Source organism: Cornus florida, unplaced genomic scaffold (assembly GCF_030987335.1).
Source record: "Cornus florida cultivar Cherokee Brave unplaced genomic scaffold, ASM3098733v1 CherokeeBrave_3.0.0_Hap2_Chr04, whole genome shotgun sequence".
NCBI classification, from domain to species: domain Eukaryota; kingdom Viridiplantae; phylum Streptophyta; class Magnoliopsida; order Cornales; family Cornaceae; genus Cornus; species Cornus florida.
Window position 1 is genome coordinate 103,216,527 of NW_026775574.1, and position 60,948 is coordinate 103,277,474.

The 60,948-nt window shown below is 38.3% G+C and overlaps 3 protein-coding genes across 4 annotated transcripts; all 3 read left to right on the plus strand.

Annotated features, from left to right (window-relative positions):
- The first annotated feature begins 14,661 nt into the window (after window positions 1-14,661).
- Window positions 14,662-23,562, plus strand: LOC132304358 (serine/threonine-protein kinase STY13-like). 2 transcript variants are annotated; one of them, XM_059802002.1, is made up of 6 exons: window positions 14,662-15,481; window positions 16,809-16,941; window positions 17,067-17,235; window positions 20,861-20,985; window positions 21,100-21,258; window positions 21,389-23,562. In XM_059802002.1, the coding sequence occupies exons 1-6, from the start codon at window positions 15,351-15,353 to the stop codon at window positions 21,701-21,703; spliced, it is 1,032 nt and encodes a 343-aa protein (XP_059657985.1). In that variant the 5' UTR covers window positions 14,662-15,350; the 3' UTR covers window positions 21,704-23,562. The 2 variants fall into 2 exon arrangements, with proteins under 2 accessions (XP_059657985.1, XP_059657984.1); XM_059802001.1 differs by having other exon boundaries at window positions 14,663-15,481; window positions 17,067-17,262.
- A 12,593-nt stretch (window positions 23,563-36,155) lies between these two features.
- Window positions 36,156-47,081, plus strand: LOC132304360 (pachytene checkpoint protein 2 homolog). The gene is made up of 14 exons (XM_059802003.1): window positions 36,156-36,429; window positions 36,533-36,596; window positions 36,835-36,941; window positions 37,030-37,097; window positions 37,433-37,536; window positions 37,617-37,721; window positions 42,980-43,069; window positions 43,191-43,266; window positions 44,221-44,290; window positions 44,380-44,450; window positions 44,672-44,762; window positions 45,894-46,021; window positions 46,164-46,292; window positions 46,417-47,081. Exons 1-14 carry the CDS (start codon window positions 36,303-36,305, stop codon window positions 46,555-46,557), a joined length of 1,371 nt encoding a protein of 456 aa, XP_059657986.1. The 5' UTR covers window positions 36,156-36,302; the 3' UTR covers window positions 46,558-47,081.
- Window positions 47,082-47,650: 569 nt separating this feature from the next.
- LOC132304361 (exosome complex exonuclease RRP46 homolog) lies at window positions 47,651-60,269 on the plus strand. The gene is made up of 8 exons (XM_059802004.1): window positions 47,651-48,109; window positions 48,415-48,528; window positions 49,009-49,109; window positions 54,385-54,405; window positions 55,005-55,077; window positions 55,156-55,223; window positions 58,568-58,700; window positions 59,939-60,269. The coding sequence occupies exons 1-8, from the start codon at window positions 48,004-48,006 to the stop codon at window positions 60,052-60,054; spliced, it is 732 nt and encodes a 243-aa protein (XP_059657987.1). The 5' UTR covers window positions 47,651-48,003; the 3' UTR covers window positions 60,055-60,269.
- Window positions 60,270-60,948: the final 679 nt, after the last annotated feature.

The following is a 60,948-nucleotide window of genomic DNA, read 5'->3' on the forward strand; positions in this document are numbered from 1 at the left end:
AAATATGAATTACAAATCTTAGAACTTCATTATTCTCACATACCTATAATGCATAAATAAATATAGTTAGATATAAATACCTCGATCTGTGATTGCAAATATCGTAGAGATCAAGTCCAATATCGAGATCATTTCTGCCATGAACTAAATTGCAACTCTGATCAATAGGCAAAGTATGGAAACTGGTTTCTCTCTCTTGGCCTTTTGCACACATAAAGCTTTTACGTGTTGTATCATTAGCATACATAATTGATGGGATATAAGCACTTTTATAAAAGCAGAGAGAGGACCAGTTTTCCTTTTTAGTAACTTTAATTCCACTTTCCATCAAAATAAAGAATAAATAGGAAAATACTTCTCCAATAATTAATTACCATAAAGGTAATTATAAGTTGACCAAATAATATAATATTAATCTGATACCTATTTACTTAACTACTAATTAATGAAATATATCACATGTCCAAAACATGTGAGTCACACAATTAATAAATAATCTTACATAGGAACGCAGGTTTGAATTCTCTGGATGTTGTGGGAGTTCGTCTTTCATTTTTTCTGTCCTCTTCTAGAGTGTGGCAGCCTCTAGATCCAGGTATGGTTAAGTGCAATTTGGATGCGGCGTTTAAGGCAATTGATGGCAGCACTAGAGGTGGCATTGTGTTTAGAAATCATGACGGAGTTGTGTTGAATGTGGTTGTGCTCCCGATATTCCATGCCTCTTCAGCCCTCTCAGCTGAAGCATTTGTCTTGCGAGAGGTACTCATAATGGGTAATGTTTCGGTTAAAGTAAAAAGGGGATTTTCGGGAGAAAATTGTTTTGAATCGATTTTGAGAAAACCCGGTTGCCGCGGGGGTACCAAAGGGTCGGAGTGTTAATATAGCCTAGAGGGAACTAGGGAGGCGCCCTAGCGTGATTGAGCTAGCTGGGCCTATAATGACACCGCGGGGGTACCAAGGGTCAGGAACACTAGCCAATCTTTCTCTCGTGTCGCTGCGGGGTCACCAAAGGGCGGGTTATATTAACAGTTTGAAAATGATGATTTTAAATATGAAAAAATGGGGAGCGACATCGACATGCATTGCATCCCCATTGCATTATATTATTTATGTTGAGATTGGAAACTATGTTATAATTTCCTGACATTGTATGACCCCGATTTTCATGGTTCTATTCGTTGTTTTGGATTCACGGGGACTCAAGAAGTGCGTCTTAGGCGCCATTTACTGATCAAATTGCTCACGCCACTATATTTAATTTTTTTTTCAAGTCACGGCAAGGAGTTGGCGGATGATAATCCACCTCATGCTTGAGAGCACTTAGGAAGCATTTTGGATGTATTTTTTATAGCGCTTGAACTTATTTTGTAAAGATGTTGACTTAGAATGTATTACTTTTACAACATGTAAAATATTTGGATTTTAGCATGTACATGGCCAATAAGGTAACGTAATTAAGTTTTTCCATCATTTAATCCTTTAGTATATTTTAATAACGTGTGGTAAATTATGTTAACGTTGTAGTTGTTGTTATTGTGGATGTTGAAATTTTAGTGGTGTGGGTGATTGGCTTTCAAAGTTGGTGAATCTTGGTGACAGTGAGTGATGATGAACTAAACCAGTCGACGTAAAATCGCACACGTCGACCGAGTTGCGTGAACCAGTTGACGTGTCCACCAGTATCCTGACAGTATGCTTTTCACTATACTCGTTCCAAACCAGTCGACGTGTAATTTCCCATACGTCGACCGGTATCTCGGCAGTGGGTTTTTCCACTTTTCATAACCCAAACCAGCTGATGTATAATGCATATACGTTGACCGGTTCTTGTCCCATAAACATTCTTCTTTTAATTTTCCTAATTACTCTTTGGCACCCAATTAATGTGTGGGTATTTACCTTGTGGCCCAATCAAAGTATAATAAATATATTTTGACCACCGAAAAGACTATATTGTCCCGGACCTTATTTTATTTATTACGTGATGCAAGTAAATGACTTTTATGCCCTTGAGTCTCAAATTATTGGATTATAACAAATTACCATCTTGCCCCTTTTGGACCTTGATAATTGAATTTAACGTGAAAGGACCGTAGTACCCTTGGACGATTCTAGGTCGGGTAAGGACCCGTTTAATGATCCAGATACATGAGGATTTGGGTCGTAACAGAATGGTATCAGAGCCATGGTTCGAAAACCTATAGGACGACGGGTAGAGCCCTACATGGGATTGCATGGGATGTTATTTGTGTTGTTTATGTGACTATTTGTTACTTGCTTATTGCTTGAACAAGTATGTTTAACTGTCTATGTGCTTACGTGCTTAAATGCTATGTTATAGTGCTTTTTGCCTAGTTTTGCATGATAAGTGTTGGTACGATATCATTTCATGTTGAGTCATCCAAAGTGGACCTTAGTGTCATGTTTTTGAACCGTTTTCTCATTTTATAACACAATGTCACGGCGTGAGGAAACCAGGGAAGTTGGCCCTAGACCGACTAGGGGTGATGTTGGCGAGAGCTCCAGCTCCAATCCGGAGCTAAATGATGATGACACACTTCTTAGGGACTTGATTCCCCCAAGAGTTGTCCCCACAAGGAGGGAAAATGTTGAAGCACCAATAGAAGTGGGTGAAGGTTCTGTGACACTGGAGTTGAATCGTTTGTTGCAAAGTGCCGTGAGGGGAACGATTGCTGCTCAGTCGTAGTCGGTACCACAACCTATAGTTCAAGTTGAGGAAATGCCAACTCAGAAGCGTCTCAAGATCATTAGGGGTTTTCTCAGTTGATGCCGGTTATGTTTGAGGGCGATGCGGATCTAATAGTGGCAGATGACTACATGGATCAAGTTGAAACTCAGTTGACCTCAATGGATGTGACAGAGGATCACCTGAAGATCATCCTAGCAACTTACAAGTTTGCTAAGGATGCCAAACTTTGGTGGAAGACGATTACGAATCGGCATAAGGTGGAAGAGATGAGTTGGGACAAGTTCAAGGAACTATTTTAGAAGAACTATTTTTCGTTTTCTAAAAGATGGGAGTTAAAAGACCAGTTTCTTGGCTTTATTCAAGGCAATATGTCAGTGGCGGAGTATAAGAACAAGTTCACTTCACTTTCTCGTTTTGCTCCGGAAATGGTAAGAAATGAAGTTGACAAGACTCGGAAATTTGTTTTCTGGTCTTAATGATATAATTAGGCCGTTGATAACGGCACAGTTTATTAAAGTTTATTCTGAGGCAATAGAGAGGGCCTTGATGCTTGAAGCTGATATTAAAGATAAGGATGCAAGAAGGGAGCAGTGGAAGCAAAAAAGAGGTGCAGGGCCATCTTCAAAAGGATCTTCATGGAAAAGGAACAAGAGTGGATCGTCTCAATTTCAGGGGCAACAGTCTGTACGATCCGCTCCTACCACTCCTATGCCAGCGGGGTTTGACAAGAGTGGAGTCGTATGTTTCCAGTGTCAACAGCTAGGGCATTACAAGTCCAGTTGCCCTATGAGATCGTCTTCAGTTTCTTTAGCTCCAAAGGCTTGCTATGGGTGTGGCCAGCAGGGTTACTTGATTTGAGACTGTCCTAGTCAGGAAACAGGCACTAGTAGTGGCAGAGGGTCACAACAGAGGCCGTCACAATCAGTTACAGTTCAGTCAGGTTTTAGACCACAGCCACCATCACAGCCTGCTCTGTCTTCTCAAGGGTCACGATCCATTAGGAGGGATGCTCCTACTGTGCCACCGCATCAGTCCGGTATTCAAGGTGGCAGTTCTCAAGCTCAGGCACCGTAGGGACGTGTCTTTGCACTTGCACCAGCTGATACCTCTTCTGGACTGTCAGTTCTTCGAGGTATCTTTCCAGTGTTTGCTTCTTGGGCCCGTATTTTGTTTGACTCTGGTGCATCTCATTCTTTCATTTCATCATCATTTGCACTTGCATCGGTGTTAGAGGTTAGTTTCACGGATCGGGCGTTGTGTGTTGATATGCTAGTTGGGGTTTCAGTGTCTTTGAACAGAGTTGTGAGGGATTGTTCCATCGTGATAGCCGGGTGGACTTTTGTGTTTGACCTTATCCTCCTGGAAATGACTAACTTTGATGTCATTCTCGGGATGGATTGGTTAGCTTCCTTTCGTGCCACGATCGACTGTTTTCGAGGTAGAGTCACAATTTGCACTCCCGAGGGAGACTGTTTCTTTTTCATGGGAGATCGGAGTGATACGCACATTTTATCGTTTTATAGAGTTCGTGGACGTGGTCATGGTGATTACTTATTGTTTGCTACCATCAAGAACAAGTATCCCTTACCAAAAATAGATTATCTGTTTGATCAGTTGAGGGGCGCCAGTTGTTTCTCGAAGATTGACTTGAGGTCGGGCTATTATCAGTTGCGAGTTAGGGATGAGGATATCCCAAAGACAGCGTTCCGTACACGGTATGAACACTATGAGTTCCTTGTTATGCCTTTTGGCTTGACTAATGCACCAGCGGCATTCATGGACTTGATGAACTGCGTCTTTCACGATTACTTGAACCAATTTGTGGTAGTTTTCGTGGACGACATTCTTGTGTACTCACGGACTCGAGATGAGCACGAGATCCATTTGAGTACTGTTTTATAGATTTTACGAGAACACCGATTGTACGCTAAATATGAGAAATGTGAGTTTTGGCTACAAGATGTGAAGTTTTTGGGACACGTTGTTTCGGAAGGTGGAGTGTTAGTTGACTATCAAAGATTGAAGCTGTTTTGAATTGGGAACAACCAAAGAATGTTTTTGAGATCCGGAGTTTCCTTGGTCTAGTGGGTTATTATCGGAGATTTGTGAAGGATTTCTCTCGTTTGGCAGCTTATCTGACCCGTTTGACCCGAAAAGGGATCAAGTTTGTCTGGAATGAAGCTTGTGAGTCATCTTTTCAGGAGTTGAAGACGAGATTGACTGCAACTCCAGTGTTGGTGATACCTGAGCGTGGCTTAGGTTATGTGATCTATTGTGATGCTTCACGTGACGGGTTGGGATGTGTGTTGATGCAGGATAGTAGAGTAGTGGCTTATGGGTCTCGACAGTTAAAGACTCATGAGTACAACTACCTTACTCATGATCTGGAGTTAGCAGCAGTCGTGTTTGCCTTGAAGTGTTGGAGACATTACTTGTATGGCGAAAGGTTTGAAGTGTTTTCAGACCACAAGAGTCTCAAGTACCTTTTCTTCCAAAGGGACTTGAATAACAGACAGAGAAGATGGGTTGAGTTCTTGGAAGATTACAATTTTGATTTGTAGTATCATCCGGGCAAGGCAAATGTGGTAGCAGATACCTTAAGCCGAAAATCTCGTGGAACTTTGGTCGGATTAGCTATTCAAAAATGGAAGATGCTTAATAATCTGGCGGAGATGGGATTGTATTACGTTGACGACGATGGTTGCGGTGAATCAGCATTCTTGTTTAGTCTTGTGGCTCAGCCTACTCTTGTTAGACGAGTGATTGAGTCGTAAAGACAGGATCCAGATTTAGATGCCATTCACACTTTAATCTCCAGTGGTGAGACAGTGAAAGATTGGACTTTGCATGCTGATGGGGGTCTACGGTTTAGGGGTTTGTTGGTGGTTCCCACAGTTTGTCGGGAGGACGTCTTACGGGAGTTTCACACTTCCCACTTTATAATTCATCTAGGTGGTACCAAGATGTATCACAATTTGAGGCGTTAGTATTGGTGGAACGGGATGAAGAAGGATGTTGCACAGTTTGTGGCTAGATACCTTACATGTCAACAGGTGAAGGCCGAGCATCAGAAACCGGCTGGGTTGTTACAACCATTGCCTGTAGCGCAATGCAAATGGGAGCAGATTGTTATGGATTTTGTGACAGGTCTTCCAAGGTCACGGAAGTACAATGAAGCCGTATAGGTCATCATTGATAGACTGACCAAGGCGGCTCACTTTTTGCCTATTAAGGCAACAGATGATACAGAAGTACTTGGTGTTCTTTACGTGAAAGAGATTATAAGGTTACATGGAGCCCCAATAACCATTGTTTCGGATAGGGATGCCAAGTTCACTTCGAAGTTCTGGGAATGACTCCAAGCAGCGTTTGGTTCAGCATTGCATCTTAGTACGGCATTCTATCCACAGACAGACGGCTAGTCGGAGCGTACTATCCAGATCTTGGAGGATATGCTTCGGGCATGTGTGCTTGACTTGGGTGGTAGTTGGGAAGATCATCTACCGCTTATTAAGTTTGCCTACAACAACAGTTATCAGATGAGTATCTAGATAGCTCCATTTGAGGCGTTGTATGGCAGACCTTATAGATCTCCTGTTTGTTGGACCGAGGTAGGTGAGACAACTGCCTTAGGACCCGACATAGCACTCGAGACTACTGAAAAAATTAAGTTGATCAGACAGAGGTTGCTCACAGCTCAAAGTCGACAAAAGAGTTATGCGGATAGGCGGAGATGACCGCTATCTTTTGAGGTGGGGGACCATGTTTTTCTGTGGGTTTCTCCACGGAAGGGTTTAATGAGATTTGGAAAAAGTGGCAAGTTATCGCCACGGTTCATTGAACCGTTTGAGATTTTGGACCGCGTGGGAGAGGTGGCCTACAGACTTGCATTGCCACCACAGATGGACAGGGTTCACAATGTTTTTCATGTGTCAATGCTGCGGAAGTATGAACCAAATCCATCTCACATTTTGGATTGGGTTGATGTAGATGTCGATGAAGATGTCTCATATAAGGAGGGACTAGTGCAGATCTTTGACACACGGCAGAAGGTGTTAAGGGGCAAAACAATCTAGTTAGTAAAAGTTTTTTGGAGACAACACGGAGTCGAGGAGGCTACTTGGGAGCTTGAATAGCAGGTTCGCTCCAGGTACCCAGAGTTGTTTTCTTCCCCAGGTATGGCTTGATTTCGGGGACGAAATCCTTTTAAGTTGGGGAGATTGTGATGTTTCTGATTTTCTGCATTTTTCATTTTTTCGGTAATTCATTGGTGCAAGGGTATTTTCGTCTTTTCACATGCTGCGTGTGGGATTGTGCTTGGGTCCATTTGCATTTTTGTGCATTTTAATTTATGTGGATTTAGTGGTATTTGTATGTAGTGCATCTATGTTTATATGGTGTATAATGGAGGAATAAAGAAAAAGAGAAAAGAAAAGATATTGGAGGGACCCACCACTAAGCACTAAGTGATCTAGAGACCACAAGGGTCTCACTTCCTCTCTCACTCCCGCAACTATCTTTCTCACTCCCTTTCTCTTATTTTTTCTTTTTCTTTTTCAATCAAGACTTTGGAGCTTGATTACTCCTTCATTACTTGGAAATTTTAAGTGCCGTTTGAGGCAAAACAGAGAGCATGACGAGCTCTACGCGTGAGTACCAACAATTTCAGCTTTGGGCCTCCATAGGGTTTTCGAAATTTAGAAACCATTTTGAGAGTTTTGCACAAACTTGAGGTAGGGGCTTCCTAATCTGTATACTCTTGCACTTTTGTGAGTCAAATTACTTGAATTATGACTTAACATGCTTATTTGTGCTAATTGTAGTTTAAAATGATTTAATTATGTATATGTGGTTATGTGAGGACATGTATTAAATGTATTATGTGGAAAACATGCTTATATGATTAATTTCTATGCTTATTATGTTGTTTATATGCTATGAATGATGGATGAATGCATGCTTCGTTGTGTTATGTGAAAATCCCTTATTGTTAAAGCATTAAAAGTATGAGACATACATGTAAGTCATTGGGTTTCATGATGGGTAATGTTTTGGTTAAAGTAAAAAGGGAATTTTCGAGAGAAAATTGTTTTGAATCGGTTTTTAGAAAACTCGGTCGCCGCGTGAATACCAAAGGGCCGGAGTGTTAATATAGCCTAGAGGGAACTAGGGAGTCACCCTAGCGTGATTGAGCTAGCTGTGCCTATAATGACGCCGTGGGGGTACCAAGGGTCAGGGACACTAGCCAATCCTTCTCTCATGTCGCTGCGGGGCCACCAAAGGGCGAGTTATATTAACAGTTTGAAAGTGATGATTTTAAATGTGAAAAAATGGGGAGTGACATCGGCATGCATTGCATCCCCATTGCATCATATTATTTATGTTGAGATTGGAAACCATGTTGTAATTTTCTGACATTGTATGACCCCGATTTTCATGGTTCTATTCGTTGTTTTGGATTCACGGGGACTCAAAAAATGCGTCTTAAACGCCACTTACTGAGCAAATTGCTCACCCCACCATATTTAAAAAATTTTTAAGGTCACGGCAAGGAGTTGGCGGATAATAATCCACCTCATGCTTGAGAGCATTTAGGAAGCATTTTGGATGTATTTTTTGTAGAGCTTGAACTTATTTTGTAAAGATGTTGACTTAGAATGTATCACTTTTGCAACATGTAAAATATTTGGATTTTAGCATGTACATAGCTAGTGGGGTAACATAATTAAGTTTTTCCATCATTTAATCCTTTAGTATATTTTGGTAACGTGTGGTAAATTATGTTAACGTTGTAATTGTTGTTATTGTGGATGTTGAAATGTATTTACGTATGTACGTGAGTGTAGTGGTGTGGGTGATTGGCTTTCAAAGTTGGTATATCTCGGACAACGAGTGATGATGACCTAAACCAGTCAACGTAAAATGGTACACGTCGACCGAGTTGCGTGAACCAGTCGACATGTAGCTTCCCACACGTCGACTGATATCTCGGCAGTGGTTTTTCCACTGTTCATAACCCAAACCAGTTGACGTATAATGCATATACGTCGACCGGTTCTTGTCCCATAAACATTCTTCTTTTAATTTTTCTAATTACACTTTGGCACCCAATTGATGTGTGGGTATTACCTTGTGGCCCAATCAAAGTACAATAAATATATTTTGACCACCGAAAAGACTATATTGTCCCGGACCTTATTTTATTTATTGTGTGATGCAAGTAAATGACTATTATGCCCTTGAGTCTTGTAATACCCCTAGTTTTCAAAAGGATAAAAAAGAGAATTTAAATTTAATTATGTGACTTATGTGGTTTATTTGCTTAGTTGATTTAGTGTGAATTTATTTTAAATTAATTGGTTATTTGTTATTATGTATTTAAGTGATTATTTGTGTTTGTTTAATTGATTTAGTTAATATTTGTGTAATTGATTCTATTTGCATTCATGGTTTAAGTTAATTATTTAATTGGTCTATTTTAATTAGTTGTCTTAATTGTTTTAATTTAATGATTTTAATTGAATTAATTTTGTGGGATTTAATACTTTAATTGTTTAAATGACTGGCTTTAGTTACATGGATTTGGTTTTCAACGTGACTGTTATATATATAGCTTTTCATAGGTAGCCGTCATTAATTATCACTTAGGTTTACCTATGGGCCGAGTTATATATGGATTAGGGTTTAATATCTAAACCTATATATATATATATATATATTACGATGGACTAGGGTTTAAGTCATCACAAAACAAAACGTAGGTTTTCTGTAGAACAGAGATACAGTGAGGTATTGAGAGACACAGAGGAAAAAAAAAAAAAAACCAAAGAGTGGTCTGGAGAGGAAAACACAGAAGGAGAATCACAGAGTGTCTTGAGAGATTAATTAAGGGGTTGTTTCGGGATGGAATTAAGAAGCAGCAGTGGAATGAAACAGTGATCAGAGGAGAAACGGTCTTGATGAATTCTGGAATTTAGCAACGGCGTTAAAAGATTTCAAACCGGAATCTTAAAGCAAGTTTCAGTCTATCTCTTTCCTGTAAACTTGTGTTCTGTGCATTCTAAATAGACTCCAGGACGTTAATTAAACATTAAAAATGGATGTGTTATGCATAATTAAATCAAACTGTAATCCGTTGTTTGTTTTCGTTTAAAGTGTAACTGGTTTGGTCTTAAAACTGTTCCGAGTGTGTTAAGTTTTTGATAATCAATTCATAAGGGTTTTAAAGAGTTTCTAAGACTGATTGGATTTAAAGTAGATCCTAAGAAGTTTTAAAACAATTCGGACAGAGACTTGGAATTTTGCCGGTTTTAAATAACTGAAATCGGTTCACGCATAAACTATTTTGGTTATGTATTGAACTTCTGTAATTTAATTCCTAATGGAATGTGAGGAGTTTCTAGGACTGTTTAGATTTAAATTAGACCCTAAGGATGTTAAAAGTGTTGGGACAGGGACTGGAAGTTTCGCCGGAAGCGCAGAAGGCAACCGGACGAAGCAGAGAAAACGCATGGAGTAGAGACGGCTCTCAGGGGGGGAGAGCCGGCTCCCTAAGTGAGGGAGCCGGCTCCCATTAAAGTAGAGCCGGCTCTCCATGAGGTAGAGCCGGCTCTGGAAGATAAAGAGCCGGCTCCCATGGTGGGGAGCCGGCTCCCTTGAACAAATACCCCTTCGGGGGTATTTTTGGTATTTATTTTGACCTTGGGGCCTTAAACAGAGTTTCTGAAAAATAAAGGGGGTTCTAAATACTTAAAAATTTACCTATTGGAACCTTTAAACAGTTGGTTTATGCTAGGGTTTAATTCTAAGGGGCATCATGAACATAAACATTAGTAATGTGTATGCTGTCCGGAAGAAAGGAAGGGAGACGGAAAGGCTAGTTGTTTCCGCAAATTAAATGAACTAATATAACAGATATGGTTGGGATTTTATAGCAATGATGTCTAGGATATATATAAGTCTTAAGAGGGTTGGTTGGGTTGTGGTTGTGGTTGACATATAATTTTAAATATATATAGTTGCATGATGTAAGGAGTGGAGGAAGTTCTAACTACTGGGTTGTTTTCACCAGTAAAATGGGCTAGTATATTGTACCATTGGGGACTTATATGAGGTACAGTTTGACTTCTCTGTGTTATACTGTATCAAGCACAGGTTTTAAGTTGGAGGATTAAAAGACGTCATATAATGCAAACATAAATTTTTATGCCGTCAGGGGGTTAAGGAGGTTTGCATTACTAGTCTTTGTTTTAATGATTTAAATGAACTAGTATGAGGGTAGGGTTTGGGTTGAATGGTATATTGTGCTCAGTTCATAAGTCTGATAATCATTATACTCTGCTATGGTTGTTAATTGATGAACTGATTTAGTTTCTGTTTTGTCAATTGGATGGATGTGGATAATTTAAATTGTTTAACAGTAATATAACAATTTAATAAGAGTTTTATGATTATAATCATATACTGGATGCATAATAGGATCTTAATAATACCTGTTTTCTATTATGCTGGTTCATGGATATACTTGATGTTCTAATGAATGTGCATCACTGGTGGATCATTTGCATTATATGTACCGGTATGGAACGGTGACATATCAGGGATGGATTAGATCAAAAAGCTAAGTCCTACCCTTTCATACATACGGAATGGATTAACTAAAATAGTTAAATCCTACATGGATACATGTCCTGTCAACTAAAACAGTTGAACGACATAACGGATGTTTGTTTTATCTTTCTGCACTAGGAAGGAATTTATATATATATTTATGGTACCGTGATACGAGCTTGAGTCTCCTGATCATGGTTAGGGTGCGTATATTGCAAAGGTTGAGTAGCTGGATATAACTAATGTTCCCTGGTAGGTCTTGGTACTTGGCCGCTGAAAAGCGTGTTTTATATGTCACCTTCCACCCAGGCTGAACTATGTTATAGGCTAGTGAGCATCCTATAGTGTGTATTTATATATATATGGACTATTGTAGATATTGCCGAGCTATCTAGGATGTATCTGCGTATCGGGTTTATGTACGGATTGTAGTAGATTGGAACTTGCATGTGGGCCTGACCCACTCCTATTTTTTCAGGTTTTTGCCAGTTCCAGCTTAGAGTTTGATCGTGTTGATGCAGATACAGACACTCACTCTACCGGTTACATAGGATTTCCTTTCTATTATGGTTTTGGATTTTAATTCTGTAAATTTATCTAAAGATTTGTATTTAGGGGTCCACCAGGTGGATTCCCGAGTTGTACGGATTTAAATTATATTAATTTATTATTTTAAGTTGAGGATTTTTATTTTAGAATTCTTTCAGCGTTTTGTTATTTTCAAATTTTATTCCTGCTTGTTTACATATTGATTGTTTGGTATCTCTCGGATCTGTGCTCGGACTTGATCACCCGTGGCTCTAGAAACGAGGGGTATCACAAGTCTCAAATTATTGGATTGTAGCAAATTACCATCTTGCCCTTTTTGGACCTTGATAGTTGAATTTAATGTGAAAAGACCGTATTACCTTTGGACGATTCTGGGTCGGGTAATGACCCGTTTAATGATCCGGATCCATGAGGATTTGGGTCGTTACAAAATATGTTTGGTGCGGCCTTGTTTTATTTTAAATAGTGCTAAAACACTTTGTGAATAGTGACCCAAAACCAAAACACCAAAAAGATATTTTTTCTTATTTTGACAACTGTTCATGACTCAAAACCATAACTGTGCATGTTTTTGTTTCTGATATTTTCACAGCAAACTGCTTCTGATTTTTTTCCAAAACACTCTTGTAGCAAAAACACTGTTTCTGTTTTAGTCAAAAATAAAACGCCCAAAATAAAGCGTATGCCAAATGGGCCCTAAGGTGTTGTTTGATTACATAATTCATGTAAGTAACACTTAAAATAATATAAAATTTTAAATGACAGGACATCACTTATCACAAAATGCTGAATATTAAAAATTCAAAAAAAATATCAATTTTTTTTTTAAAAATTTTTAATTACCACTTAAAAATTTCAAGGGATAATTTCAGTGACACCCCCACTAATTTGGCCAAATATCAGTTTAAAATATCTTTCGAAAATAACTATCACTTAGATCCATTTTCACTTTTCCGTCACAGTCTCCGTTAAAAACATGTAAAAAGACAACTTTGCCCCTATTATTTTAATAACATATATTTCAAAATATCAGATTAGTTAAAAGACAATTACACCCCTGACAATGAATGAGCATTGGGCAGATGGTGCTGTTGGCCGTCGTGGTGGTGGTGGGTGGTGGTTCCAAAAGTTGAGTGTTGTAGAAGAGAAAGAGAAAGTGTAAAGAAAGATTGGTGGTTGGTGGTCGGCGATGATGGGGGGTGGTGGTGGTGGTGCCGCCGGCGACTGTGGTTGCATAACCCAAACCCATTTTTGTTGCGTTAGAGAAAATGATATATTTTCCAAATTTCGAATAACCAAAACAAAATTTTGATTAGAAGTGCCTCCAATCCAGTCCCCAAACACTGTTTGATTATTCTGTTTTCATATTGGTGTGTGTGATCGAGAGAGAAAGAGATGAAGATGAATTAGAGGTTTTGCACCAAACACGCAGATCCACTAATAAAACCACAAAATTGATCACAAATCAACCAAGCCACAGAAAACCACGGCGGCGATCTGTGTCATTCCACTTCCAATTCCAGCGACGGCGAAGAGAAGCGGACCGGACAACGGAGACGATGAGTAAACTATTCGGTGAGGACCAGCCGATCCACAGCCATCCTCTCTATCGTCGGCCACCATTATCCAAAGCTAAGCTCGCAGCCATTAAATCCCGCTGGTCGCCATCAAACCCAATCACGGCTCATCACTGGAATCGCAACTTCTTTAGTCGCTGATTCAATGTCGTCCCGAACCAGCCATCTCCACCGCCCGAGCACACTGTCGTCAATGTTCCGAGCACCGCTGCAAGCTCACCGCCGCCTTCTTCACAGCCGACACCATCAAACGATGGCAAATACAAGCTCAGCACCCCGTCACTGGAATTGCGCCACACGCGTCGATCGACATCTTCTTGAGGAGAGCAGTCGAGGCGTGTTGGAGGTCCTCTTTACGGCGATCGACGGCGATTGGTGGTGGTGTTGTGCTTGTGTGTGTGTGTGTGTGTGTATATATATATGTCTCTGTGTGTATATATAGGAGTATATATATATATATATATATATGTGTGTGTGTGTGTGTATGTGTGTCTGTGTGTGTATATAAGAGTATGTATATATATATATATATATATATATATATATATATATATATATGTCTCTGTATGTACCGATCAGCAGGAGGAAACAAAATTAAGTTTTCTGCCTTCTTGTTACCATCCTCTAACTACATGACACAAAGCAATAAATTAAGATATACCCAAATTGGGGAGTCAGTGTATTCATTCAACTAAGTGATTATCTTTCCAATGAATCAAACCTGAGAATCACCAGGAGAAAACGCGAAGCAACGCTGAACAAGAGAGGAAACGTAACCTATACACGTAGTGGAGAATTGCTCGACGAAGGAATCGAGATTGGGCGAAGCCGGACAATGGCATTTTCGATAACAGCGTATATAACGTAATTTGTAAATTTACAAATTTTTAAGGGGCCATGTTGTCTTTTAATACTGATATTTTGTAAAAAAATAAATTAAAAAAATGAGGGTAGACCAAAGTCAAGGGTCAAACTAAAGTCAAAGAGTAAAAATGTCTTTTTATATGTAAAAGTATTTTGACATACCTGCAAACTAACTTTTGGGGAGTGAGTGAAAAATAGAGTAAACATTTATAATGTGAGTGATAATTATTTTCGAAAAATATTTTAAACTGATATTTGACCAAATTAGTGAGGGTGTTACTGAAATTATTCCAAATTTCAATACCAGTTCTTAGATATGATAAAGTGAAATTCAATGATGGAAGTTGTCTAGTCGTTTCTTCATCAGTAGTTTGTCCCCAATGCCCCCATGTTGACGATATCCGTTGCCATGTGCAAATTATTAGTTTTTTTGGCTCCCACAACCACCATTACAATAAGAGGAAATATCTCCTTTGTTCTATCCCCTCTCTCTCTCTTCAATATAAATGAAGCAGAGATTCAATCCCTCCAATAATTCTGTCTGCAGATCAAGGGTGGGGTTTGGTACTAGAAAGATTAAATAATACTCAAAGCTCATCATCAATTCAGTAGAAAGTTTTGATTTTTGGTTTGGTTAAGATTTTGCTAATTGGTTCTCTTCCCTTGTTCCCCCTTTTGGGACTTTTTCAATAACCCTCGTTGGGCTTTGAACTTCTCTTGGGGCTCTCTCTCTCTCTCTCTCTCCAAAATGTGGGGTTCTACACTCTTGCCTCCTCTACAGTTGGTTTTGATCTCTGGGTCGTGATTTTTGAGTTGTGGGTTTTGTTGGGAGGCTTGTCATTATCATCAGTACACGGACTACAAAGCATGTCCTTTCATAGGGTTGTTTTCACTTCAGCTTGTATGTACTACTATGTAAATGGAAGAACTTGTCAATGCCTCAGTTCATGAATTTTGATGCGAGTTCTCTGTAAATTTGTTGATGGGTACTGGGTTTTGTTGCTGGATTTGGTTTTAAATCCATTTTTTGTTTTAGAAAGATGGAATCTGGGAGTGAGTTTTACTCAGTTGATGAGTTTAGGTTGGATGCAAAATGGATGGTTGATCCCAAGCATCTTTTTGTTGGGCCAAGGATCGGAGAGGGGGCTCATGCCAAAGTGTACGAGGGAAAGTAAGTCATACAACCTTTTTCTTTTTTTTTTTTTTCTTTTTTTTTTTAACTTCTTAGGTTACATTTTTATTTATTTTGCAAATTCAGAAGCCTCAGATAAGACTTGATAACCTGCAGGTGTTCTGCATTTATTTTTGTGATTTTTCAGAATATTGTAATTCAGTTTCTAAAACTTCTCAAGTTCTGTTTCATAGAGGATTATTTGACAATTTGACCCTTTTTTTAAAAAAAAATTTAGAATCCAGCTCATTATAGACAATTTTTTTTTTTTTTTTGGGGTATGATTTTCTTGAATTGCATATTGGTAGTTACTGTTTAGACTGGAAATGGACCTCAGACCTTCACATGGAGTTGTATTTCTTGAGTGATTTAGATGTCAATTTTCAACTAGTTGGTTGAGGTCATGCTGCTACTTAGTTGACCTTCACTTGGAGTAGTATTTCTTGAGGGATTTAGATGTCAATTTGTAACTAGTTTGTTGAGGTCATGCTACTATTTAGTTTATTGGTTTCCTTCAGATACAAGAATCATGATGTTGTTACTTAAAAAGTTCATAAACACCCCAGAAGAAATTTCGAAGAGAGAAGCCTCGGTTTGCATGAGAGGTTGTTATCTTGTCTAGAGTTCAACATAAAAACTTCAGCAACGGTCGGATATGATTCCATGGTTCTTGGGGTTGTTGCCAGTTGCATCTGTGGTACATTTGGACTATATCGCCAAAGCATTTAGATTTGTTTTGGTGATTTAGTCCGAAGAAGTGAAATCCTTTCATGTTGTCTTCGTAATAATACCACTACTGCGTCTTCTTGGTTGAGAAAAACAGTATTTAGACTTGGAAATTCTCAACTCATGTTTTGTTTATTAAGGAATTCAGAAGCGCAATCTTTTCTTTTTTTGCATGTTTGTAGAAAATATATGACTTTATAATGTGCAATCCTTCTGCATTTATTTTCTTGAATTGTTCAGAAAATTGAGATGCAGTTTTTACAATTTCTTGAGTCTCTATGTATTTGAAAATTTGACCTGCCTTTTGATTTAGAAACGCAGCTCTTAATGGGCACTCGTGCAATTTTTTTTTCCTTGACAAGGAACTCACACGCCCATTTGCCCTTTTGGAGGACTTGAACGTTCACCTCTCACTTTGGGAGGGCACTTGTGCAATTAGATATTTATGATTTTCTTAAATAGCCGAGTCATAGTGAGTGGTAAAATGGGGACTGGACCTCAGACCTTCACTTGGAGTTGTGGTTGTTAAAAATTTTAAATGTCAATTTGTGTCTAGTTTGTTGAGTCCATCTCTCTATTTAACTCATTGGGTTTCCTTCAGATATAGGAATCAGACTGTTGCAATTAAAATTGTTCATAGAGGAGAAACCCCAGAGGAAATTCCCAAGAGAGAAGCCCAGTTTGCACGAGAGGTTGCTATGTTGTCTAGAGTTCAACATAAAAACTTAGCAAAGGTTGGATTTGATTCCAAGGTTCATAGGATTCTTGGCAGTTGCTTACTTGCTTCTGTGGTACGCTTGGAATATAGAATACGGATACAACATCTGACAATTGTTATTGAAATGTTGTGTGTCAACAGTTTATTGGCGCTTGCAAGGAGCCTGTAATGGTGATAGTTAGTGAGCTTTTATTAGGAGGGACACTGCGTAAATATCTGCTTAACATGCGGCCCGGATGCTTGGACGCACATGTTGCGATTGGTTATGCACTTGATGTTGCTCGTGCGGTGGAGTGTTTACATTCTCATGGTATCATACATCGTGATCTGAAACCTGGTAATTCTATTATTTCCTGTTACACCATCGAATTCGAATGGTAAAAAAAAATTATGTTCAAGAGTTTAGCTGTGGGGACTTCTACCTGTTAGTTATAATCTACACAGTTTCAGTATCATAATTTTTCTTTCAGGATTCAAATACAAAGAATTTTATAAACTGATTTTGTTTGTTACACTTTTGGTTGCATGCTATTTCCGACGCAATAGATGTAACTTGGATGGTTTTGAATATTTTAGAATACCATCACAAGTTTAAAACTACCTCTTTGTAACAGAAATTATAATGTTACTTCTTTCTTCTTCTTCTTCTTCTTTTTTGGGTCATTGAGTTCATTCATAAATATCAAAGAGGATATTGGAGTAAATCCATTTTTCTTGACTAGGCATACATAGTGGAATGTGTTTCCATTCAGCAAGAAGCATAAAATAATTACACGAGGTAGTTTCCCCCCTCCTTCCTCCCCAAAACACACACTCACAAACTGGAGGAACCAAAAAAAAAAAAAAATGTTAATAATAAAAGCATTTCGGAAATCACAAAGACATGCTGCAAAGATGTAGGATTTAGACCAAGAAAAAAACATAATTCTCCTTTATATTTCTTTTTACTTTATGTATGTTATTTTCTCTTGTTTTTATTTATGTGGGCTAGTTCTTGTGCCATACCATTTTAAAAGATTGACTAGCTTGACCTCATGTTATATTATCCTCTTAAATCAAATAAAGCTGTGTTCTCTTTGTGAGATATAACTGCTAGGATTTCATAGCTCCTGGGATTTGGAGATCATAGTTCAAATCACTGGATTTTGAAATTCTTGCACTTCCATATCACGTTTGTTGTGGCATTCTAAATCACCGTGTAAAAGCAACTGATTCTACAAATCCCGCATTAATTCAGTTATGGATTAGAAAGTCCTTCCAAGATGCCAGCACAACCTTTTTCTACACGGCCAAAGACGGTGGAAAATGATATTTTATGCTCTCAGGCTCATTCTTCTTCTTCTTCTCAGTTGTTGAAGGCTGGGGGCTGGTACAATAGTTTGAGTTCTTTCTCGTACTCCCTTCAATTCTAGTCTAAAGCACTTTAGATACTTGTAAGATTTGGGTCTGATCCACCTTTGCATCAGATGCTTATTGCACTAAATTAACACAGATTGGCGGTTAACTCCAATTCAAAGCCTTAATTCAAGACCTTCAAGGCTAACCCTATTCTAAAGCTCTCTCTTCTCTACCTTTTTCACTTGCAGAGATCTCCTTTTGGATATTTCTCTGGTTCCATTTTTCATTTTCCTTTTAACTTTTCTTTTGGGGTAAGTTGTTTGAAACATCAATTATTTCTTCTTTTTCTTTATGTTGCAAACCCATGATCAGATTAGAAATGCATCATAAGTTAAAATTGTTTATTGTTTTGCTTTTATACAGTGAATATTAGAAGTTGATAATATATTCCTAAACAATGTTGGTACTGAAAAAATATATATATACATATATATAGTTTTCGATGTTTAGATCACACATTTTTTAATCTATAAATAGATTTTGCAACTTAGGTGCAGATTTGGGAGCAAATGTTCTCATCTTGGAGTTACAAGCAAAAGGTCTTGACTCATGCTTTTGAAATCTAAAGCTTAATAGAACAAAAGAGTTACAAATTACAGGATTTTAAATTCGCAAAATTTCAGATAGTGAAAATTGTAAATTCCCATGGACTTCAAATTATGTTAAAAGATGCAACCTAAAGGATTCCAAGCGACTTGTTTACTATAATAAAACTAGATTCATTGAAGAATTTATTCCCAAGAAAATAAATTTTCTTTAGATCATTGCATTTACATCGTCATGATCCTTGCCTTAATCCCATATGAATGGGGTGTGGCTCTATTTTTCCACTCTCTCCTATTACAAGTCATAACTCCTACAATATTTAACATTTTAAAATCATTTCTAATAATTTCATCCCATGTTAATTTTGGTTTTCCTCTCTATCTCCTACTTTCATTACATTTTATGATGGTTAAAAAAGAACATGTATGTAACTGTCGACGCAGAACTTGTTGCATAGAAGGCTAGGTATGGTTTATGTATACTTTATTTGATATTGGAAAGATCAATTTATCTCGTACTTTTAATGTTCGTTCAACTGAATAAAAAAAAATTATGGGGGTTCGGATTTCCCATGCAGAATGGTTTCTTTAGCAAAGAAATTGAATACTAATTGGTATCGCTGAATTGTGAGAGCTTTTATTGCTGAAGAATAGTAGAAATAGGTCATTACTTGAATTCATTGAAATGCTAAACCAAGTCCTCCTGGAATTATCTTCCATGTGTTGCAACCAAAATGTTCCACATTTTCTATGCCTCTGGATCATTGAACTGAGTTTCTGAAAATTGTAGCTGAAAAATCACTTACATGTCACCCACTCACCTGAGCTTGTCTCTAAAACATTGTATGTGCATTTTTGTAGGTTGTTTGAGGTGCCACTTTAAAAACATGTGAAAAGTGTTTATAAACCGTTCTTAGGAAGGCTTATTAGAGTGTAGAGTAAGAAATACATTTTAGTAGTAGAAAATGCATTTCAACAAGTTTCAGATGATCCCTGTTCCAAATATTTTAAGTTTCCCAGGGTTCCGAGAACACTTCCTAATAAGAATAGGCATTCCCATGTGTTCCTTGTGCACTTTACCCAAAACTTCCAAGAAGTTGTATTCCCTTTTAAAAAATATGTTTCCGAGGAATGTAGATATATTCCCTTTGGAGAGGTGGAGGACATACCATTCAAGCCAAGTTACAAGAAGAAATCACTTTCAGAGTGCATCAGGGTGTATAAAAACTAGTTGTCTTGATCTTTTTTCTGTATTGAATTTGCAAAAAAATTGTCTGTTTTCAGTGCCATGACACCAAAAGAACTCAATGCCTGTGATGCCTCTACATCTCCCAGTTTCGCGGTAAGGAGGGCATTCAAAAGCATGGTTCAGGAGTATGGAAAAAGTATGGAAGTTTATACCGAAGAAAATGTAATTTTCTCAGATATACAAAATAGTAGACTTCAAATTTTATGTAGCTGATGGATTTGGGATCACATATTGGTGAATTGTGTTTATTGATACTGCTTTGTTTTTCCTGTGCTTAATAAATCCAGTACCTAGATTCATCTATTCTGGACATGCTTAATGTGAAGGTTTTGCAGAACTACATCTGCTTATCTGGTAATTTCATTCCAGAATTTTGGATACTACTGGAAATTTTGCCTTATTTTGGAGGCAACACGTAAATCCATTTCATGGCTCTGGCAAACTGAGCACGCTCACATGTACTTGGGAGCATCCTAATGAAATGGACATAATAGGAACAGTAAACATAGTATTGTCATATATATCTGGTTGAAACTTGATTTTGAGCAAATCATTGATGGTGTTACGAAGAAGAAAGTGCCACTTACTAAAAAGAACTATGGGAGGTGCCAAATGTTGGGAACTGTCCTGGGAAGATTTAGAAACCCTTTCTTTAAAAAACTTTAATTGTAGATATGTACGTTTAGCAATTGATTGGACTCTAACACCTCCTGCTGATGATGGGTTTTCAAATTTTTTTGCAGAAAACTTAATCTTGACCGGAGACCAGAGAACAGTTAAACTTGTGGATTTTGGTTTAGCAAGAGAAGAGTCTGTAACAGAGATGATGACTGCTGAAACAGGGACATACCGTTGGATGGCTCCAGAGGTACATTAAATTCAGCATAATTTTTTTTTTTTTTTCCTTTCAATTTTACTTTTTATTTCCTTGCATATGATCACTTTTTAGGTTGCAATTGATTGGTTTGTTCAATGGTGGCAGTTGTACAGTACGGTTACATTGAGGCACGGAGAGAAAAAGCATTACAACCACAAAGTAGATACTTATAGCTTTGCTATTGTGTTATGGGAGCTGTTACACAATAAGTTGCCATTTGAAGGCATGTCAAACCTACAGGCAGCTTATGCAGCTGCCTTTAAAGTAATATATCTTTCTCGTCCATCTTAAATTTTATCTTCTTCGATTATTTTGATTATAGAAAAGTTGTCCCCACTAGTGTTCCTGCGAGTTAGTGTGGCTGATTGTTCGGGTTTCATGTTTGATGATTCAGAATGTGAGACCTAGCTTGGAAGATCTCCCAGAAGAATTAGCCATGATTTTGAGCTCGTGTTGGGAGGAGGATCCCAATGCACGGCCCAATTTCAGCCAAGTAATACAGATGCTCCTTCGTTATCTTTCCACCATCTCACCTCCCGAACAGATGATCCCTTCTCGGGTTTTCACCTCTGAGAACACGGTCTTGCCACCGGAATCTCCTGGTACAAGCTCTTTGATGGCGTTACGTAATGACTCGGGGGAAAGCCCTACCGGAGAGATGGAAATCAGACAAAAGGGTTTCTTCTTCTGCTTCAACCAGTGTTACTAACCTTAAAGCCTTCTGAGGGTTCAAAAAATGCTGCAAGGGAAGTAGCTGTAATGTAATACTTGTATCTTGTTGTGAAGAACCAGCTTGTAGGATGAAGAGGCTGCCTTAGGCTGCTGTTACTCAATTTACCCCAGCTGTATGGTCTTAGTTCTGATAACTTAGTTGATCATTAGCTAATGTAACAATAAATAAATAAGCCAACAATCTTGGTCTATCATGAAAAGACTTGCACTGAATAGTTGGGTTTGTTGTGGTTGTTGGTTGGTTCTTGCTGGGTAAAAAAATAACCATTGTTGCACGGGTCTTCTGGCCGTTGAATGTGGTAGTAGGGCTCATATGATGGATGATCCAACCCTGGGGGTAGGGTACCGTATTCTCAGGTATGATAGAAACTTATCGGCAAGTAGGAGGTTTTTATTTATTTAATATTTTTATTTATTTAATTTTTATTTATTATTATTTTTTTTTGGGAGCTAAATTCATATCAATGGGAAGTCTTTGAATTGAGAAAGCAATTCTCCACCACAAGAATATGATATGTTTCAGGATTCCTCATAACAAAACCTCCTCCGCAGGAGTAATCCAACCCATTCTAGGAGCAGCAGAAGGAATCTGATTTCAACTTTCTACTTGGAAGGTTCCATAACCACTTTCCAAAATTCCTGAAAATAATGAACAGCTTGTTCCATGATTAAAACAGGATTCCATGTAGCTCCATTGAACCTTGTGGTTTAGTCCGTCCAAATTTGTCCAACTAAAAATAAATAAAAATAAAAATAAAAATAGACTCAGTAGAGCCTAATCAGATATTATAAAAACATTCTGAACATGGGTTTTTGATTAAAAAAAAAAAAAAAAAAAACCTAAAACATTATCATGGGTTTTGATTGAATTGGACTATCAAGTGGCTTATGGTCATGGACTACTTAATAATTTATCCGGCATGAAAAGTTTTTCAATTTAACTTCAGCACTCTTTGAAACAGTCATTTTATTATGCAGATGACAAACCATGGTTTAACATAAAGTAAAAATAAAAATAAAAATTGGAGGTACACAATAATTCAAACTATTTCAATGCATTTTCACAAAGTATGGCTTAAAAATCAGAATTAAATCTGTAATTTGCACTTTATAAGGCTTAAATTACACACACAGAGAGTTAATGCCCTCCACATTTTAAGGCATTTATGCCTTCCCCCAAAAAAAGGCTGAATCTACAGTTTGACAATGACAAAAGAAATGGAATCATATGCTAACATTATCATTTAGAGAATATATGAAAAAAGGCATTGTTTGCCTATAAATTTGCAGTTCCTGTGTTGATAGTGTTAGTGAACAGAGCAAATAGAGCAGAGCAAGCAAAACACAATGTTGAGAAGCTCTGATGATGATTACATTGCCAGGCACCACCAAGGTTGGAGCACAACTTCCAACGACTACTACGCTCATGTTTCCCGGATAGAGAAGTCGCCGAGCATCCTCCATGACGCCCCCCAGTACCCGAATGTTCACCTGATCTTCAAGAACAAGGCCGTCCACGAGGAAGAACAAGTCGTCCCCCCCAAAAAACATGCTCCAGAGGCTAGCAAGAAAGTCCACTTTGTTGAGGCTGAGAAAACCACGGAATGTGACAGGAATGGAGGCAGAGGCGGCAATGCTCAGGAAGACAGCTTCGACGAGGATGCTAATGGCTTCATCACACAGAAGCACAAGAACTTTGAGCTGTGCAAGTGGAGGAGCTTCAAAACGTAGTGATAGCACACACATATTAGCAGCAGGCAAAGTACCACATATATGATGTTACTAATTGTGTGGTTAATTAGTTGGTTAAATAAAAATGCCTGTTTTTAGTTTGTACTAGTTCTAGTTAAAACTACTTCACATGGTGTTTGGATGATACATTTAAATGCCTATATATATATATATTGTGTAATGAAAAGCTTGGTATAGTACTTGACTTGTGGCTGTCTGGTGCCCATTTTGGTTTACATCTTTATGAAAAATCCCATATATATTTTTTAAGAGGAACAAGCTTATCTATATGAATCAGTTAATAGTTTTTGCATCAAATCTGGTTCTCTTGTAAAAATAACTTGTACTATTAATGGAATAGCATTTGATGGAGAAAAGTAGAGAATCCCTCTCATGTGCAAATTGTTTTGATTGGAGCAGCTCAAACAGCTCGAATTCGATTTGCAAATTCTGTTCTGCTATCCACGTTGAGGATAATATTAGGGGAGGAGGAATACCGAACTTAACGTGGGCATAGTTAGTAAGGAATGCTCCGATAGCATGTGAATTGATTAAGATTATTGCCTTAAATAGAACGGAATGGAAATACAGGATTCATGTAACCGGTCCCAAGTAGTTAAAAAGAAGAAGAAAAGAGTATTAATTATTGTTGTAAACGAATAGTGTAATATCATTGAGTTTTTTATCCTTAAAAAAATTGTTAAAGAAAAAGGCTACTATGCCTGTTTTTTTAATTAGTTTATTTTTTAAAAAATTTATTATTATTATTAATTTTTTTTTGAAAAGTTGGGTGTTATATTTACTTAACCATTAACCTGCATATATATAGTTGAATGAAACTAAACTTTGATGCTACGTAATGGGATTTTTGTCAATAATAACTTAACGACGAGAAACGTAACGTGTTCATATAATTAAGAAAAGATTATGTTGAGTTGAGTTGAACTGTGAATTAAAAATGTGTGTACTGAATCTGCGATGCAAAAACTAGAGAGGTGTGCTTGTGTTTCATTTGCATTCTTGCTTATTTCCTTGGCTTCTCAAAAGTTTGTTATGACATTCCTGCAACAATTTTCTGTAGTAAGCGCATTAAAATCATTCTCTGGAATCTCCCAAAACACTGTACAATAATCGATTTGGGAATAAAAGATCCTACCAGGACTCAATAATGATCAAACTTTTAGGATTCCCACATATATGTGTGTGACCGTGTGAGTAGGAGGATTCCTACTCTACTTTGGGTGTAGCTTGTCTCAGGTCACATTCCACCTCAAAAATGTTTCTTCTTCTTCATTTTTTTTTTTTTTTTTTTTTTTTTTGGTGAGTGATTTAAAGATAATTCCATGGAATTTCCCAAACCACCGTACAATAGCAGAATTGGGAATAAAAGATTGGTTTTCAGGACTCAACATGACTGAATTATCAGCTTTTAGGATTCCCAAAATTGTGGGTGTATTACTAGTCTAGCAGGATTCCCATAATATAGTCCACTCAGGTGAACTAATGTCTGCCGTAGGAAGTAGAGACATTTCTCTTATGAGTGTCGTTGACATGCGAGGATATAATCCAAACATAAGTTGAACATGACTGTTTTTTTGACGTATCATGATTATGTCTTTTTTAAATAAATATAAAAAAAAAATGTATCACCATCTCTATATTTGAAGATACAAGAAATCCCTCCTCCCTTTCTCTCTCTAGAATTCTTGTATTTCAAACCAAAAAATATCTCCCTTGTTCTTTTCATTACTTCTCCTATTTATAGATATTTACAAATGTTGATGGACTGCTGGATCTAGGCCCGTTCCTCCATGAGTTCTGCTCATCTTTGATGGGCTTATTCGCGTTCGGCCCATATGGCAGTGTCTCTCTATGGGCCTGACCCATCTGTACGGACCGGATGTCGCGTTTGCAAATCATATCTGGCCCATGTCATCTCGGGCCTCCTCAACTGCCCCCATAATTACCCCTTGTTTAATAAGGGGGTAATTATTGAAGGCGTCTCATCATGACGTTGACGGCTCGAGAAACCCACATGGGGGAACGGACAGTCAGATCCAGATCAATGTTCCGGGGCTCGATGAATTTCTCGCCTTCCTGACGCTTCGGCCCTCGGGTCCCCCTCGCCTTTATAAGGCTCTAGAATACCACTTCATGCCTTTTTACCGTCTCCATTATCAGTCAAATCTCTCTCTCTTTAGAACAGTGCTAAGCTTCTTCCGGTGAAATCCTTCAAGAGTCATTCTTCCAGCGGTCTCGCAGTGCTCTTTGTTGCTTTCTACCTCAGAGGTTAGTTTTGTTCCTTTTTACTTTCGGCAGGCTTCTTTTTACCCTTTTAGATCCTTCAATCACTTCCACCATAGTTGTAGATCTAGATGTTCTTCGTATGAGACTTAGACTTCCTGACAACATCCAAGTTAGGGTTTGCCCTAAGGATGTTAATATTATGACCGGTGCCGGCCTCCTTCCCGGCGAAGTTTTATTTTCAAACCTTCAACTGAATGTCGTTAGGTTCCCTCTGCATCCCTTCTTTAATTATGTCTTCAATAGACTGGGGATATCCCCCCTGCAGGTAAACCCCAATTTCTTTAGAATCATATCCGTTATGCTACTGTTGATTCGTGACAGAAGCCTGGACCTTGACCTCATAGATCTTATTCTGTGTTATAAGGTCAGTAAGATCCGAACTAACGAGCCCTTCTACCACCTCTACCCGATCGACAAGATGTCCATATATACGGACACAATCAAATCTGAAAAGGGTTGGAGGGATAACATTGTGGGCATTAGTGGGGCCTGGTCTTCGCTGGCTGCAGAGGATTACCCAATTCCGAGCGCCTTTGGCGTCTGTTCTGTTTCCTCATATAAGAAATTCAAATCTCATAAAAACGATTGTCCCTGCGAAACATGCGTTCCTCGCTTTTGTACTTTCTTATGTCGCTCCTTATGCATACCTTGTGATGACTTGAGCTACAGTGTTTGCAGGGATAAGAGTAATTACTTGAAGAAATACGTTCTGAACGATATTCCTTCTTGCTCAGACCTCCTCACTTCAGACAACCTTCTAGCGCTCTCATCCCTCGGCTATACCATGAGCAAGCTTCAGATTCCATCATTTGGTAGGAGGAAAAATACTCCCCCACCCACTTCTGCTGCTGGAGCAACCTCCTCTCCTGCATCAGCCTTTTCCTCAGCCACCATCTCTGACACCATCCCGAGCACGGTGGCTATTGATTCTGTTGTCAGTACCCCTGCTACCAACCCAAGCGCATCTCCACAAATCACTACTGCCCATGTTGCCGCTGGGGGCGCTCGGGACAAAGAACGAGACAAAAGGCCTCATCTTGACGGCGGAGTCGACCCCGAGGAGGAACCTCTTATAAGAAGGACCCGGGTCTCTGGGCCGAGTGCTCTCTTGCATCGCCCAGTCAGAACTCCTGCCCCCTCTGGGCCTGTCGCAGCTGGTGCCTCTGCTTCTGCTTCAGCTTCTCCTTCTCTTCCCACTTTACCACCGTGGGCTCCTCGGTACACCCGAACGGATGGAACGTTCGTGAAGCCGAACGAGACCATGCTAAAGGATGGCCAGACTGCCATGGCGTATTACAGGAGCATGTGGACTCCGAAAGACCTTGAGGCGGCGAAAGGTCTATCCCAAAAGGATGTGTTCAGCCGCTTCCCCCAATCTGCCATGGAGGTGACTTTTATTTCCCAACTCATGAATCCTCTCATACTATTTGGTCTTACCTTCGTCCGACCAGACTATCAGTTTAACCATTATTAATGTATATCTATGCAGACTTTGTTCGGTATGATGGCTATGCAGAAGCAGGTCGAAATAGGGAACGCCAGGGCCCGTAAGTTCTCTGATAGCCTGGAGGTGGCCAATAAGGAAAACGACCTTCTCGCCAGCAAGAATACCGAGGTATTGGCTCGGCTTGAAAAAACCGAACAAGAAAGAGATGTCTTGAAGAAAGAAAACGACTCTCTTCAGGATGAGAAGGATGCCCTCCAGCTTGAAAAGAGTGTCTGGCAGACTGAGCGTGATTCAATCAGAGACGAAAAAGGAAGAGCTCCAGCTCCTTCTGGCTGATGAACAGTCTGCTCGGATGGCTTTTGAGAAGAGAGTTCTGGACGAGCGTACTGCTCTGATTGATACCATCAGCAGAGTGAACGGTGGGATGCTGGCTCTTCATGCTCGGTTCTCAAGGGTCGGCGCTCTTAGATATGCTCAAGGATTCTGAGAAGGTTTCTCCGACCGAGTTCCGGATGAGGGACAGACCAGCTCAACTCCAGATGAGGTCGATAAGGATTTAGGGATTGACCCTCTAGGGGTCTATGTTGACCCAGAACCCACCGAAGCGGAGCACATATTTGATGAGTTCCAGGACATTGCTTCCTCTAGGATCACTACAGCTCCTCCTACCGCTCTGCCTCTAACCGTTCCTCAATCGTGAACTGTGGTTCCTCCCATAGCCACTGCTGACGTTGGCCCCCAGCAGAATGACTCTGTTATTCATCTTGATTCCCCACCTCGCGAGGGTGAGATGGCTGATGGGACCGAGGAGGCGGGTCGGCACAACCAGGAGGCTGTCGGTACTGAGGCAGCTAGCTAGGACTCCTCCGGACTCTTCGATTCCATACTTTTTTGTAACAATGTGACTTGAATATTTCATTTTTTGTAAATCCAATGCTTATTATGAATGAGATGACAGAACTCTTTTTCTCTTTCTCCTTTGTGTTGCGCTCTGTTCAAACCCATTTTCAATATATATATACCTTTTCTCTCTTTTTTTTTTTTTTATATTCACTTTGTCGTGTGCTTGTTTATGGCAAGTGCTTGGCGTTCGGCTTGCGGTGCCAGCTGCCATTTATCTTACTCAAGTGCCTGGCGCTCGGCTAGAATTCCACTTGCCACTTGGCTTTTCATTTTTCAGCAAGTGTCTGGCGTTCGGCTTATGGTGCCAGCTGCCACTTATCTTGCTTAAGTGCCTGGCGCTCGGCTAAAATGCCACTTGCCACTTGGCTTTTCATGTTTTAGCAAGTGTCTGGCGTTTGACTTATGGTGCCAGCTGCCACTTATCTTGCTTAAGTGTCTGGCGCTCGGCTAGAATGCCATTTGCCACTTGGCTTTTCATTTTTTAGCAAGTGTCTGGCGTTCGGCTTATGGTGCCAGCTGCCACTTATCTTGCTTAAGTGCCTGGCGCTCGGCTAGAATGCCACTTGCCATTTGGCTTTTCATTTTTTTTTATTTTTAGCAACCCATTGAAGAGGAAAGTTATTTTTATAAATTTCAGGAATTTGCACATTCATACGTACTTGATTGACAACAAACAACACCCAATAAAACCGAAACTTAGCTTTTATTGGTAGTACCTCTTCAGAGACGTGGCATTCCAGGGCTTGCTGACCAACCTTCCCGCCATGGTTTCTAACGTATATGCTCCCTTGCCTATGACTTCTGCAATTCTGTATGGGCCTTCCCAGGGTGGCATCATTTTTTTGACTATCCCCACCTTTCTTTTCAGAACTAGATCGCCAGGGGCAAAATCTCTGTGTTTCACTCTTTTGTTGTGACTATTCGCCAATACTTGCTGGTATGATGCTAACCTTATTGCTGCAGCGTCCCTCCTTTCGTCTATCATATCGAGGTTCAATCTTAACATCTTGTCGTTCTGATCTCGACTCCATGCTAAGCTTCTGATAGTTGGGACCAAGTGTTCAACCGGTATAACCGCCTCGGTACCATATGCCATTGCAAACGGGCTCTCCCCAGTCGGCCGCCTTGGGGTGGTTCTGTAAGCCCATAGGACGTTCGGGAGCTCATCCAACCACTTCCCTTTATGGTCCTCCAGCTTCTTCTTAATGCATACGAAAATTATTCTGTTTGTAATTTCTGCTTGTCCATTGGCCTGAGGATGACTTACTGCAGCCAACTTCTGATTAATTCCATACTCCTCCAGCAGCTCTCTTACTTGCTTGCTGTCGAGGTTCGTGCCATTATCCATGACTATTGACCTTGGAACGCCGAAACGGCAGATAATATTGTTCCAAATAAATCGTCTCACATGAATCTGAGTCACGCTAGGATATGGTTCTGCTTCCACCCACTTAGTGAAGTAATCCGTGGCCAGTAACACATACTTGTTCTGAGCTCTTGCCGTTGGCAGAGGACCGACCACATCCATCCCCCATTGCGCGAAAGGCCACGGCGAGGCCATTACGTGCAATTCCTCAGGTGGTTGGTGGATCAATGGTCCATATCGTTGGCATTTATCGCACCTTCGAGAGAACTCCTCCGCATCTCTTGACATGTTCGGCCAGAAATACCCTTGTGTCATTGCTTTATGCGCTAACGACCTTCCCCTAGAATGATTGCCGCACACACCTTCATGAATAGCTCGCAATACCTGCTGCGACTCTGCGAGGGTGACACACTTCAAGTATGGGCCAGAATAGGATCTTCTGTACAGCTGGTTATGCACGATAGCGTATTTTGCAGCATTCCTTTTGAGTTTCCTAGCTTCATCCCTTTGCATAGGCAAAACGCGATCTCGAATATAAGTAATGATGGGGTCAATCCAACTCGGTTCATACGGTATGACGTTGACTTACCAAGGGTCAGAATCCAAAGGTTCTTCGGAAATAGATGGCTGGGTCAATATTCCTATTGGAATCACCCTCGCCAATGTTTCACCAGAACTCGAAGCATTACATGTTAACCGGTCCGCATCTGCGTTCTGTTCCCTCGGTAACTGTATGAATTCAATCTTTGCAAAGTCCTTGGCTTTATGCAGAACGGCAGAACGATATGCCTCCATCGTGTCATCCTTGGTCGCGTACTCACCATTTACCTGCCGAACAATCAACTGTGAGTCACTTTAAACAGTCAGACTTCTGACCTGTAGCTCTCTGGCCAACTTTAACCCATTTAGCAACGCCTCGTATTCCGCTTCGTTATTGGTGGCTCGGAACTCAAGTCTGAGTGCTTGACTCAAAGAAGTACCCTTTGGGGTTTGCAGTTTAACCCCAATTCCAGCCCCCATCTGGTTAGAGGAGCCATTCACATAAAGTTTCCAAGAGCCGCACCTAAGGTCTTCTTCCGTATCTTCAGAGTCACACTCTAGCAGGAAATCGGCTACCGCTTGTCCTTTGACAGCTGTTCTCGGCTCATATGTTATGTCAAATGAACTTAACTCTATGGCCCACTTTATCATTCTGCCCGAGAGTTCTGGCTTGTGCATAAGCACTCTGATTGGAAAAGTTGTTAGAACAACTATAGGGTGGGATTCGAAATAATGCCTCAACTTTCTTTTTGCGTTTACAAGTGCAAGTATCACCCGTTCGGCCTTCGAGTATTTTCGTTCTGCCTCGGTCATTGTTTTACTGACATAAAATACCGGGTGTTGCACGTCTTCCTTGCAACGAATCAGAACGGCACTTGTCGCAACACTAGATACCAAGATATAAAAATAACTTTTCTTCTAGATCCAGGGCTGACAGGACTGGTGGATTCTGCATATATTCCTTCAAATGGGTCAATGCTTGTCGTTGCTCATCTCCCCAGACCTGTCTTCCATGACTCCGAATCATGTCAAAGAATGGCTTGCAGCGGTCTGACAGTTTTGAAATGAATCGACTTAATGCAGCTATTCGTCCTGTGAGGGCTTACACCTCTCTGACCGTCTTTGGCTCGGCATTCTTAATCAAAGCCTCTGCTTGAGCGGGGCTAACTTCGATGCCTCTGCGGTTGACCACGTGTCCCAAAAACTGACCGGAACTCACACCGAACGAGCATTTGGTTGGATTGAGCCTCATCCCATATCGCCTCAGCACATCAAATATATCTTGCAAATGTTTCAGATGATCATTCTTCTTCCTACTCTTTACCACCATATCATCAATATAGGCTTCCACAATCTTTCCTATTTGATCCTTGAAAATTTTGCTAACAAGTCTTTGATAAGTTGCTCCCGCGTTCTTTAGTCCGAAAGGCATAACTTTGTAGCAGTATGTCCCTCTCTCGGTTACAAAAGAAGTTTTTTCTTCATCTGCCGGGTCCATAGGGATCTGATTATAACCTGAATAAGCATCCAGAAAGGTTAAACGTTCATACCCGGTGGTAGCGTCCACTATTTGATCAATCTTTGGCAGCTGGAAGCTATCATTCGGGACAGGCTTTGTTCAAATTGGTGAAATCAATGCATACTCGCCATTTCCCATTCTTCTTCTGTACGACAATGACGTTGGACAACCAATCAGGGTAGTGTACTTCTTTGATAAATCCCGCATCAAGCAGCCTATCAACTTCCTCGGCTATGATTTGGTTGCGTTCTGGAGCAAATCTTCATTGCTTCTGTTTTACTGGTTTGAAATTGGGATTGACATTCAAGGAATGACAGGATACGGAGGGATTAATTCCAGGCATGTCTAGGTGACTCCATGCAAATACATCGGCATTATAAGACAAGAAGTCAGCTAGCTCTTGCCGCTCTTCCCTGGTCAGTCTTATTCCTACTCTGGTAGTTCGTTCTGGCCTGGACTGATCGATCTGCACATCCAGGAGGGGCTCTTCGATCAAGTCAACTGACTCCTCCACCCTGTTCTACTTGGGCGGAGGTTCCTGTAATTGCTATCTGGGGCTTGCCGATCGGACGGGCGCCTTCCCTTTCCCAGCATACTTTAGTGTGACGGAATAACACTCTTTGGCTGCAACCTGATCCCCACGAATGTCTATCACCTTATTTCCATCGGGTCCGAGGCACCTCATGACTTGATGCAAAGTTGAGGGTACTCCTTGGACTCTGTGAATCCATCCTCTTCCCATTAGGAGATTGTACGAGGGGTGAATCTCTACAACCACGAAAGTTTCCATAAGAACTCGTTCTGCAGCTTGAACTTCTACTTCCACCATTCCGACGGGCTCCACCCTCTTGCCATCGAATCCTAACAGGGGATTTCTAGTGGGCTTGAGCCTCTCTGGTTTAATCTCGAGCCGATCAAATGTGTCCCTCGGCATGACATTCGCACTGCTCCCGGGATCGATCAGAGCTCTGCGCACCAGGCAGTCCGCCACTGTCAAACTGACTACCAACGGGTCTTCATGGGGGATTTGAACACGCTGCAGGTCTGTCCTGTCGAACTTTATCTGTGTCGATGTGATCTGCTGGTGTAGAGTATTCACACTGCTGACCCTTTTCTTCATCTGCGCCTGCCGTAGGCGCGCTCGGAGCAGCTCATCTGAATCTTCGTTGGGTTCGGGTCGACCGTGGATAGCATTGATTATACGAACTGGTTGTGAATTGTGGGAGCTTTGTTTATGGCTCCTTTTTACTTGTTCCATCGGTCGATTCTGCTCTGTCGCCGAGCCTTGAACATAACTCGCGAACTCCCCTCTAGCTATCAACATCTCCACTTGCCTTCTCAAATTCCTGCATTCATTAGTCTGATGACCGAAATCAGAATGGAAAGCACAATGTTTAGTCTGATCCCTCTGTTTGAGGGGTTGCTTAATTGGCAGTGGTGGATGAAACTTATCTTTGTTCTCCTGATATAGCCTCGCCAGAGTGACTTTCAGCGGAGTGATCAGCTCTTCCTCCCTGGACCTCTTTTCTGCCTTCCAGGAGGTCTGACGCTGCGGCTGAGCCTGCTTCTGCCTAATCTTTGCCTTGGACTTTTCCTCGGTCGACACAAGCGACGCTGTCCGAGCATTGGCTGCCTCCTCTTCTTCTAGGCGCACAAAGCCGTCGGCTCTTTCATTGAGTTAATCCATAGTCGTCGGCGTGTTCACTACCAGACTGGTATGGAACGGAGTGCCACGTGTCATGGCTAACTTGAAGGCTTGAACCGCTGTAGAAGGGTGGCATTCGATCACCATACTCTTAGTGAGATTAAACCTGGTGAGAAAAGTCTGGAGACGTTCATCTTTGTGCTGTCTCATTGTGAATAGGCTTGAGATGTCCTTTAGCGGACGCTTGTTCCCATAGTACTGGCTTATGAACCGATCGCACAGGTCTCGGAAGCTACCAATGGAACTCCTAGGCAAGTTCTTGAACCAGCTGAGCGCCGGTCCAGCTAGGCTTGTAGGGAAACATTTGCACATTAAAGCGTCGTTTTCCGTATTCAGGGCCATCTTCAACTAGATATGGTACACATGATCGATCGGATCGGTTGTTCCGTCAAACAGAATAAATACTGGCATAGCAAACTTCCTTGGATGCGGGGCATTCAGGATCTCGTCAGTGAATGGTGAATCAACCGTTCGAGCCGCGGATCGGAGTGCTTCATTCTCTCTTTGGCCCCCAGTGGTAGCTCTGTGAGCTACGGTTCTGCTCTCCGAACCTCGATGAGTGATTGTAGCCATGGAGGGCCGGTAGGACGGATCGAACGACCGTTCCTCTATGAGCTCTCTTTGCCAAGGCGACGCAACTTGGCAGCGATCAACCTCTATCACCTCCTCTCAGTTGAACCTTTCCCGATGCGGATCGAAGGTCATGGCTTCGTTCTGTCTGATCTGCTCACGTCGCGGATCAACGTGAGTCGATCCTTAGTGATCCTCAACTCGACGAGCATTTGGCGGCAAATCATCCATCCTCCTTTCATCACGGTGGAGAGCTGACTGACTGTTCTCATCCTGCTCGCCTTGATGCGCGATATTAGATTGAACACCTCCTTCACCGGCCGGAGGTGGACGCGAAACCGCGGGCATTTGCTGATGTTACATTCTGGCTTTCAATTCTGCATTCTCTTTTTTGAGAGCCTCGATCAAGTTCATCAACTCCTCAAGCTTCGTTTGTTGGACAACCTCCATCGGATTGGAGCTTTCACCTATCATTATTCCTGAACGGAGTAAAGGCATTAATCTCAAGTTCGTGAGTAGATCCGAGCTTCGTGAGTGGGAATTTTTCAGATCTGGTTTCGAATTCTCCGAATTATGCTCACGGTTGACGAGATCTAAATTGTCCGAATTCTAAATCTGTCAAGTCCTGCCACAATCGAACAACTCGTTGTTGCGTAGATCTGAAGCCACTTCTGCCAAAGCAACAGGAACTAAAATTCCTCCAGAGTAGGTCACAATCGCTCAGATCTGGATCCAACTCCCAAAGATCGAGTCTCGATCCCCCAGATTGGTCTGAATCCACGCGATATTAATCATTGATCAACCAATCTTTCACGATTTCCCACAGACGGCGCCAATTGAAGATACAAGAAATCCCTCCTCCCTTTCTCTCTCTAGAATTCTTGTATTTCAACCCAAAAAATATCTCCCCTATTCTTTTCATTACTTCTCCTATTTATAGATATTTACAAATGTTGATGGACTGCTGGATCTAGGCCCGTTCCTCCATGAGTTCTGGTCATCTTTGATGGGCTTATTCGCGTTCGGCCCATATAGCAGTGTCTCTCTATGGGCCTGACCCATTTGTACGGACCGGATGTCGCGTTTGCAAATCATATCTGGCCCATGTCATCTCGGGCCTCCTCAATATTATATCGTTGTTGCTTCCTAAGTATCAGGCTATACATAAACAAATTTGATACAATTAAGCTTTTTATTAAACTAAGTTTGACTTTATCAGTGACTTTAAAATTAACCAACTTGCTCAATACAATCATTTCAGTGTGTATAATATGATTATAATGGCCTCAAATGATTTTTGAGCTACATATGTTTTGTAAAATGACTACCCTTAAATATGTCCACAAGTTAGGTGAGATTTGGAATTTGGATAACGTAATGTAATATATTTAGAGTGTGTTTGGTTGCATGAAATTAGAGCTTTGAAATTAAAATTTGTAGAATTTGAAAAAATAACTAAAAAAATTGAACCAATTTAATTAATTAATTTATTTTTTTTATCAATTCCAAGGCTCCAATTCCATGTAGGCAAACACACCCTTGATGTAACAACAAAATAGAATATGATACTTCCTTAATTACCAAAACAGAAGGTCGAGAGTTTAAATTTCCACGGAATATGTAGATGGATGAGTTAGTGAATGTGTTTTTTACCAATAAAAATAAAAATAATGCTAAATTTCACATTTTTTATTTTTTATTTATTTATTAATTTTTTTTTTCAGAGGCATACAAATGCACATTTAGGAAAAGGGGTTGGCATACAAATTATCTTGTCATCAGCAATATTTTACTCTCAAATCAATAGACACATTAGGAGTCCAGGACCATCCTATCCAGACTTCTAAAATTTTTTACATAACATCTTCTTACAAATCATTTTTGTTATATCAAATCAACATTTCAATTAGTATTATTGAGACATTATTAAGTGAATTAGTTAGTAGAATGTCCAATTTTTTATTGTACCTGAATTATGGTTCGCAATATCAATTACGGTTGTAGTATCGATTGCAGTCGTGATGTAACGGATTCAGACAAAATCAGTATAAATTGACCGAAACAGGTCGCGTATTGAACTTGAAAAAAGGTGGCGTATTAACCGATACGTTAAACATTCGACTATACAACAAACCATAGTCTGAATTCGAATCCCCAAAATAAAAAAAAAAAACAAAAGAAATTTGCATTATTCTATTTCAAACTCTTATTTACAAAATCACCCATCCAGACAAATGTACTTCTATGATTGGTGTGGTTTTTATAGGAGGACAACACTCTTACAGTAAGTAGATGATTATTTGGACGGTCCAGATCATATCACATAGTCCTTCTTCTGGGTGGTCTACACAAAACCCAATTTATTCTTCCCGCTCATTTCAAAGGAAAACCCCTTTGTCTAGGGTTTGGCATTTCTTCTCCATTCCGTCTGATCCTCAGTGATGCGTTCCATATTAGTGTAATCCGAAACTCTCACAGAATCAAGAAAATGAGTGTTCCCATGGAGATCTCTCTGCAAAATCCCAACGACGCCGACACCTCCGACCAAAACGGCGGCGTTCCTGAACCGGCAGTTCCTTCTCCTACACTGTCTGAAGACAAAGTTCTCGTTTCAGGTGACCTTCCACCTCAATTCTGACCGTTAATTCAAACAATTTCATGATGGTTTTGAAATATGAAGCTTGAATGGTTTTAATTTATTTTTAACTGTTGTTGCAGTTGAAGTTTGCTTAAAACCCTCCAGCACAGCTCGGTTAGAAGATGTTCGATTGGCGGTCGAGAGGTAAGGATGAAAACACACATATATACACACGGATATATGTAATGTGGATTAGAGAGTTTTTTCCGTTTTCATGTTTATTTGTGATGGTCATTTTGAGATTGCCTTAGCTAAATGTTTACAGTTATTTGATTATCTAATCACTGGTGAATTTTGGGGTCTATTTGTTGCAACATTTTCACTTTTTTATGAAATTCTTAAGTTTAATGTTTTCTTACTGTGTAGAATTTTTTGGTTTCAGGATGCTTGAAAAAAGGAGTTTAAGCTACATTGATGGTCCCATTCTGGTGCCTATAGATGATATATTTCTTGTAGAAAATGTGCAAAGAATCCACATTTGTGATTCGGGTGTGTTTTTATTATCTTCAAATTCAGTGATCTTTTTTCTTCAGTTTTTTCTGTTTTAGTTTTGTCACTAAATTGTTGGTTTTTGTAGATATATGGGTGGAGAACCATGATATCCTTCTGTTCTGGCAAGTCAAACCTATTGTGCATGTATTTCAGGTGATTAGCATTGCTTACTTTGTGTCTGGTGCTTAATTGGGTTATGTGTGTTCGTATAATGTCACTCATTTACGAATCCTCATCAAAGTAGATGTATATTCACACTATAACATTAACACTGCATACTGCACATTCTTGTCGTCTAAGATGTTGTCTGAATATTTTTTACAATCATTAAAAGACTTTCTATCAGTGGGTAGATCTTGTCAGTTGATAATTGTAATCTTCTGTTAATACAATAATTGAAACTCCTGACTTATATCAGTCATGTGTGGAGTTAAGTTGATTTTATACCCATATCTTCTTCAATTTGAATTTGATTGTTGCTTTTGCAGCTCAGTGAGGAAGGACCATGTGAGGACTTAAGCGGGGAAGCCCAACTTTCTAGCTTCAACGAATGGATTCTTCCAGCAAAAGAATTTGATGGCATGTGGGAAAGGTTTATTCTGCAATTTTACTTTCATCTCTGCCATCTTGGAAATGATCCAGAAACTAGAAACATGACATTTGCTTCTGCAGCTTAATTTATGAATCTGGCCTCAAACAAAGGTTGTTGCGGTATGCGGCAAGTGCTTTGCTCTTTACTGAAAAGGGCGTTGATCCTTTCCTTGTATCATGGAACCGGTGAGCAACTTTTTGCTAATCTTAAGAATCAGCTATCCAGATATGCTAAAGCTGTTTGTATTATGTACCACGTGGAAGTGGCAATTTAAAAAGGTCTAACTGGACTAATAGTGCTATATTTTTTCTTCGATGTATTCTGATTTTGGCTTTTATGATTTATCTATTTATTTACTGTGGGTACTCTTGAAAGTTCATATTATGAATTTCAGTTTCTGAAGGTTTGGACTTAAATAAGTATTTCTTTGATGCACAAAACACCAAACATGTACTCCCTTATGGTCAGCAAGCCTAATTAATTACAAACCTGTAGAGCAGGATCATGCTTATAAATTGCAAATTGAAAAACATATGATGAATGGAGATTCCCTTCTTGAGTCTTTAATGTTTCAAGGCTGACCTTGAACAGTGATAATTAATAACTTCTCATTAGTGCAACTTTTAACTTTTAACATTTATGTAAACAATACCAGCGTGACAGTGCCAGCTTCATTCCCAGAGACATGGAATATTGAGTTCAAATGCTCAATGTGCTTTTGAGCACATTCAATATTTGATTTCAGGTTTGATGGATGGGCTTTGTCTTGTTGACTTATAGTGTGCTGAATTGTGCTATATGGACTCTCCTATTCCCTCCAAGGTACCTTTGTTGACACATCATGGCATGGATCAGGGTAGAGGATACGAGTTTGACACACGAATTAAAATCTAGAACCCTGGTCATCCATGTATGATAAGAAGGAAAAAACATCAAATTTGATAGTAAAATAGAATTTCCTACTTTTTGAGATGGATGGAATTATATTTTCACTATAGTCTTTATTTTAATTGAGCATTTACTTAAAGAATAAGTAAGTCATACATTATACTCTAAGAAATACAAATATGGATGCGTGACATGGGGACACGACAAATACTAAAAATTAAGACATGGCCATGGAGGGGACAGGACAGGACATGACTAAAAATGTATTTATTTTTATATATGTGATAAGTATATTATAAGGCTAATATTACTTTTCATCAAATTAAAAATCTCAAATCACAATAACTAATGTTCACAACAACAATTCTCTCATTTAAGACGAGAAAAGGAAAGAGAGAATGAGTTGAATATAGTTGAACAAAGAATGAAAGAAAAAAATAATAAGAGAGAAAATAGACTGAAGTTGAATATCTAACAGTTTCTAAAATTCAGGCTTTGTTGAAGAAAAGGAAAGTGGGTTCTATTAGGAAAGAGAGAATCAGTTGAAGAAGGAAAAATACTATAAAAAATAAGGAGAATTAAGTTTTTGTTGAAACTAGGAAAAAAAAATAATATTAAGGTTTTGTTGAGAGAAAAATAAAATGACTTGATAAATTTCTCATAAAAACATTTTGTTTTTATGTTTTCACCCCCCATATTGTTGAAAATTTTCAAAGAATTCCACATACTTTATATTTTTCACATTTTTATTTTTTATTTTTTAAAAAAATTCTAATCAGATACATGTATCTGCAGCGTGTCCATAGTGTGTCCATGGTGTATCGGTATTCCACGTTGTATTGGCGTGTCTGTTGCATGTACACAACATGTTGGTTGCGTGTCCACAGCATGTCCTAGATGTGTCTAAAAAGGAAAAATATTCAGACATTTTTTTGGCATGTCCAACGCATTTTCAAGTTTGATGTGTCCCACACGGACACTTAGACCTTTTAAGCGTGTTCGAGCTTCCTAGATTATGCAATTATATAACATAGGGTAAAGTGCATTAAACCCCCTTGAACTATTGGTCATTTGCAAGAAACCCCCATGAATTACAAAAAACCCCTCTGAACTATGATTTTGTTGCAATTTACCCCCTTGAACTATTGGTCATTCGCAATAAACCCCCCTAAACTACAAAAAACCTCCCCGAACTATGATTTTGTTGCAATTTACCCTCCTGACATCAGCTTCCGGCACTAAAAATTTTGAAAGACCAATTTACCCTTATAAAACACTGCGTCGTTTTAACTTATACACTTCTTACATTTTTTTTCTGCCAAAAGATGTTTTTCACCCAACACAACCCAAAACAGAGTGCTAGAGAGAGAGAGAAAAAAGACCAAAGAAATCCGAGGTCGGCGGAATGGCTCGGTCTCGGATGATGGCGGCTTGTGCGCGGAGGACTCGACTGTGATGAGAGCTCGGTTGACTCGGCCGTGAACTGTGGAGGCGGCGGCGAGCTCAAGGGGGCTCGGCGGTGAACTGTGGACGGCTGTGTGCTCAAAACACGGACGGCGGTGTGCTCGGTTATGGAGATGGCGGAATGGGCCAGCAAGCTTGGAATGGACGATGGAATGGACCGGCGAGCAAGGTGAGCTGAACGGCGGGCAAGGCGGTGACGGCGATGGGCTGACGCAACGGTGCAGAAAAGTGCGATATATATGGTCGACGGATCTGGCGGGTGGTGCAACGACTATGATGGAGCTATGACAGGAGACCCACCGATCCCAGCAACAAATTCCTCGGCTTCATCGTCCCTTTCAGTCAATCAATTTGTGCGGATGGGATAAACTGCAAAAAAATATATAGTTCAGGAGGGTTTCTTGCACATACCCAATAGTCCAGGGGGTTTTTTTGCAACTTTTATAGTTCAGGGGAGTTTCTTGCACATACCCCAATAGTTCAGGGGGGTTTAATGCACTTTACCCTATAACATATAATGTATTTAAATGTGTAGGACATGCCTACATAACCATTCCTCAATTTTTGGCAAATTTCAAGTTAGGTACCATTACCCAAGACTCGATATTCATAGAGGTTTGACATTTAGACACACTTGCACCCGATGCACTCTCCTGAGTCGATGACTGTAGATGTAGATTGTAGACCAAGTTAGAAGTTAGAACTCATGAATTCAAGAACAGGTGTGAGGGAAGGGGTTCCATGGTTCGTTCCTGCCTTGAATAATTTCTTCAGCAATAGCTCCATTAAGGCTTTCATATTACTTGTCCAATGTGATGGGTGGGATTAATTTACAAGGGGCTTTTCGATACAGTATATTGTTGGACTTTAAAATTTCTACTTCTGTTCAAGTCCATTAGGTCCTATGCATTCATAATTGATGTTTCATGGCTCTCGTGATAATTTCTTCAAACAAATGGTGGCGTATAAACTAAGCTGTTTTATTATTTTATTATATATGAAGAGAAGGAGGAGACCGGAAGAAAATGAATAGTGAGGAGAGAAGCTACGAGTGGAAGATGTGTCCTACATCTCTTGTTCACAAGAGGAAAGGGATAGAAAGAGAGGAGAAGAGAAGGGATAAGTAGAGAGAGCGAGAGAGTGTTCAAAGCTCTTCCAACTATTTATCGAACATTTTATCATCTCACCTTAAGAGGCCAATGTATAGGCCCTACAGTTTCCTCGTAACACAAATTACCTTTTGAAATTAACCTTCATCAACATGATCATAATTTAAGACCTAAATCTTACCCCCTTTTTTTTTTTTTTTTTTTTTTTTGATAAGTAAAAAGTATATTAGAAAAGCGTTCAAAAGGGGAACACGTTCCTAATACAAGAACGAAAAAAAGACCTAAGGACCAGTAGCATCTAAAAGATCAAAAAAGTCGTCAATAAGACCTAAATCTTACTCTTAAAACCCTAAAACAATGAACATCAACAATGTGTTTAGAAGACTTCCTACTTTAACAGCTATTCCTCTTCAGCTCAGGAGTGGAGGGATATTGAAGAGTGTGGGTAGAAGTTGTATTGGTTTAAGAAGCCTAAACAATTGTGTTTCCTTTTTAAATTTGAAATCTGACACCGACCGATTGACGTACAGCCAGTTACTCTATCAACGACCTTTGGGGAGCTATATTTTTTAAGAATTTTGTCAAACTGATTTCTAAAAGGATTCTACTTCGCATTTTACGTGGGACTCCTATATTGGTTATAAATATGGGGTTATGGTCAATGTAGGTTGATCAATTGAGTCTCTTTACAATCTAGTAAGATAATTTATATTTTTAAAGAGAGAAAGTTTTGATGATAAATCTAGATTTACCATTGATCAGTCAATATATGTGATTGGGAGATTCAAAGTAAGGAACACATCAAATATAATCATACAAGAGCAATTTAATCGAGAAAGTTGAAGATCAAGGATTGAAAAAACTATGGAGAAGCAAATCATGTGAGGAATGTATGCCATATAGTTGTTTGTCTGTCGGAGCCTTGGGTAATGATCTTGTATTTCATATAGTTGTTTAAGGCTAAAGTTTTTACATGCCATCTTAAATCTTCAGTCCCTTTTTTTTTTTGGTGGTGTTTCTTTCTTTCTTTTTTTTTTTTTAGTGGCAAATGACACACTTTCCCACTTTTGCCCCTCCAGGGATTTGATCCTCCACCTTCCTCTTTGAGAGGTAGAGAAGAGGTCACTGGGTTACAACCTTTGGTTTCACTTCGATTTGAAAATGGTGATTAGCAATAAAATGCCATCCTGTCAACGAATAGAGCAACCATCACACATTTTTTTTCTTGAGCCCACGACCTCCCTTTGGGAAGTAGGGGTCTGAAACTGCTATGCCACTGGCCTATTGGCCAACCATCACACTTTTATCCTTAATGCACTTTAGAAGTTTTGCACCCTATTTTTTCAGTCTAGCACACTAAACTCTTAGAATAGGTAATCTGCTCCTCCATGCATCTGCTGTTGACCTACTAATTATTTACTATCTTTGTTTGTCAATTATTCATAATGTTGGCAACGTGGCTTTGAAAGCCTGTGTAGAATGACTCATTAAACAACATATCTGCAGTCAATCTCAACATAATTTGGTTCCAATGGGTTGATGATGGTGCTCTTACTATATAATGCCACAGCAACCAAAACTAGTTTCTGGTATATAGATGTTCTTGAGTCATAGACTTAATATTGTGATAATGGTTTTATTTCTCATACCCACCTACATGCAAGATTTAATTTGCATTCACATTTGATGTAATTGGACCATTCAGCAGAAGGATGGACGTAAATGCTTAAATGGTGCCACTTTTTAAGATGGTGCAACTGCGCACAACACGTCAGATCTGCATTTATGATTTCTTCTTTTGTTTAATTTATATTTTTTTCCCTTTAATTTTTGTGCATATGTGTGTGAGAAGTAAAATCTGTTGATAATAGTTCATCTTGCTAGTTACTTCTTGATAAGCACTATTCGACCACCGGTAAAGCTTATATTCTTTTCCGTTCCTTGTACATATATATTTATGTGTGTGTGTATATGGTTTGCAGCATTATTCTTCTGCATGGACCTCCAGGGACAGGCAAGACATCTTTATGCAAAGCATTGGCTCAAAAACTGTCAATACATTTTAACCACAGGTTTTTTTAACTATATTTTTGACAAATTTTACTTTTCTGAATCACTATGTGATCTTCAATTCTTCATGACATTTATCCTAGACCAATCTAAACCTTTGCTTTACATTTGGTGCAAAATCAGATACCCACAGTGCCAATTGATTGAAGTTAATGCGCATTCTTTGTTCAGTAAATGGTTTTCTGAAAGTGGCAAGTTGGTATGTACAAAGTCCTGCTCTTTTTTTTATTAAGTTGTCTTCGTCAGATAGTTGACCGATATGCATAAGTATATTACTAATTCCACTTCTAGAAGTGACCAAGTTTAGCCTTAGATAAAAATCATAAAAGGTTGAACATTGAATACCTGTTCTTACTATATCAACTTTTAAACTACCAGAAAGTGTTGGTAGCAGAAATCTTCTCCATATGATTACTGCAAGTTTATAAAACACAAAGTTGATTATGAATTAAAAAACGATGGTTGGGCAAAACTTTGGCACAATAGTTTCCCCTTTTCAGGATCTATTATATGTAAACACAGTTAAAGTGAAGCTGTAGTGCCTATTCTGGAAATACTTGCTCCATGTCATTTGAGATGATTCCTTTAAATGCTACTGGAAAAGGATTATTTGGACAGTGTGTCTGTATGTTTTTTTTTTTTTTTTTCCCTAGTTGGTACTCACACACACTTGTCTCTTCTAAGACTTGAACCCCTGACCTCCCTTTGGGAAGTAAGAGGCTGATACCGCTAGGCCACTGGCCCGTTGGTGTGTCTGTATGTTTTAGTTACTAATTCAGTGATTGCCAAGCAATTTCTTACTCACTCCTAGTTGCAATTAGACGCCATTCATACTTCCCAACAAACAGCTTGGTGATTACAAATTTTCAGGCAAACTACTGAAAACATTACAAATCGTGTTTCACAATTAATTTACTTATCAAAAAGAAAAAAAAGTTTACAAGGTTGTATAAAAACTTATGCCTAGCATTAAACTTTTGGATTCTATTTGTGTATCTACAACATCAACATGCATCCTTTCATTATTGGTTGACATTTGTACGTTTCATTGTAACTTACATAACAGATCTGTACAATTTTAGCATGATCACCTGAACTAATGGAGTTGAGATGCATGTGGTTTATTACTTAACGTTTCACTTGTATTCTTTAGGTTGCAAAACTTTTTCAAAAAATTCAAGAAATGGTGGAGGAAGAAAACAATCTGGTATTTGTTTTGATTGGTGAGAAATATCATTACAAATTGTCAATTTGATGTTCATCTTTCTTTATTTTGGCTTATTATACTCATTTATTTACGACGGTTCTGCAGATGAAGTTGAAAGCCTTGCTGCTGCAAGAAAAGCTGCTTTGTCTGGTTCTGAACCATCAGATTCTATAAGGGTATCTTCTGTTTGTACCTCCAAACTAGGCCTAAACAATAGTGTAGAATGTCTTGCCTAAATGGATCAAAAGTAGCTATTTATAACTAACATGGTACAATGATTTCGTAACCCCCTCCCCCCTCCAATTATTAGAAAAAAACACACACACAATTATTTCATAATGATTCAAGGGGGGAAAAAACTCTAAATGCGTGTTAAAATTTGAATGTGGTTTCTCAGGTTGTGAATGCACTATTGACTCATATGGACAAATTGAAATCCTCACCAAATGTGATAATTCTTACCACTTCCAATATAACTGCTGCTATTGGTAGGTTCATGACTATTTTAAATTTTGTATTTAATTATTTTCTTTCGTTTCATTGAATACTAACTTGAATTCCTCAATCTCCCTCTGTTCCTTTGCATTTTGGACAAATATCCTTATTGTGGTTATATGATTTAGGACGCAAATTTTTATCATCTCATTTTATCCTTATCGTCCAGATTTCTTCTCTGCATGCTTCTCCCAATCCGTAGGCCAGTAACTACAGTTTTTGTGTTCTATCCCAAATTAACCATAATGGCTCTAAGAACGTCACTCTCAAGATTCTCATTTCATTGTGGCAAACAATTGCAGCATATACTTGAGTAATCTATTAGATTGCATAAAAAGGTAGTCAGTGATGTTCAAATGGATCTACACAATTCTTTATATGGAGATGATTCAACAATAATGCCTGTCCACTCATCCTAGCAGCCATATTCCAACAGTGAGCGAACACTTTTAAGATTGGTAATGGGGCATCATGAGAGAGAATGAAGCAAGAAATGTGTGTGGTTAACTCAATCAATAATAGTTGGATTATTTGGAGAAGAGAAGATAACTAGGTGACTGATGATCTGCAATTATAAGGGGAACTTGTCCTTGCATGGCAAAAATCTAATTAACAAGACATAAAATATCTTTCATTCTTTTCTAAATTGGGCCACTTCACTGCAACGAATTAGTCAAATGCTCTGCTTTTCCTTTTCTTATAGAAATTAACCATATTTGATGCTAAGTTGGGCTCTAAAATAAAATTTTGGACAATCTCTAGTGGGGAGAGACCTTCCAGAAATCTTGTAATCCTGTCCCTTCACATCTATTTATTTATACCAGTTCATTTTGTTTATGCACCTTGGTTCCCTTTGTAATTTCAATTCTTTAAACCATTATAATTATCCCAATTTAAAGAACTTATTTTAAAGCTTTCTAAGATTTTCATCTTTTCCTAATAATTTCTGATCCTAGAATATGGATAACATGTTCTCTTGAAAGATCCCAAGCTCTTGTCATTTTTAAACCTCTTTCAGTTTTTAAGTAGGATCCTTATCCTCTGTTCCGTTATTTTTAACTTTTCCTACGAGGGATACAAAATAAATTCACATATTTAGAACTTCACCATTTGTTGGATTGCAGATGTAGCTTTTGTCGATCGAGCAGACATCAAAGCATATGTTGGTCCACCAACTCTTCACGCACGTTATGAAATACTAAGGTCCTGCTTGCAGGAGCTTTTACGTACTGGAATCTTGTCAAAACCCCAGGTCCAGATACTTCTCATTCTAGTTGTTGTGCAGAAATTGGGATTGATCCTTTATTCATCCATGTCTTTTTTTTGTCCAAGTGAATGTTGGTGTGACATGGATTGTAAAGTTGATTATTACTAACAAATCTGGAATATTGTAGGATGGTGATCACCTCGAACTTCCAAATTATGGTAGTTTGAAAGAGAAGTTGAAAATGCAAGGAGTAGAAGGTTCTCAAACTCCACTACATCTGCCTAAACAATTACTTAAAGCTGCAGAGGCATGTGAGGTGAGGAACTAAGATCCTTATCTGCCTATTAAAATCCACTATTTCTAGTGAGCACGGAGATTGTTGAATTGAAATGATCTTAAATATGTGATCATGATTGTGTTCGTTTTGTTTTCCTCTCCAGGGTTTGAGTGGAAGATCATTGAGAAAGCTTCCGTTCTTGACTCACGCAGCTCTTGCCAACCCAAACAGTTGTGACCCAAACAAGTTTTTGAGCACAATGGCAGATATAGCTAGAAGAGAACGTTCTGAACTACCAGACTAACGAAAAACGACCAATTTCTTCAATCAGAAGATGCTTTTTCTGATTTTAGGTGTTAAAAACTTTCAAATCCAGCGGTTATGATCCAGAAATTGAGTGAATGGTCTTTAAGAAAGTATCCACTCAGTGCCTGTAGCTCTTGATAGTTTGTCACCATACCAAGGTTTTGTGTACAGTGACCAATACAGCTAAGAAGGGTGTTGTGGACTACATTTGTAATGTTTGATTCTGTAATGTTGAAGTTGGTGTTATATGATATGATCTTTTAGATTCACTGCAACTATGATGGTCCATTTTATTGCCTTTGTAGTTTGGGAATGTGAAGTTGATTCTCATAGTATTATTCATTGAAAGACCAATTGCATTACTAGGCTTTGTTTGAAGTTTTTTTTTTTTTTTTGTTTTTTTAACCTTTATATGAGTGGTGCTGCGATAACAATATTTATTTATAGAAATTTTCATTTGAGTAATGCTACCAAAACTCGGTATTAAATAATATTTTATTACAAATATGAAGTTTCTCAATTATTTTATAGCATTAATGAGGGAGCTTGCTCAAAACTAAATAAATTTATTGACAAGGATACTTTCACACATTTTTTTTGTCCACGCCTGAATTAGAACCTCTCTTCCGCTCCGAAGATGAAGTGGTTGTTTGTTTAAAAAATGATAAGATAATTTTAAAAGAGAAAATTTACTTCACTTGATCTCGTATGTTTAAACAAAATTAATTCACGTGATCTTGTATGTTAAAACACTGTGTAACATTTTTGTGATAATTTTTTTCATATTTTGAAAGTTTTAATAGTTGTAAATATAAAGTCTGAAATGTTATAGCATGTTCATATGCACCAAATGTATAGGGTTTAATTTAGTTTTTTTTTTTATTTTTTATTTTTTATTTATTTATAAATAATAATAATCAAATCATTATGCAGTTTGAAAATGTTTAATTCTTATTGGTTTATTTAATTTCTATTGATAAAACCCAAAAACAAAAGCTCGCGTCATTCTTATTGGTTAATTTAATTTAATTTAATTTAATTTTACCATGGACGTGATCACACAAGAACATAAGTATATAATGACATGATGATTCTAAACCCTCCACAAGCTTCACTTGCTCCTCAACCCTACCGGCAACGTGACGTCACTCCGGCGCGCTCCTTCTTTTGCTCTCATCTAAACCCTATTTCAAACTTCAAGTCCGTCCCTGAACTCTCTCTCTCTCCCTCCTCGGCTTCTGAAGAAGATTTTTTTGTGAACAACTCACAAAATAAAGGAAGACATTTTAAAGCTCTCTCTGCACCAAACCATCAAACAATTGGAGCAATGAAATTCTGAAAATTTTCCCAACTCTATTAATCTTCTCACACTGATAGTTCATCTGTCTCTCTTGATTTTCAACCCAAACTTGAAGATAGGTGTGGTCGGTAGAGTCCAAAGAATATGGAAATCGATAGAGTGGATGGACGCAAACCCAACCAGTTGAGACCACTTGCTTGTTCACGCAGCATTCTCAACCGTGCCCATGGCTCCGCCAGTTGGTGTCAAGGTATCTCCCTTCTCTATCTCTCTCTCTCTCTATATATTCCGTATATACATACGCACGCACCACTCTTAGATGTTCAAAATACTATATTTATCTCAGATCTCATTTGGGTTTTGATTATTGTGTTGTTATGCTCTGTTTTTTTCCTTTTACTTTTGAAATTTTAATCATTCTTTGTATGGGTTTTAAGTAAAATTATGTTTGTGTATGTAAATTTGGTTAGTTGTGTAACTTGTTTCTCGAAAATGATTTTCTTTTGACGAAATAATCTAATTTTGTGCGGGTGTTGTTCGACTGGGTGGTTGTAGGAGAAACAAAAGTTCTTGTTGCAGTTTATGGACCGAAAGCTGGAACCAGGAAGAATGAAAACCCCGAAAAGGCTTGCATTGAAGTCTTTTGGAAGCCCAAGACGGGGCAGATTGGTAAAATATTCCTTAAAAGTTGCTATATGATCATTTTATTCAAAAGTTGCTCCCTACGTAATCATTTTACTTGAAAGTTTCATACATAGAAATAGATAGATGCATTACCACTTTATAGTTTACATTCATTTTATGTGAAGATTGCATATTGATTGTCCGTGTCCGTGGATTATTTGAAACACTGATATTGTTTTATTTCAAATTTAGAGAATTTTTTTTTATTAGAAGTACATAGAGCCTGAGTATTCTATTGGTGGTAAATGCATTGCTCTGTGAAGCTGCATAAATTTTTAAAAACCGTCCTATTTGAGTCCAATTTGACCTTTGTAGGCTTTGTTAGATTGTTAAGTTGATTGTCTCAGTGACCCTTAGGATGCCAAATGCATGAAATTCACCCATTTGCTTGAATGCTTTTTAATTAAAAATGTAGCTTATTTGACTCTCATCCTCTAATTTTGCTCAAAATTCTTCTGCTGTTAGGGAAACCGGAAAAGGAATATGAGATGATACTGAAGAGAACTCTGCAAAGCATCTGCCTTTTGTCTGTTAATCCAAATACCACAACCACAGTTATAGTTCAGGTGTGGTGATCTGATTCATATAGAAAATATAATTCCATTAAGCAGCTTGGACATGTGATGTCAATTTCAATTTGTTTTCTATTTGTTTAGGATTTGAATCGAAATTATAGTGAAACAATCATATTTGCCTCTCTTCAAATTTCAATTATAGTTCATGTTATGTGCATCTCCTAATTTAAAGTATGTATCCCCTTGATAAGAATTTGAACACAATTAAAACCTTCAAGTTATGTGTAAACTCTAAAATAACAAATTTCACTAAAAATTAATCACAATAATAAAGTCAAATGGAAATAAAATCTTAATTTCTATCAAAAAGAATCATAATCTAGGAATACTAGTAAAGCAATGAAGAACCAACCCAGACTCTTAAAGGAGAAGTGCTAAAGTGCAAGAGTAACCAATTTAGATTTCCGTGATGAAACATAAATAATCTACAGGTTTTAAAGAGTGAGAACCAAAATATTACCTCTGTACAATTGAAATCTCTGTTTTTGCAAACACTTTTATGATTTTGGTGGAATGGTTTTCTAATGGGCTATTTTGCTTACCTCTCTCTATTTGTCACATTCTCAAAATAGAGTTAAGTTGAGCAAGGTGGTGAAATGAGCTTTACCTTACCTAGTAAAGGAAAATTTGGAACCTTGTTAAATGACCACCAAAATTAATGAAATTTTGACAGATAATCTTTTGACATAATATAGGTATGTGAAAATATTCTTGGTTGAAAAAAGAGTATTGAAACTAATTAGTCTTAGATTTTGGATTAAACCTAACTTTGTTCAGAAATTCTAGCAGGAATGGTCAAACGATGTTGAAATTATCAGTAATATATTGTCATAAAGCTCTGGAAGTATAGTTTCTAAATTGTAAGCCTTATCATACAATAATAAGTAATTTCTAGAAATTGAAAGAATGTCAGTAGATTAGCCTTTTAACCAACTGGGCAGGCAATTAATTGCACTTAAAAGTTCCAAATTCAACAGAAAATGAATATTTGACCTAGCTAATTATTGTAATTTTTATTATAGATGCGTCTTGAGTCTATGTATTCATTTTTATGAATTTTGGATGTATGCTTTGTGAGATAAATTCCTAGACTTTGGAATGGTGAGTATTCTGATATTTGGGAATGTGACAAACAGCTTTGCTAGAAAAGGCATAGAATGTTTCATTGTTTTAATCATATGTACCTGATCATACTGTATGAAATTGCTTCACGATTAATTTCTTGAACAACTCAATGGTAGTGCATTTTAGGTTAACTTTCAATGTTGACCCTTGAAAAAAAAAAAAAAAAAAAGAAAAGAAAAGAAAACTTTCAATGTTGAGGTTTTAACCTTGGAGGAGGAGCTTTACTACCCAGCTTAGGTTGTCGCTTGTCAGTGTAAGTGTGTTACTAGACAGTGAATATACTGAAAAATTGTGCTATGCTTTACAAAGTTTGGATCCATATATAATCCCGGATATGAATGAAAGGATTGTATTTCTTTTATTAGATCCAATGCTGCAGATATATAATTTAAATTATGAGGTTTGTATTAACAACTGGTTAAAATTTCAAAAGGCAACCTTAAGTAAATAAAAAGGGAACTATGGACATGATGATGGATAGCTTAACTAAGGAAGCAAGTATAGAAAGAAGCTCACCGTATTAGCACAGAATCGCGGTACGATTGACCAACTCGGTGGACCAAAATGACTTGGTCGAAATGTTTCAGATTGGTATCGGGTTTGCACAATGGCATGAATCGTGATACATTTAAGGCTCAAAAAGTAAAAAGGATCATGAAAAAAATAAAAATAACAAGAGCAACAATATAGATCCATAACTGCTACAATAGTTATATGACAAGTAGGTGTTTTTATTGGATAACTACGTCCTCGAGCTCTAGTTTTTAATTTCTTAATGGTAGTACCCTCGTTGAATATAGCTTTACCAATGACTAAATTTATTTCATTGAAATCCAGATTGTAACTGTCATTTGCTGCTCGAGAATAAACCAATTTAAAAATGGTATAACATACTCAATAAGGCATGAGTTCTAGTATCACAAGTGTTTCTTTATATGAACGTCCACGAATTTTATCAATTACTCTTTGCGCTTTGTGAGCAGACATAGATATATGTTGATCTAAAGCTGTTTTTTTTTTTTTTTTTGTTGATAAGTAAGTCAAATATATAAAAACCGCTCAAAAGGGGAGCGGATCCCAAATTTACAAAAGGCCAAACAAAAAACAACTCAAGCCTTCAAAGAGGCTATAAAGAGAACAATTTCCTCAATAGATCTATAATCTCTCCCCGAAACCCAACAAAAAAGAGTGAAAATAATGGAGAACTTAAGCATAGCAATAGGCTTCTCCTTTCCGTCAAAATATCTTCTATTCCTCTCGAGCCAAATGCACCACCGAATACAAAGAGGCGTAGCCCTCCAAGCATCCCGAATGAGAGCCCCAGCTGAGAAACCTCTCCAAGCCTCAATCAATCCTCTAGAAGAACAAGGCATAACCCAAGGAACCCCAAACAAACGAAGCATCAAATCCCAACAAGCTCTAGCCATGTTGCAATGTAACAAAAGGTGATCAACTGTCTCCTCATAGCAAAGGCATAAGTAACAACAATTGACCACCACTTAATTCCTCCTCCTCAAATTATTCTGGGTTAAAATTCTACCCAAGACAGAAGTCCAAGCAAAGAAGGTCACCTTAAAGGGAGCCTTAGAGCGCCAAATAGATCTCCAAGGGAAAGGACCACCATCACCAATCGTAAGCCACCTAAAAAAGGACCTCACCTCAAACCGACCCTGAGAATTAGGATTCCAAAGCCAACAATCAGACTCCCGATGAGATATCACCTGACGATACTGTAACTCCAAAAAACGAGTGACTTCTTCAATCTCCCAATCCTGAAAGTGCCTCCTAAACTGAACATCCCAAGACAGTCTTCCGTTATCAAGATGATAACAGTCAACCACCAAGGCCTACCTAATGTTAAGCAATTCTGAATAGTCGTGGGAAAGACAGAGCCAAGGGAATCTCCCCACACCAAGTATCCTCCCAAAATCTGATCCTCCTACCATCCCTAATCCGAAAACGAATATGTTTGCAAAAATCATCCCACCCCTTCCGAATGACTGTCCAGACTCCCACTCCCTTAGGAACACGCACCTCAACAGAGCTCCACCCACCACTACTTTCCCCAAATTTGCTCGCAATAACTCTCCTCCGGAGCCACTGCTTGTCAACCCCAAACCTCCAAAGCCATTTCCCAAGGAGAGCCTTGTTGAAGGGCAACAACCTTCTAATACTTCTGTTTTTCTCTTCTTTAGCATAAGGTTCCCTCCTCCTAATGAACGACAAGCATCTATATATATTTTATTAATGATGGGATCTATTATCGCTTTTTGCATGTCCTCGGAAATTTAATGTAGGTGCAAATTATCCTAATTTGTGTTCAACGGGTCCAACCATATGATTTATTATATAAATGGGCAAATGTTCCTTTCATTATGTATAGCAATAGTATGTCTAATTATAGTAGGTATAATGGTACATGCCCGGGACCAATTTACTATTATTTCTTTTTCCGCTTTTGTGTTAAGATTATCAATTTTTTTTTTAATAAACGATTTGCTACAAAAGGATTCTTGTTTTAGTGAACGTGTCTAAAAATAAAAATAAAGGACATGAAATAACACATATAGTATAGTTAAAACCATCAATTGGTATAGATTATTTCCCTTGGTTCCAACATTTACTATAGATGCGTCAATAGACTAGCATATTTTTATTGGTTGAAGGAACCCAACCTAAAACTAGGCTTACTCAAACATGATTTCCTCAAAGCCCAATAAGATCTTTGATGAATTGTTACTTTTTTTTTGATAAGTAATATTGTATTAGAAAGTGTTCAAATGGGGAATGCATCCCAAGAAAAGCTGCACAACGACCAAAAGGGTTTGATGAATTGTTACTTTGATGTTGGAGTGTAAAAGAGTAAACTTTAAAGCCTCGTGTGTGTTGGGAATCAATGTGCAAGTCTAAGATGTATCAGATAGCTAAATGTGGTCATCTAATGATATGTGACTGATTTTGCCATCTCCCTAATCAACCAATATTTTGACTGCCTTGTCTTGCATAACGATATTATCTTGGTGGCCTGTTAGACAAATACGAACTTGACTTTGAATCCTAATTGATATAATATATTGGTATGAGGTTTTTTATTTTTATTTTTTATTTTTTAAAGTACGTCTTCTCAAGATGATAGCTCTACAAGAGAAGGACATGGAGCAGCTTTGTTGTGTTAAGTGTAACAGTTTTACAGAATTGTGCATAGGGCTTTGGCCCTCTAGAACATATTCTCAAACTCATGTCTTGGTGTGTCTGATATAAAAATAAATGCCATCATTTGGAGCATTTTTTTTTTTTTTTTTTTGCGCAATATATAATGTTAGTAGTTGGCTGAAACCTAAACTTAAGGATGAGTGGAAAAAAGAAATTTGACTTTCAGGAATAGTACATCTTAATGTATTTACAAGTTCCAGTTTTGTTTGTTTTCCAGTCATGCAAACAAAGGTTTAATGGCTGTTGAAAGTCAAGATGATAGGCATTACAATAATATGCTATTGGATTTATAGTTCATGCAGGTATGAATGATGGGAAAGTTCAGTGTCAGAACGTAACAAATTTCAGAAGATATTTGATACTCCCTCCATCCCAAAATTCTTGTCCACCTTTCTATTTTGGGATGTCCCAAAATACATGTCCTATTCCAAAAACGGATTTACTATTTTTTATAACATTCCCAAACTATCCTTTTGACATTGACTTGATTAAACAAGTGCACTAATTAATTACGAAGTTGGAAGTACTCCTTTGTCTTTTAACAAGGATAAATTTGGAAATTCACTCTTATCAATACAATAAAAAGGTATTAAAAACCCACTACCATAAAAAGTTGGATTCCCCAAATAGCCCAAAATTTTTGGGACAAAGGGAGTATATGATATTAAGTTTTCAATAGCTGTAGGCATGATTAATTTTTATAGAAATGGTGCTTTTATTTGCATGTGAAATGTAAGAGGGTATTTTGTCACAGCTATTCTTGGGCACCATGTTATTTTTATGTCTATTTTTCAGATATTTTACATTGTACACCGAGTCAGAGGGCACTTTGCTGTTCACTTCTTTGGTTTTCAAGCGCATCATATTTCTTTGATTTTATTACTAGCATCTTCTTTTACAATCATTGGGTTCTATGTTTTCCTTGCAGGTTGTTAATGATGATGGTGCTGTATCCTTAATGGTTAAGCTGTGTTCCCTTCTAGTACAGTAATGGTTGTTTTGGCAGAGTTGTTAGGGCTTTCACTTCAACATGTAATTGTAATATTTGTGTTCTTGGTATGTTCTTCAACGTACTGATAAGACCTATGTAAAAGGTCATTTAGGTGTCTCAAGTTTCTAAGTAGTGTCAAGGTCAGTAGACTTTAGTTTTAACATTCACTGAACTTCTGATGTCTTGTTGTTTTGTTTCATGTCTTATACTTGGGGTCCATTTGACACACACTGCATGTTTGGATGTCCATTCGGAGATAAAATTATTTTATTGTCTTTTGGAAAATTTAACATTTCTCACAAAGTGTTAGATCTTTTGGTGAACTTTCCAAAGTTTGTGCAGTGGTTTTTTTAATTTTTTAATTTTTATACTTTTATATTATGCACCTGTACTAATGGATTTATGCATTTATATCTTATGGGGACAAAATGGTCTGATTTTATTATCACGAGATGTTTAAAAATCCCCTATTTACATGTGAAAATATTGGATGTAGGATATGCCAATTCTTATTTTTATTTTATTTATTTGAAATTCCTTCACTGAACCTTGTCTAGCTTCTCCCATGTGCCATAAATGCAGCCTGTGCTGCTCTTGTGGATGCTAGTATTCCTTTGAAGCATCTAGCTGGTAAGCAAGACTTATGGCTGTACTTCCATATTATCATTATATGAATGTTAACTGATTGTTTTTTGCTGTTTTGTGTAGTTGCAATATGTTGCTGTCTGGCAGAAAATGGATTTGTTATACTGGACCCCGACAAGCAAGAAGAACAGGTTAGTCTAATTTTCCTGTTTAAATATGTAATTTCCATCTGATTGTGAACAATTTTATGCGACTCCCAGCTAATACCCAATAAATGTGCAATCGTTATTTAAATTTGTGTTATTGGTTTTTCTTTTGTATAAAATTTAGACTTTATAAAGGATTGTGGGAAGCATTTAGAAATCTGAAACTGAAAGTTGGCTTATTTTTTTAAATACTGTGCTTTTAGAGGACATGCAAACGGAAATAGCAGAAAACAGATTAAAAGTGGCTTATTTTGTTCTAGTGGTTTCCCTTTCTTTTCTTTTCTTACATTTTTTTTTTTTTTTTTTTTTTTTACAGTTACATGTGTGCATGTGTTTACATACACTTGTTTTCTGGTTTCATGCATGATTATTTCCAGATCTACACTTGTATATCTTCTGTTATGAGGTTTTAAAAGCATGATTATTTTCAGGTTATTGGTCATGGATTGCTATACACGTATTCAACATGTTTATACTATTATTCTCTTGTTAAATTGTGTGTTTATCTATATTATTCTACAGTTGGATTTTTTATAGGAAATGTTATATTAGAAGCTCTTGATTTTGGTTATTTGTTAAGAGCAGTGCTTAATTGGTTTTTTGAAAAATGCATGTTTGGGTATATTGTTGGCGAATGCGTTGAATCAAAGAACTTGGGCTGCCGTCCTCGGGTGAAATTTCCTAAAGAAGCAAGTAGGGTACGAGTTACCCTTGGGTCCTTGGTACTAGGGCTGCAAATGAACTGAGCTGTTCATGAACAGCTTGGGCTCAGCTAAAAGCTCAGCTCGGGCTCGTTCGTTTAGTAAACGAACCGAGCTCGAGCTCAAGCTCATTTTTCAGGCTTGTTTAGTAAAAGAGACGAGTTTGAACGATGTTAAGCTTAGCTCGTGAGCTCGTGAACAGGCTCGTTTACACAATTTTGAGTCACAGTTCCCCAAAAAGGACTTTTTTTTTTTTTTTTTTTTTTTTTTTGGGACAGAGGAAGTATTTAAAAGCCTAACCCATGCATACATGTGTAGCCCAAATTCATAAATATTTCATTGGCCCAATTAGTACATTAGTATTTAAAAGTCCATTTGACAAATAGAGTCCATTTAATTAAATAGCCCACTGGCCCAAATCATAGTTCATCACTTCATCTCAGCCATTGGATATTGTGTTGTGTATAGTATGTAAAAGGAATAAATGGTTAGATGGAAAGCCCTGAAACACAGCGGCAACCAAGCTTCTGCAACCACACAGTTCTCTACAACGACAATCCTTCCACTGCACCATCCTTGGACTCCACAGGCGACACTAGGGTTTGCTTGCTCTCTCTTTCTCTCTCTCTCTATCTCCCTCCCTCTCTCTCTCTATCTCAATGTATATATATATATATAAATATATATATATATATATATTCCCTTGATGAAGGTTTGAAGTTTGCGGAGAAGATGATGAAAATTAGAGAAGATGGGTGATTAATTGGTGAACTTGGAAGTCGATTCAAAGGGGATTGGTGGAGTTTTTTTTTGTCTGGGTCAGCTGATTCATTTGACACACACACACACACATATATATTTAGAGAAGATGGTTGATGAATAGGAGCCGAGCCCAAGTACCTCTTAGCCTAGGTGAGCCGAGCCCAAGCAGCCTAAAGCTCGGTTCGGCTCATTTGCAGCCCTACTTACCAGACCTTCATGCCATTGCTTTAGAACAATATGGCGGTCTAAAAAATGCCAAGGCCCTTGTTCGAACACCTTATTTTGACTTTGTTCATTACCAATTTTGAAATTCAAACTTCCCCCTTTTCTATTCCCAAAACTTCTGTCAATCCAAACTTCCCCCAAAATTTTGTGAGCTATAGAATTCACTGTATAATAAAGAAGTTCTTTTTATAAATGAAATAACCCACAGGGCAGCAATTCCAATTATCCAAACCATCTCCAGGAAGATCAGTCGGAGGATCAACCAGAATAACATCATCGTCAGCGGACGGAGGAAAATATTCCAGTTTGAGGGCTTTCAAATTTGTTTCTATTGCCGTAATCTGAGCCCACATTTTGTGATCCGGATCCAAGATATTTGGGACACTGATTGCCAATACGTTCTTACTTGCATGATCTAGGTGTTTAACAAGAGACGGTCGAGATTTAAGTTAACGCTACCAGAATTAGTTAGATCATTACCTTGATTGTTCATGTGTCTCTTTCTGAGCAATTCTGTTTCACCCCCTCCACTTGGGTCTAGGTCAACTTGCATTTCACGCGCTTTCTCACATGTCACCTCCATTCCCGGATGAAAAACTGTACAGATCCATTCCGGCCACTTGATTTTTCGCAGCCATCTCACAAGAATTTACCTCGTTGTGAAGCAAACAGTATATTGCTATTTCGACAACCGTGCCATCTGCCACCACCTCTCCCATTGTGATTTCTGCCACCAGGACCTTGCATTGCGCAACCTCAACCACCCATACTGGACAGAAATTGCTCACTTCAGATCCATATTTTCCTGTTCCAATTCATGACTTTTAGTTTCAAGATTCCAGATTCAAGCTCAGCATCTATTTCTGTCCACAGATTCCATCAAAACTGTTAGGGTTTAAATTTTGAACAAAGGAATCCACGAAAGGGGTTAAGAGGACTCACTTAGCCGGGATCACTAACACACACGAATCATCCATCGATTGAATATTTTTTCATCTTTGCTCTGTTCTGTTGTAACGTTGCAACTACTCTGTTGATCACACTTTTCTGGGAAAGCACTGCCAGAAATCTGATTATTTGCCATCATCAAGTTCACTGTTGAACCATCCATTGATTGAACATTTTTCTCATCTTTGCTCAATTCCGTCTTAACATTGCAATTACTCTCTTGATCACACTTTTCTGGGAAAGCAATGCCAGAAATCTGATTATTTGCCATCATCAATTTCACTTTCAATGGAAGATCAGACTTCGATAAGAGTAGATTGACAAAAACTGTCCGGGAAAGCATTTTCGGAAAACAATAGACAAACTGAGAAAACAACAAAGAAACTATCCTCCTTGCTGAGAAAAAAATCCTTCAGCGAGGGGGATTAATGCTGGACAACACTTATAGAAACTCCCAATTAACTGAATCTATTACCTCCTCCATAACTTTCCGATTCAGATTTATCGGTTGAAAAATAATGCAGAAACCCTAGAGAGAGAGAATCTCTCGGTTGCTATTCAGCGCTCTTAGATTAATACTTTGGCCACGTAATGCTTCCAATTTTGTAATTTGTAGCTTTGTAGAACATAAACAGATAACTGTACTGTATATTTCCATAGAGTTGTTGACATGGTAACATTGTCTAATGGCAGAAAATGAAGGCAATTGTCTATTTAGTTTTCCCAAACTCGATTCTCTGTGCCCTTCCAGAAGGATCTTTACAGGTTGGAGGTGAACCAATGGAACATGGGATTATTACATCTGTTACACACGGTGTAATGCCAGGTACCTCTCATACCTTTTTCTCTCCTGGGCCATCGATGATACCTTTTTTGTCATGTTATTAAAAAAGTTTCGATAATTTCTGTTAACTGTTTTACTCAGAGGCCAAGGTAAACATTAGATTGTAAATTTATTATAGCAGATCATGGTTTAGTATGTATTTACGCATCGACCAGTATACCCAGTTAAGTGCTTTCAAACACTAGAAGGATACCAATTCTCCATTCAATTTGTCGTCCTACTGAAGTTCCTGCTTGCGGAACAAATGAAAAGTGATATATTAATGAGAGTAGCTGGTTTTAACGATGTTTAGCTTGATTATTATTCTTTTTTAAGTGGGTATTTGGAGTATGCTGTCATAAGCACTGAATAATATTTGATTGAAGTTATAACTGGGAGTAAGGTATTTATAGTCTAAAATTCAATCAAAACAATTGGGCCGATCTTGCGGGATGCTTTCTTTTGACACTTATCCAAAAAGAAATACCAATTGGGTTTATCACTTGAATAATAGTTGAATAGCAGATAATGGCATAATATCATATGTAGGACACTCCATACCGACATTGTCGCTCCAGACTCCTAGCAACAAGAAACCGTGCTCATCCATGTTCAATGCTAGTTTGGACACTTAATTGTCCACCCTTATTAACTCAAAAATAGTGCAGAAGTATGAGAATGGCCTTTTGTTCAATTAAACTGCTCATTATTCATGCTTAGTATGTTTATCATTTTTCAGCTTTCTGGTTCTTTTGCATTTGTTCATTCTAAAACACAAAAATGTGTACTTGTGTAATATAAGCATATTTATTTATATATTCTTAATTGTAATATAAGCAAATTTTCAGATGGAAAAAATGTCCTTGATCCTGTGATTAGATTTAAGTGGGTTTCGTTTGGTGCTCCAAATTTCTTTGTATTGGGGGGCTGATTTTCACAGAAATATGGCAAATGAGATATGGAAGAGCTGCAAGTAATTTGATTTGAAAACTAGTACTTTAGCAGGCTATTGAGATCTTTCCTCGAGCTTGTTCTCTCTCTGTCTCTGTCCACCCCAAAAAGAATCAATGTGGATCGTCTTTGGGAGTTGGTTTATATCAATTTATAATAATTTGACACTTATTTCTTCAGGTGTTATATTGTCCTTGCAGCATGATTAGGTCATTTAACTTGAGAAATTTGCTGTCCGTGTGTTTAATTTTAATATGCCAAAGCTAATATCTTGTTAAATCTGTACTCAGTGGATGATTACCTTCACTGTCTACAACGAGGACGTGCTACATGTGCAAAGTTATCAGACTTTCTCCGGAGAAGCTTGCAGTCACAAGTCCCGAGTGACTCATCAAAAGCTGCATGATATCTAACCTATAATCACGAGGAGTGCATAATCGTCCACGGGCAGGGTATCAGTTAATGCCATTTTGTTGGCATTACTAGTTAGATATTGGGACATTTAGGTATATGATTCCCATTAAAGTAGAGCCTTGTGTAATTTTTGGATGCTACAAGAACTTGAATACAACTGTTGGACAGCAAAGAACTCTTGTTGGTCGCAAACCATTTTATTGTCTAGATTCAAGCTTGTGGTAATGATGTGATGGTGTTGGGCCTATTGACTCTAAAGAGGGGCCATTTTCTTGGATATCATAGCTCAACACACACACACATATATATTGGGTTGCTGCTGTTGTTTTTGTTGTGAATGCATGTCATGCAGGCTTGGTCATATATAAAGTAAGCACTAAGCTCAGACCTTATCTTGTAATTGTCTCTGACGGTTTTATGTGCATGTTGCGCATGGAAAATTATGTGAAGCTGGTCAACCAAAGAGGTTAGTAAACCTAAAAGGCTGAAGATACAAAACGACAATAAATAACCTTGATGTTACGTTTGGCGACATCGAATTGGCACCTTAGACTTGGGATTGGAGGAAATTTAGTTAAAATTTGAACAAAATTTCATCCAATCTCAATTCCAAAACATTGATTCAGTGATACCAAAGACAAAATGAGTGAATTAGTTTTGAATTATGATATTGGTGTCAAACAAAACATGAGTGAATTAGTTTTGAATTATGATATTGGTGTCTGCATTTTTTTGTATTTACCTGTAGGTGTTACTTGCATTATCAGGGGGCATTGTAAAACCACGAAAAGTTGAGATTTTTTTTTGCAGTTAAACCCTAAAGTTGAGATTTTTTTTGCAGTTAAACCCTAAAGTTGAGATTTTTTTGCATTATCGGGAGGCATTT

Excerpts from the sequence above, each read along its gene's own strand:
- LOC132304358 (XM_059802001.1), top strand. The coding sequence starts at position 15,351 with ATGGAATCTGGGAGTGAGTTTTACTCAGTTGATGAGTTTAGGTTGGAT. Across the intron at positions 16,942-17,066 it reads AACATAAAAACTTAGCAAAG|TTTATTGGCGCTTGCAAGGA; the intron begins GTTGGATTTGAT and ends GTGTGTCAACAG. Across the intron at positions 20,986-21,099 it reads ACCGTTGGATGGCTCCAGAG|TTGTACAGTACGGTTACATT; the intron begins GTACATTAAATT and ends CAATGGTGGCAG.
- LOC132304360 (XM_059802003.1), top strand. The coding sequence starts at position 36,303 with ATGAGTGTTCCCATGGAGATCTCTCTGCAAAATCCCAACGACGCCGAC. Across the intron at positions 36,942-37,029 it reads AATCCACATTTGTGATTCGG|ATATATGGGTGGAGAACCAT; the intron begins GTGTGTTTTTAT and ends TGGTTTTTGTAG. Across the intron at positions 46,022-46,163 it reads GAATCTTGTCAAAACCCCAG|GATGGTGATCACCTCGAACT; the intron begins GTCCAGATACTT and ends GGAATATTGTAG.
- LOC132304361 (XM_059802004.1), top strand. The coding sequence starts at position 48,004 with ATGGAAATCGATAGAGTGGATGGACGCAAACCCAACCAGTTGAGACCA. Across the intron at positions 48,529-49,008 it reads GCCCAAGACGGGGCAGATTG|GGAAACCGGAAAAGGAATAT; the intron begins GTAAAATATTCC and ends TTCTGCTGTTAG. Across the intron at positions 55,078-55,155 it reads TCCTTTGAAGCATCTAGCTG|TTGCAATATGTTGCTGTCTG; the intron begins GTAAGCAAGACT and ends TGTTTTGTGTAG.